Below are 72089 nucleotides of genomic sequence, written 5' to 3'. Positions count from 1 at the left end.
TAATTATGGTTATGCTCCTACAATCTTATATCATGTAATTCTCCGTGGAAAGTTCTTGATTAAATATTGTCCGTTTAAATTTTACTCATTTTTTTAAAAAGAAAAAAAATCTTTCCCATGAGAAAATTTTGAATTTCTACAGATGTGAAATAAATCCCAGACTCTTTGTAACAGTAAGCCTTTGTTTTATATTCCTCAAAAGTATCAGCACATTCTGGCACCTTTTAAAGTTAATGTTTAAAATGGTACTAAATTTTCTTTCCTTTGGATATTTTTTTCAGCCTGGATGTGGACAAACAGGTTTTATATCTTCTTTATCAGTACCTACATATCCTGATAGATTTGACCCTTCTGCCAAGTGTATTCCCTGGTGTAGAAAATTCTGTTTATTTGTACCATTACAATAGCCAGGAAATTAATGGAATTCAGATCTCCTATGTTCATCTTCTAAGCCTATAATACTAACTGTACCATACTCAATACAAAAAAGACAACCTATTTATCATCCTCTGAGATTTCTTTGTAGCAACCAAGTTTCCTATATTAATAAATACAGCAAAATTCATTTGTTTCATGCCAGTGCTTCCATAATACAATTGTTTTTTTGAGCACATAGTGCAGCTTGCACACTGACTGGGCCTTGTCTGTCTTCATTGTTATCCAGTGCTGAGCTCTATAGACAAACACGCTGTTTCCTCCAGGGACTGAAAGGACTAAGGACTGCTCTTTGATGAGCCAAAGTTTGCTGTTGAGTTACTTCTTTATATTCCATCTCTATTGTAGATGTACATGGTGAAGATTCAGTCTTAGCGCTGATTGTCCCTGGAGTCCTAGTGTAGGTCCAAGGGCCTGTTCAGGGAGCAGGTCACACTCATCAGGTCACTTACCAGTGGAGAAAAGCATGCACAGATTTATCCTGGAGCACCTGTCCTGTCCTGGGGTTTTCCTAAGCCAAATATACTGAAAGTCAATTCCAGCAAACAGGTAATAAAAGAGATGGAAAATGACTGGGAGATAGTGTTACACTCTCATGACTGTTTTTAATTTTGTGCAGACAAGGCCAACTTGTGAGTGCAGTCAGTGCTTCAAAACATGACTGAATATAAAGGTCTTGATATTCAGCACTCCTCCCTCTATCATGATAAGACAAAACAAGGGAATTTTGCACATCAAGGTCTTAGATTCAGAGAATGATTTTCATTCTTTGTCAGGAACTCCAGGTTTGAATCATCTGCTTGGAAAGCTCTCATGATAATTTTAGTGATGCTACTGAAGGTAAATCATTCATGAGGACTGTTAAACTGACCTTTCTTATTAAGAAGAGATATGCTGGGGAGTCCCCACTGATTGCTGAGTAGTGTTATTCTGCCTGAGAAAGTGAGTACATTTTGGACTGGCTAAAGTTTTTGGAAGGTTAGAATACTCACTCTCAAATTCAAAAAACTTCAGTAATTCAGGTGTCTATCATAGTATTCCAATTTGACAAAAATCATGCCTGGTCCATTATGGAAACAAAACCAATTTTTTTGAAAGGTGAAAAACTATTCATGATTAATATCCTACAAAATGAACACTTGAAAAGCTCTCATGACAAAAAGCAGCCTGCCCTTTTCTACCAGCTACTCCAGCAAGAGGTAAAGGCTATGTTTAATGATGTGGAAAGTAGTTCTTAGTATCTCAGCATCACTGCCTTGGCTGTCAAAATAACCATTCATTTCTGTGGCTTGAAATGGACTATATACAGCTTTTTATGAAAGTGCTCTGAAAGCCAAGAATTGTTGCCTTGTGAATTTATGGAATTCACGTGGTAGCTTCAAAGAATTATATGAATTTGAACTGCATGAAGCCCTAATGGGAATGAACATGATGATTCAGATAATTCCTGATGATGCTCTCCTATAGAAAATTGGCCATTGCATACATTCTTATACAACAGTTAGTTTATTCTTCAAGCATTAATCTGCAGCTGAGCAGTTCTTGCTTTAAGCACTGCTGTACTCTAGGGCTGACAATTTGGATGTGATTACAGTGTATGGGTCTTTAACACTATAATTGTCATATGGTACTTTATGCTCCTGCATGATATTGGCAGTGAATAGAGACAATGGATATCCCATGGAAACTGAGTAACCAACATGTGTTATGCTGCTCCCACCGAATTCAGTGGCAGTGTTTTCAATTATATCACTGTGAGCAGTATTGTGCCTGTCTGTGTGGGAATAAAAATGAGAGGCAAAGAATAAAAGATCTGCATGAATCACAGACAAATTAGCTTCTCAGTGTTTGATTTTAATAAAAGGTTGTTGGAAAAAGGGAAGAAAGGTAAGACTAGGGATGTAATTTAACTGTGGTTAAACTATTCTTATCAATATAACTTCATCACATGAACTTCCTTCTGTATAAAAACATTAAGGATTGTCCTGCCTGAGGTCTGCCTTCCTCTCCCTCTGGAGCATCTGGCTCATCAGCTGAGGGATTGTGGCCATTAGTGTCTAGCTTCATGAAAAGCTACCTGGTGCTTCTACTCTTCAAACTTTCCCCTCCTCAGATTTACAAATCCATGTACTCTCTCACACCGACAATTTCTTTTATTTTTTCATATTTTGGTTCCTATTCTTTTACTGCAGTGATCTGCTGTCTGCTTTTGGCATCTGCCTCCCAGGTGGGTGAACTGCTATTTTTAGTGTAGTACCTCTCAGGAATACAGAAGAGCTTATCTGTAGGATAGAACCATTTGTAAACCTATAGATTTCCATACTTATGATAAGCTGCTCTATATAATATGTGTCAAATTCTTATCTCATGCTAAATTAATGAAAACTGTAACCAAAAAGTTGATATCAAGTCAGTGTTAGCATTCAAGCCACACATATGTTTTTGCATCTTTATTTTCAGAATTCCTTAAAAGCAAAATGTCATGAAGGGAAGTTCAAAAGTCAGAGATGGCAGAAGTACAAGATGTGGGAACTCAGAACAGATGAGATTTTAAAGAAGAAAAGCTGCAATTCAAATGTGATTCTAATTCATCAAAATGGAAATTGCAACTCAAAAAGAATAGGCCAAAAGATCAGAAATTAATGGAGTTTGCTTTCTTACATTCCTGACTGTTGAGGTCTAGAAATTAGAAATTTCTAGACCTTTTGGATATGAAGCAAAAACCAAGAATTTAATCTAATTTAATTAACTTTGAAGTGTTGATAAGGTACTGTAGACTCAAGAACTTTCTAAATATGAAATATGGGATAATATTTTTAAAAGACAATGTAATATGTGTAATTATTTTCTTTTATTTCATAATAGATTCCTAAATTTTATTATAAGTTTTATATAGTCTACTTAATAATTCAAAGATATTACCATTAAACTGGAAAAAGAGAGAAAAAAGAAGCGGAGAAAATGGAATGATTTATTTTATCTGAACTGTGTGAAACTTCCATTTTAAAATATTAATTATAATAAAAATGTGATGTTAGAGATTTCTTGTGCTTATTAAAAATACAGATTAAGTCAACTTTAGTAAATTCACTGTGTTTAACATCATTTATGCAACACTGTGTTATATTAAAACCAGTTATGTTTCTTTATGAAATTAAATTAAAAGAAACATAAATCAAAACCACAAAGGTGCATGCTCCTGTTGAAACCAGTCATGCACAGACAAAGAATTTTCCTGCAGACTTCTTTGTGGAGGATTTTGCCTTATTTTAGTAGTGTCTATTATTGCAGTTATGTAATTTAACTCTGGGATGAAATTATTTCTCATGTTTTTTTCTGAATTCTCTGGAATAGCCTTTTCTGTTGAAGACAAGTAGAAATGCCATCAAAGGTGTGTTTGCAATAGTAGAAGTAAAATGGGAGTTTGGAGCTGGGTGAAAGCAGTGAACAAAGAGCTGTGTAAGTCCTGTAGGTGATGCTGTGAGGGAGAGAATAATGCAAAATGAAACACAAGAGGGGCAGACAGCTGCTAACAGGGACAATGGATGAAAAAACAGGAGTGTGAGGGCTGGGGCCTCAGCCATGGGTGTCAGAGGAGCTGGTGAGTGATTCTCAGCAAAACTCATCTGAAAACACTCACTTGTCCTGGAAGGCATCCATGGAGCTGGGGACATTGTACTGCTTGAAGGCGTGACTACCAAGGGAGAGGAATTTTTTTAGATAACTTCCTTCTGCATTGTGTTTCCTACTCCAGGTGATAGGAATGGACAGCATGGACAGATCCAGGATGAGAAGATGGATTGTGTTTGTTGGGCTTCTGGCAGAGGAAGAAAGAGGTGAGAAGACACATGCAGCCAAAGTCTCAGCAAGAGGACAGCAAGAGGACCTGTAGCACTTGGAGTACAAGTCTGTCATGGTCTGCCTTCTGCCACAGAAGGCTCATGAGTCCATGGAGAGGGGGATGTGCCCATGGCCACCCACCTATGAAGGAAATCACTGTATGTGCCACCCATGGCCTGAGATGCAAGTAGAGGACAGCTCTGATGGGTTCATCACACCTGCCCCACAAGTCTCCTCTCCTCCTCAGATGACAAGATGTCCCATCTCTTGGTGACTGGAAAAAGGTAAGGGTGAGAAAATGGAGGGACTGAGGGCAGACATGAACAGATGATTATGGAGCTCAGTTTTGGGATGGTTGGGTTCTAAGTGAGACTGTCAAATTGAGGGATATGCAGGGACAGTGGACTGAGGAGAAGCTCTGGAGAACAGGGGCTGGATGGGCAGGGACTGCCCTAAGGCTGAGCACCCAGGACAGGAGGAAGCACAGGAGGCTCCTACAGCAGCAAACAAGGTGGCTGGGCTACTGTGTGCACCAGTGGGAGAGAGAAAGCAAATGCACTCTTTATCAAGATGAAAGAAGAGATGAGGTCATTAGGAAGACAAGGCTGCCAAAGCTATCAAAAAATGTAGGATAGAGAGAAACAGAAACTCAGGATGGGTCTAGTGGGGATCTTTCAAGTTTCACGACTTTCATCCTGACCAAGGGTTGTGACTGAGCAGGACTTGGCTGATCTTTGTTGTGAGGGAAAATCAAGTGAGCTCAGTAGTGTAACCCAAACAGTCAGATAAGCTTTGAGCTCTTACAGATGGGTTGCCTTTGTTCCAATGTTTTGCCTGAACATGAAACACAATCAAAATTCAAATTAAGCAGAGTCCCAAAAGCCTGCAAGGCTAATCCCAGGCTTTCACAATGTCCAGAGCAAATTCTCCCCAGACAATTCACAATACCTCTCTGATTTAGTGACAAGACATGTTCAGCAGGATTCCCTCTGCTCCAAAATTAAATCCAAACAGTGAAAAGATCATTCTTCCATCCCCTGCAAGGATCAGAGAATTGGCTGATGTCAAAATCCCTTTGAGGCAGGAGCTGGATGCAGCTAGACTGTGGACAGAGGAAGGGAAATTGCAGTGATACAGCATGTTCATTAGCTTGTGAAGGAAAATGTAAGCCATGTTCTGAAACACTGTGGTAAAGTCCCAGTATTCTCCATATCAGGGTTACAAATTTTCAGACCTACTCATGATTCACTGTTGTAGCACTGCCAGATAGATGCTTCTAGAAAGAGGCTGCATCTGCATCTATTCTCTCTCCTATTAATACATCTAGCAGCCACCACATGCTTCCTGCATCAACTTTTCCTCTTTCTTTATTATACTGAGAACATAAAATAGTACAGAGCATACTCTGTCACTGACAAGTGCTTTTCAGCCTTTACTTGACAAAAGCTGACATTTATTTCCCACAAAAAACACTCCTGCATAATAACAAGCAGACCTGGAAACCGTGACATTTTGTTCTGATAATTAGTGGAACTGCAGTATTTTGGAAAGACAGACCTTGTAACATGATGTGCCTGGCACTTACTGCTTTGCACTGAGCTGGACCTTCCATGGGAATCAGTTTTAGGTGACACGTAAAGCTGGATGGAAACTGGGTGCCTCATTTTCTCTGTGGGAGCTGTCATACCCTCTAAAGGCCCAGTGAGCTTCTGGATGCAAGGAGAAGTTCCCAGTGCCTTTAGGCAGGACACTGAGGACTGTTGTTTTCAATTTAGTGTCTGACATAGGATTGTCATTTTGGAGTTGATATCCAAGTTGTGATAAATTCTACCTTAACTTTAACCATCTAAAAGTTAACTGTCTAGTCTAATGTTTCTTAAGACTCACTTTTACTAGGTCCAGCTCTTCATGCATGACACACACTGTGTAATGCAGTTTAACTGCTTGACTACAGCTCTGCTACCTCTAGATCTAAATTATTCTATGTTTCTCTGGCTGTTATTCCTCTGTGGTCAAGTCCTGCACAATCTGGAATAGAAATGCTCTGCAGGGACAGATCAAGCTAACATCAAAAAATCAAATGAAAAGTCTCACATACAAACCAGCTAGGAGTCTTGCAATGCTTTGTAAGGAATATATTGACAACCATTCTTGGCACCCTGGTTTTATCTGTGTGATAGCTGAAGGAGTATAGAAGCCTCGCTTCAGGCTCCAGATGATGAAAGATATTTCTGTTCACGTGGATTCATTTCATTGATTTAAAGCATTATTTTTTAATCTCTAAGTTAATGTTCAAACAATTCATCCTGCTCCCTTAATATCTAGAGTCTGAGAACAGCAATAATGAAAGTTTGATGGGGTCTTAATGAACCAAATTGACCAAGGTTGCCTCTTGATGAGACAGCTCTGCAATCCATTTTATCTTCAGTTTGTGGAAGCTTATTAACCTAACTCGAAGGCAGAGAAGATAGCTCCAAAATGAAAAGACAGACATGATTGTTCCCAGACGAGAAGAAAGAAAATTCAAAATATCTTCAGCCAAAATTTGGTGATATTCACAGTTAGGCTTTGATTCAGACCCACCTAGTTATTCCAGAAAGTCTTTGCTGGAATACTGATGAAGGTATTCCTTTGTAAAAAGCACAGTATTTTTCACTTAGTTCCTTAGCAATTGATTAGCATTGTAGAAACTGTATACATAGTAACAATTGTTTCACAGAAGGGTAATTTCTTTTATTGTGTATTACTTCCTTGAATCAAATGTTCCAGTTGTGTGGGCCACATCAGGCTAACAATACCTCCATTTTCTGAATGCAGGATTTTTTATTTACCATAATTGCCTTACAAGTAATTGATTTCTGCCAAGAACAGACGTCAGCTTCAGAAATTCTCCAGTTGTCGTCGGTAGCCATTTCCTCAAAGTAGTCATTAGCTTAGCAATAATAATGCTTAGCTCTTGGAAGAAAATGGAAATCTTTCTATGCATGTCAGTAAATTCATCAGACCCTTTTGTGAGTGATGAATAGTGTGGCTATTAAATCAACATTTTTGCATAATTTTGAAAATTTCACATGTCGACATAACAATTAGCACCTCCTCCTAAAAATTACTTTTGAGGAAATTACCTCAGCTCATTCAGTTGCATAAAAAGGAAAGAACATTTTGATGACTGGCAGAGTGTTTCTGTTTGGCACATAACGTGACGCCACACGCAAAGACAGTGATGGATTCCTTCACCTTCTGTCTGTTAGAGATCCCAGAGTCATTAAAAAGCTAACCTAATACACGTTTATTCTCTACTCCTATGCACAGCACACAGTAAACTTAAATGCTGAGTAAGTGGGAAGGGAAGGCGTTATTTTGGATCCACCTCAAGCAGTCTTCCATGACTGACACAAAGCCCTGTGATTAGCCTGAATAAGAAAAGGCACTAGCACTTTTGTCCTTATAAAACAAGTAACCACAGCTTTCTCCAGTGAGAAAATGCACTCAATTTTTGAATTTGAATATTTGCACGTCTTGCTTGATGGGTGTCTTTGCATAGAACTCTTTAACTGGCTTCCTCAGGATCTTGTGAGCCTGAGCAAAGCTGCCCAAGAGAGAGTTGCAGAAGTGCAAAGTGAAGCCTTGAGCTAAGTCCATCAAATCTAGCTCATCACTTGAAAGGATGTGTACAAAGAGAAGACAAACATTTTTGGGATAATAGGTTGCATTAGGTTTCTGCCATTACTCATTACCTTTTCTTTATTATGACAGACTGCTGTGGTGTCGTGTGTTCAGATTGCTCCTAAATAATGTTTGGTTCAAACATTTTTCTCCCCCCAGATGTGCATAAGAAGGAATTAAGCTATGAGACCTGGTAATGGCCTGGTAATTTAGGTTGGAGAAGTAGGAACTCTTATGAATGTAGGTGTAAAAATGATGCAGGACAAAATGTCAAGTCAGTTTGCTACTGTTTTGACTGGGGTTTAGAGACTTCAGTCTCCTCCTGATCGTCCATCTAGCTCTTACACAGGAGACACCTGCCAGTATGAGATTAACTGAGCACAAAAATCCTCATATACAAAGAGGTGACAAAATGAATTTCAGAAGCACAGAGGCAGTAAAGCAGCTATCTTCCCCTCTCTTTCTCTTCAGGAGTACTCCTAGGTATTTGCACAGCACCAACAAAGAAGACAAGGCAAAATCTGCAAGCAAAAGCATGCTGTTTTCCAATTATTGAAAATATTCATGTCTTTTCAATTTTTTTAGTACCATTAAGAATATGACAGCTGCATCCAGAAAGTCTCTTGCTAATTATTCGTATTTTTTGCTGTTCCAATTACATAAATTAAACGCATGACATAACAAAGTCACATATTTGGAAGGTCTTTCAAATTAAGTATTGTTAGCAATGGGATGTTGTTGATTATATTCCCACAGCTCAGCTAGGTCTAATTAGAGGGTTTTTCTATTATGAGTATTCAGTCATATGTCATTTGGTGAACCTCTGCTATATCTTGAATATTTCTCAACTTCCACTAGCTGAAGAGCTTCTGATTTTTCACTTATTATTTGTAAATTTCTATGAGATTGCAAATGACATTCAGTGGCAATTAGAAGAAGCTCATGGATCAAAAAATGATGACAAATGTAGACAAATTAGACATTATGTAGAGTTTTAAAAATAAAACCCACCAATATTAGTCTGGTCAATATTGTTTATAGAAAAAATACCTGCGTTCTACAAAAATCTCAATTTACAATAAGAGATGTTTTCCTGGGGAAAATGTGTTCTATATAAATAGACAAAATAATTGCATATAAAATACCCCACCAAACAGCATTTTCTATATGTGAGAATAATTCAAGAGCAAACAATTCTCACAGAAATCTAACAGCAGTGGTTCATTGTAATCAGCAAGTCAATCACTCAATTAGCATCACGGAGGCTGACAATTAGTCTTTTGTCTTTTTTGCATCTGGTGCTTTTAGCAAGATTCATTTAATCAAGAAGTTTATCTAAATACTAATTTATTTACTCTCTTGCTTTATTTTGCAACTTGCATTTATGGTCAAAAGATCCTAATTCTTTCATTTTTAAGGAACTCTAATTAAGACTATGATTTAAATAAGTACATGGATATATTAAAATTATACAGAAATAAAAATTTTATCTTTCTTTACACTTACTTTAAAGTAGGTGATATTACAAATATATCCCAGGATGTGATTTTTAATTTTTTTGACACAGAACTGAATAAATGCAGATTTGCAGGAACAAAACAAGGTAGATCTTGGTTAAGTACCACGTGTTGCTCTCCTTCTTTATTCTGGGAAATAGCATGACTATGGGTGACAGACTTAGGCTCATCCTCAATCCCAGTATTGTAAAATTTTATTTTCATTTTAATCAATGTCAAAAGAACAATCCTTTAACATAAAGGGGTTTCTTCTCTTTTGCTTATATACACATATATACATATATATGTATGTATATATATTAATATTTATCTTTCCTCCCTTCTCCTTGAAAAATGATGATCACTTTGAAAATTAGCTGTCCACATTAGATTAATCAAAATACCTTTGAATTTTTCATGGTTTTATCTAATTATATTCAATTAAACATGATTTTTAAATGCAGTATCAAAAGCATTGAACAAAATGCTTTGACTCTAATTTTTTGCTGTGGATTAAGAGAACTCAAATTTTGATGTTTGTTGTATTGTACCAAGCAAACAGTGTTTGTCCAGTGCATTTTGCCTGTTCATAATCTGCAACACTTTTAAAAACAGCTAATTCTCACATCTGTTATTCTTCTAGAAGGGCTCCCTCAGTGTCACATGGCAACACCTCTTCAGTAAGGCTATAAAAACATTTTCTGCACTTGGTCAAATTGCTTACAGCAGATGTCCAACAATGGCTGTAACCTGGGCCTCTCAAAATGTAACTTTTGTGTTTATATTGATCTTCACACAAATAACTACCTTTCATGATCAAAAGTGTTTGTGGTTTCCTTTGTAAGAAAGCAGTTTATGCAATTCAAGAAGCTCAAGTAAAAATAAGCTTCTTTTAAAGGAAACATTTTTTTGTAGACCACAAAAGAAATAGAAATTGAAAGTCAATCTTCTTTTTTTCTGTGAAATATCCTTGATGACTCTTTTGCTAGCAACTGGAATTATGGACTGAGATAGGAAATTTAAAAAGTGGAAGGAAATAGTTTCTGAATAAGTCATGTGTCTCCAAATCCTACTGTTTCTCTGGCAGAAATAGCTTTTCCAGACACACCCCATCCTTCTTCTGTTGTGTGATTCTTACGCATATTGGACAGGATAGGTGATATTTTGTCAGGAGATAAGACTCATTTGAAAAAAGAAATTAAAATAGAAAACAAAGAGGTCTGAAAACAAGTCTTGTTACTTGACATTTTCCCACCCTATCACCTAATAGAATTCCCAGTGAGATGCTGTGCTGGTTTCAGACAGTAGGGTTTCAATTACCACGGCAAGAGCTTGGGGCCAGTCCTGCAGCTGGGGTCTGTAGGACTGCACCTAAAAATCTGCTTTAGTAAAATACCAGCAAGGAGGAAGTGCTGTGGGCAGTGCTCCTGGCATGGTTTTGGTATAGACATGGGGACATATATTGTCCCAGGACAGCATCAGATGGAGGTGGCAATGGCAGCCTGCCAGTAGCCAGGCTGCTGGGGAGGAAGCGAATTGAGCAGTCACATTCCAGCATCATTTGGCTGCAGAGCAAACAACAGTTTGCTGCAGGCTATACGGTAGCAACAAAACCATAACTTCCCCCCTGGTATACACCTGGAGTTTCAAAGTGATAGGCTCTGCCCAGCTCCCATTCAAGCTTCTGAATCCTACTCAATATAAATGGACATTTCTTATCCTTCACCATCACTCAAACACAGCAAAGTGAATCTTGTTTTATTTTCACTTCAAGAGGTATACAGTTCTCAAAGGACAGAACAAAACCCATAAAAGGAAAAAACAGACAAACAAACAACAACAGCAAAAACAACAAAAATACCACCAGCACCACAAGAAAAGCCACAACACCCCCCCCTCAAAAAAACCCAACTCCCCCCCAAAAAAACCCAAACAAACAAATGAACAAGAACCCCAAACTAAACAAAACCAAAAACCAACCCCCTTTAGAAATGGTGTACTTGATTTCCCCCCCCAGCCATGAAGAAAAGTAGATGGAAAGTACATTTCCTTCCCTTTCAGTGCTAGAAGTCCCTGTTGGGAGTTATAACAACAGAAGTATTATTGTGAAACCAAATCATATAGCAACTGCTATTTTTAAGGGTCCAGAAGACAGAGCCTCCTTTCTTAAAAATATAAAAAAGGGAAAAGAATATTTGTTTTTGTACTGACTAGCAGCTGTCAGCTTAAGGGTAACTTCTCATTACTAGCTAATGTGACTTACTCTTTCAAAAAAATAGTGTAGCCATCTAATTTTTGGGTCTGTGAAGTCTGCATTTGGTATTTCATGCCAGTAATTTCTCAGACATAATTTTTTATGGCAAAGAGGAAATACCTTATGTATCTTGTGGCTATGGAAATATGTGCTACTTCTTAGTCATGTTTAGACTAGACACATATCCCACGTTAAAAATTTGATTCTGACAACATTGGCATAAACAAATGTGAGAAATGAATTCTGGGTGATTTAAGGAGATTTTTTCAGGATTATTCCCTTAAGAAGCTAATATGTCTTGCATGAGACAGAAGAGGGTGTATGAAATGACTCATTTTCAGAGTTTGAAGGTTTAAAAATAAAATTACCTGGGTATCCACAGGCTTCATGAATAAAGACAAATACCTTGTAAAGTAGGAAAGTTTCAGAAGAGTGACTCCATTGCTTTAAAGAGTTCAGCGAACTGCACTGAACTGACTTCACAATAAATAGAGTTTGTAAATTGCAAATTGCAACCTGACAAATGCACTTACAGATGGTAGAGGAAGATTTAAATACTACCTAATGAAATAATGTCTATGTTACAGTGTCTTATATTGTATGAAAGCAATAGCCCAACATTTATAATTTTTTAGGTAATGACAGCTTATTAGGGGAAAAGCTGGCATTCTCTTTATCTTCACTTGCTCCAACAGTTTTAAACAAGAAGCGTGTTTAATACTGAGACAAAGCAGCTAAAATAAATCACAGGAGATGAGCATATCTTTGGCTGCATAGGACTGGGATTTTGAATGAGCCTATCTTGCATATCTGAAACACATTGTGGGAGTACAAGAATTAATAACCACAATTTTAGACAAAGAATCTTCCATTAGATCAATCCCTCTATTATGTAATGGCTCTTGATTGCTTTTTTCAGTAGTTTAAGTCATGATACACCAGAGTAAATTCAGTCCAACCTGTGTGCTGATTTAACTCGCTATAAGAGCTAACAGAAGTTGCACTGGAGTGTGATGGAGGGTTTCCTCCCCCTCTGCTGCCACCAGGTCTACCATGGTGCCAGGCATTTCCTACCAGATGGGAAAAAACTCAGGATCTCACTGCTATTTTTCTTCTTTTTCCCTTCACTTGCTGTGTGGGTGGTGATTTGCATGTACTCAAGCAGGTTAAAATGATGTGTCTGTGTACTGTGCCTGGCCCCTCTGGTGGCCATGCCGCCTCTATGGCAGCAAGTGAGCCACGTGTGTCAGCCCACACAGCCAAAGCAGAGCTTCTCATGGGCTGTGTGAACATGCCATTCCATAGGCTGAGGAGCTTCAGGACCTGCTCTGCATATGATGAGATGCTTCTGATAAAAGATAACTTCCTCTAATAGCTCCTGGACAGCTTGAAGCCCCCCAGCATTATCTGAAGTTCTTTAGAAAGAAGCTCTCCATCTTATTGATACAGGGATATCACAAATGTTGGTGATATTTGTTTAACAGTTTGTCAGGTCTGGTGATCTGACTGGAAGAAGTTTGGTAGCACATATAAGTTTTCTGGCTTCATTTCTCACATTTTACAAGACTGACATCCAAATATATTTTGTGTTGGCACAGCAATACATTACTTGAGAGCAAACCTGCTCCCACTGAGACCATTAAAAATTGTGAGTTGTGGGGAATAACTCACGAATGACATTTACTCCTTCAATAGTATGCTAAAGAAGTTGCAATATGAGGACTGAAAATAAGTTTCAAAAAGTCAAAGAAATGGCTATGGAGTTGCTTAGGGTTTTTTGGTCAATGTGGTAGATTCTCCATCTAGAAAAAATACTGATCTCACAGATAGTTTAAGGAAAAAAGATTTCAGTTTTAATATTTCAGAATATTTCAGCATAATATTTCAGAATCATTTCTGTAAGGCTCCCCTCACAATTTATTTTTGCAAGAATTTTGACATTAAAATAATATACAGAGAAGGTGTCTCTGATATGTTTTGTGAGCTGTTTATTTTACTCTGTTATGTGAAAATTGCTCATGAAGTGATCTGATAGCATCACATATAACAGAAATGCAAAAACACTTCAAATGGGTAAATTATGTGTTGATGAAGGGTAAGAGGTAAAATCAGATCTGGTGATAAATATGAGCCTACTCTCTTGTTTTGTTCTCTGGTTTATTTTTATATCATTTTATCTGTGTCTGTTCTTCCAAATTATGTTACTTTAATTAAGCAGAACTGTTCTGTCAGAAAGCAGAGGGTTCTTAGCCTGTCTCAAAGTCCTCAGACCCAAAATAATTGAGGATATAATGAGGATAGCAGAATGCTCTTCTAAAAATACTCTTATGAATGACTTTTCTTTAGCGAGATTTTTCAATAATTACTGTATTACAGCACTAAGCATATGGAGATGTCTTAGTGAGAAATTTGCTCTTGTGAAGAAGAGTTGAACAAATATACTCAGTTTAACGTCTGGTCAGGGGGTAATGAATCATCTGACTGGAGAAAAGCTCCAGCCAGGGTGGGAAGTATGCAAAGATGACCTTATCTTTTTTTTTTTTTTTTTTTTAAACTCAGTTTTTCTGAAGTGAGAGGAGTCCCACATCATATGAAATCTCTAGACTATTCCCTGCTTCCTCTGAGGAAATTCAGTTTCCATACCTCATCTGATCACTGAACTATGAGCCACCCTGACAAACAGGGCAGAGAAGGAGGTTCCTCATCTCTTAACTGCATCTCATTTCAGAGTAATTGAAGTTTATTAAATGGAAGGAGATAAAAGTTAGACAACAAGTAGGATATTGACCTGGAAATTATGAGAAATTATTTTCAATCCCTACCTACCAGGCCAGAGGAAAGATTCTAGCTTCTTCTCTACACTCTACCCACAGAAGGTGTGCTTGTCTTTGTCTTTGACATGCCAGTGGAAAAACTGCTGTAGGCATCCAAGTCTGAATGAGGCTCATGGTGAGGAAACTAAACCTTCAAATGGGAGGAGAAGGAGTGAGGACAGAAAAGTTTTTTGGTCTTTTCTGTGGTTCCTGAGGGTCCCTACCAACCCTTTGCAAGGCACTGAACAACAAACCCCAACTGGAAAAAACTAGTTTTTCTGATGCTATAGCAGAGAAACCCAGTAAAGTACTGCTTTTTTCTGGGTTGACTCATGACATGTTGTTTAATTGAAACAAAATGTGTGCGTCTTTCCAGTACTATTTTTCAAAAAGAGAGACTGAAAACAAAACTTTTTGTTATACTACTCTGCTTTTTCTTTATGGATAGGCAGAGTTAGGGTTACTAGACCCGTGCCTGCAGTGTGTCATTTTTGTGCCCCACTTAGTTTCCAAAAGATTAAGGAGACTGCCAAGGAGGAACACAGCTATGTAAACACAACTTTGCCTTTTGCAATGCCCCCAAGAAAGATACAGAAAGGAGCCAAACAAGTTAAGGGTGATAATGGACTGCTTGTAACAGCTTACACTTCCACTTGCCAAGAGCACTCCAAACTGAGCTCTTGCCTGAGCATAGCTGCTGCTATGGACCATCTCCTGAACCCCGGAGCAGCTGTTCAGAAACACCCCAGCCAGCCCCAGCCCAGCTCAACACATCCTCATCCTCATCCACATCCACATCCACATCCTCATCCACATCCACATCCTCATCCACATCCTCATCCACATCCACATCCTCATCCACATCCACATCCTCATCCTCATCCACATCCACATCCTCATCCACATCCTCATCCACATGCACATCCTCATCCACATCCTCATCCTCATCCACATCCACATCCTCATCCACATCCACATCCACATCCACATCCACATCCTCATCCTCATCCACATCCACATCCTCATCCACATCCACATCCACATCCACATCCATATCCTCATCCACATCCACATCCTCATCCACATCCACATCCTCATCCACATCCACATCCACATCCACATCCTCATCCACATCCACATCCACATCCTCATCCACATCCACATCCACACCCACACCCACACCCACACCAGTGTGGCACTGTGGAGTCAGATAGATTTGAGTCAGAAGACTGTGCCCATGCCAGCTGGCTGTTCTTGCCAGTGAGGATGATGGTCTGGGATGCAGAGCCAGTGTTACACATTTTTGGGGTTTCCCTGGTCTCTGCTAACGCCCGGTCTGCTGTCCTGCCCTACAGCTTGGTGTGGGCAAGGTCACCAAGAGGGGGTGCTGGGAGCTAACCCCCCCTGAAGAGACACAGTGATGGCTCTTAGTGTGGAGACAAGCTCAACACAATTTAGATTAAAGGCATACTGTCCCATGATATATGTCAGCTGTGCATGTTGTGAACTAAGAGAGGTGTTTAAAAGATAGGTCTCACACTTGTCCTGAGGCTTTTAAGATTGAATGCAATCAAATATGCTTTAAACTTTATACCTTACTTAATTTCTCATCTTATATTCTCATACAATAAACTCAATTATCTCAATGGTCTTTTTCAACCTAAATAATTCTGCGATTCTATGCTCCCTGACAATTAAATCCATATGTTCAATATAAAAATATCGTGATGAAAAAAACATTGTTTGGAAACACTGTAGAATGCTGTGAAGTCCTCCAAACTTGCCACGATAGTTTAAAAATCTCCAATAAACACTTTGGGGAGATGAAAATAACAGGCACTTAAGAGTTCATGAACCTACCCATAATAAAAACCATTATCTGGAAGTTAAGCTATACTCCAGCAGGAGCTTAAGTACTGCTAGAACTTAGGAAGTCATTTTAGTAATGAACTGGAATTTAGAAATCACACCCAAAGAGTAGGCAGTTCTCCCTCTCCTGCCATCTCCAGATCACAGCCGGATGCTCTCATCTGCTCTGTCTGAATGTAATTATTGGTCTTGACACAGAGACAGATAAATCAAGTTTCCTGTATATGGGATGTCTCACGAGGTGATAGGAAAAATAAGAGCCGTTCTGAGGCACACAGCTGCAGCCTCAGTGGCTGAGATTTACTGGAATGAGGTGCAACCGTGGGAGGAAACTGAGAAGCAACTCCAGCCAGGTGTGATGATGGGCATGGTTATGTAATGGTGCACAACACAGAGATAGACACTCAAGCCTACAGTCAGACTTGCTGAGAGAAATTTGGCAGCTACCTCCAACTCCCTGGGTCAGATTGCTGTACTTACACAGCTTCAGGAGTCAAGGTAGCACTTTTGGAAAGTACTTATGTGCTGGTGACTGGCTTCTTTAAAAAGCTCTTAAAATTCCCCTTATCGTGCAAAAAAACCATAGTTTAATCTTGAATTTATATCGTTTATCACATGTAAACAGAGATTAGAAAAACAATTTATGTAGCAGTAAGTGAAAGTCCTCTGCTTCTTTTTCATACTCAGTTGAAGACTAAATTTCACCCACCATCCTATATACATTTTTAGATGTGTGACAAGTAATGGTGGGCAAGGGGAGAAAGAGGCTGGGTGTTTTTGCTACCAGTGCTGTTTAGAACCATTCTCCCCTCTTCACAATGGATAAACATGGAGCAGAGCATATATTTTAACTAGGAGGGATGTATTCTTGCCTCAATATATTTGTATGTGATTTTTTTGTTTTCAATGTGAACTGCAGTGTATGCCTAAGAGATTAATCAAAAAGATGAAGCAATTTTAGCATCCATTCAGGAAATTCTATATTGATTACATATTTTTATTTACATTACAAAAATAATTGTCTGAGACCTGACTTCAGGCAGTCAGAATTTCATATATTTGTTGGCAACAGTCTAATAAAAAGATCAAGATTGGTTCTTTTTTTTGCTGTTGCTCCACAACAGATTATTTCCTCAAGGCAGCACCTGGTTCATATACTTAATACTTTGTATTTTAATCAATATTTTTGTTTCACTTACATATGAAATCAAATATTTGAAGATTTGACTTATTCTTCTGTAAAATGACTGCTTCAGATGTCTCTATTAAAATATTAATGAAAATATAACATTTTCTTATAACTATGGCTTTTGTCTGCACTTTTGATTCTAATTAAAAACAATAAATCTGCTAGAAAAATCTTATTATATAAGTCTAGAATTGTCATAAATGGGAACATTTCATACCTCAATATTGTTTTCCAGAAATTCAGCTTTAAAATAGGAAATAAAATAGTTTTAAAAGACATCATCATAAATAATTCATGTTAGTCCTGTTCTTAAGAGTTCATTGATAGTAGTTTTGTATACTAAATCACCTATGGGTTTTATTTGAAACTTTTTCCATTAAGTTTGTCTGTCCAAGAGTCCAATGAATTGAGGCAAAGTGAAAAAGCCCAATACTCTCTCCACCATAGCCATACTCAGTGAGATTTTAGATAATATTTTGAACAAAACTTGAAGTAAACCATTCACTCTAAACAACTTCTCCGACAATATTTGAGAGGAAAGTTGCTCGGAGGGATGGTTGCTTCTCCTGCCACCTTGTTTTGTTGCTGCTATGTATTTATCAATCATCTCTGACTTTGGAGAGCTTTTCAAAGCCAGAGGGGTTGATGTGAAGCAATATTTTCCAGAAATTTGACACAGAATCATGCAATCATAGAATTATTATGGCTGGAAAAGAACCCCAAGACAAGTCCAGCCTTAGACAGAACACCACCACATAAGCTAAACCATAGCACTAAGTGCCACATCCAGTCATTTCTTGAATACCTCCAGGATGGTCATTTCACCACTTCTTTTCCAATGGGTGTCCTTTTCCAATGTTTAATCACCCTTTCAGTGAAAAAAAAAAAAAATGTTCTGATGAGTTCAAGTGAGTTATATCTACTTTTGAGGCACATCCCACTTTTGAGGCACATCCACTTATTGTGGCCTTACCATTCAGACTAAACCTCCTGAGTCTGGCTACAAGGAATTTTGCTTTCTCCACATAAGGAAGTCTGACTTCACGAGGAGAAATGGAAATTTCATCTTCCCTCCATTAATTTCCCCTCTTTCTTTTTGCCTTCAGTGCAGATCTCTTACTGTAGGTGAGTGTTGTAGTCTGATATAAAAGGTGATTGGCAACATAGATTTTTGCTATAATTTTTGAATGAAAGAGACTGTGATTCTCTGCTGTTGCTGTAAATGCAGGGAGGTCTAAGTACACTCATGGTAGTAAAGACATCTGCTCACTGTGCTATATTTGAGCTATATTGAGGCTCTCCCACACATTGAACATGGCTTTGATGATGAGGTGTTTTCTCTCTCTGATAGTTTATGTCTATGCATGGATTCCTACTGTGCCTATAAACACATTGGACAACCCATACTCTTTCTCTCCAGCATCTTTCAGTTTTTCATCAATCCTCTTTCTTCACTTTTTTCAGAGATAGATGGGAGAATCTACCCTGAGAATGTGGACTTCATGCTACAATGCAAATGGAGACCTCAGTGATTTCTGTAAGAAAATTATTTAAGAGGTTTTCCAGCAGAGGACCACCACACCTAGTAATTTGGGATTGACCATCCAGATTGGAGGTCTGCCTGGAACCTATTGCATGTTCCTTTTCCCCTGAATCTGGGTTTTATTTTCACATTAGGAAGGAGTGAGATGAGAGGGAAAGGTTGTGATGGACACTTAAGTCAAAAGGCCAATATGCACATCAAGACTGACGGCTACAAGTACAACTAATATTAAGGCAAGGGAATGTTCTGTGAATAACACCATGTTTTGTTTTCCTCAGTTTTAGCATGGGACTTTACACAAGATATGTGGCCCACCTGCTGGATATTGCTCCTGTAGCAATCAATGCAGTATTTATGCAGTTATAAACTAGTTATAAAACTTCTTCCAGTAGCTGAAGAGAGGCCAAGTTTTGTATGTTTGTATTCTACCATATTGTTCCATATTTTTCTCAAAGCAGACATTTATCCAGGACATTCAAAGCTGAATTTTCAAAATATCCTGCCCAGGATATTCTAGGGCACTGGCTTGTGCTGTAAGGATGAGAAAGGTATTTGAAGCAGAATTTTTCCCTCTGATGTTCATCCACTGTGATCTTAGGGAGTGTGTAGGGACACCAAGTTTTCTCTTGAGGTATGGTTAAACTAAAGGCTTAAGCCCTGTTGGTAGAGAAGATATACCCCAAACTGGTTTCAGTGTCTGCTAGGGGCTGTGCAGCTCTATCCTCTCTGGGTTTTGGTGGTCAGCATGTACCCGCTGTGAGGAACTTCAGCTGACTGTGAAGATTCAGCAGTGAAATTGATGTGCTAAAGACATTTTACCTGATAGGTTAGAAGTGATCTACTACAGTAATCTGGGTGCCAAATCCTCTCGTTGTTGTTTGAACCTCCAGAAAGCCTCTCTTCCCATCATTATTTTATGTGGAAAACCCATCAAGACTGAAAACTGTTTGTATTTCTTCTACTGCTGGGAATATACATATATTGTACCCTTCAAATCTCTAACATGCTGCTGGACTTGCTGGATGTAAATTGCAATCATTTCAATTATTAAACCACAGAATTATTAAATAACTTGAGATACTCCAGCAGGAATTTTAAGGCCTCAGGATAAAAAGCCCTCTTAAATAAGAATGTGAAATAGCAAGAGTTGTACTCATGAATGCAAGTTGTACAAGTCAAGAGTGTAGAACAGTTTGAAAAGGAAAATGCCAGACTTTATTTTTACCTTAATTTGCATTCAAAGTCTGGGCTTTTGGACAGCCTGTACTGTGCTCAGCCTGATTTATTGGTTTTATTGCTATTTTCATTATGCCAGTTTTTCTGCTCATGCTTTTTTCTTTTTTCTTTTTTCTTTTTTTTTAAGAGCATTTTTTATTTGAAATTTTAATTTATTCTATTTATATTTTTATCTATTTCTTGAAGAAGATTTAGAAAAAACTTATAAGCTACAAATGTAATTATGAGGCTGGCAGTCAGGTTGCTCTGACTGGACATTCCCCTCTGTAGGTTTATTTTCTGCATCAGGTTTAATGTTGGCTTTTCCAGCACAGCATAACAACCAAATAGAAAGTCACAGTGCACTTGGTGTGATTACACACACTTAATCTCATCTTCCTCTTTTAATTTCCCTTTGGTGGAAGCTTTTCTATAAAGCTATTCATTGCTTTGCTTTTCTTCCATTAATGTTCACACATAAAAGAGCATTATAAGAAAAAAAATCAGTGTTGCTCTAACCTTGTTTTCCTTTGTGTCATGAATAAGACTGTAGTGTGAAGTCCAAAGAAGCACCAAAGAACCATGAAATATTCATATTTGTCGTGTTTTCACATGGTGTCTTTAACTGAGGAAAAGTGATGTTACAGCCAGAAGGAAAATATGTGTGCTGCATATGCTATTGGAAACTCTCAGCTGGTGAGGGGAATGGGTGACACAGCTCTGTGCCTGAAAGCAGGGTTTTCATTCAATGTTTCACAAACTCATCTTTGCACAGGAAGAATTGCTACAATTTCAACAAGTTGTGGGGTGTAGAAAAGGTTGGACACTGGTCTGACTGCCAAAGAGAGGGTCCTGATCCTTTCTGTATCCCCCACCATCCCTTGCCTTCTGTTCTCACTGCTGCATGAGATGCTCTCCATACAGAAGAGCAAGCACAGCCTGAGAAATGCTGTTTATGGCTTCCTTCCAGGCTCTGTTCCATGGACAATGTGCAAGAAGAGCAGAAATTTAGGGAAGACATTTTTCAGCCCCATGCAGCTTCATTCTTGCAACTTTCTATCAGGCTTTGCCTATTTTACATAACATTCATTCTTGTGGCATGTCTGGTCTAAATGAAGTGCATAATAGCTGAAGCCACTTGAAGAGAACTCCTTCGTGCAATAGAACTGCATTTGCTTCATTTGCCTTGAATGAGAAGCAGGAACTTCTGCAAATCAAGTAGGGACTTCTGCAAATCAAATATCCATTTTTTTTTGTCTCTGCTACACAATGACTCACAACAACAATTGGTACTATAATCAAAGATTTTAATTTTTCCAAATGGAAGTCCATTTCTATTCTTTCTTTCCCATTCCTTTTATGTTAACACTGTAAGGAGTTCAGCGTGGGATCTTTCACTGAAAATGCATAAAACATAAGGAAATAGTGTGAATTAGATTATTTTTTCACAATGCTCTGTTTTGCACATTACATTGCAGAACATAAAAGCACTGAAGAGCTATTTTGTTTTTGTATCTGGCTACAAAAGAAGGGATGGAGATACAGATGCATCTAATTTTCTGTTATTGTAGAGGCATCAAATCAACCCATTTCTCCCATTTTGCCTTTTTCCAGAAAGGACTGATCCTTCCTCTCCATTTACAGTGATTTTCCTGTGAAGCTGCATGAACCTCCCGTGCACCTCCAATTACACTACCTCCACGTCTTCCTGCTGAGCTCGCTCTTCCCTGAAACATTTTCCCTTTACTCTGCCCTCAGACGTTTTTTTTTTTCTTAAATGTGGTGAATTTTTCGGGGAGTTTGGAGGGCCATGTCACAAGTCAGAGTAGGCACAGCCTCAGGAGGCCCCCAGGAAGGAAGCCCCTCTCCTCCTGGCACAGTGTCCCCTGTGTTTCTCCTAGCATGGTACTCACCCGTGGCTGCAATGTCTGAGCACCGCTGCCCTGGCTGCTTCCAGGCTTGATTTTAATTGCACAGCTCCAGAAACTCTCCAAAGGGCTTCTCAGTGGAGCTGCTCTCAACCTGACTGACACAAGGAGATGTGCTGCATTTGGCCCAGCTGGAAGTGGGGTTTTTTCCATGTCTTTTAAGGTGCTTTCACAAAGCTCATGGCTCGTTCATTAGAAAAGCATCATAGGCACAGTTAATTAGTACTTATGAATAAAAGAAAAGTAGGAAGGAAAATCAGACCAGTAAGAACAACAAAAAACAAAAAAACCAAAACAATGAAGGTCTATTGGAGCAAGGCACTCAAAAATTAATAAAAAAATATATTGATGTTGTAGATTTTACAGTGATTTTTCATTTCCAGTGGAACATAAAGCAAATACACATTGGCATGTGGTTCAGCTGAACTAGCACACACACATAACTGTGTGCATGTCTGTCTGTCTGTCAGACAGGTGCTTCTCTGGTGTCAAACAGCCAGGAAAGAAAGGAGTACTTAAATAAGGAGAACAGGGCAACTGTGCATGGCTGTCACAGATGCTATCAAGAAACTTATAAAACCCAGCTGAGGAAGGACCACTAGATTAATTTCACTTTGCTCCCTGTGGCTGCAACTCAGCTTGATGTTTTTGAACAACTGTATTATGAAACACTTAAAAGCATGAACTGTGCTGCAGAGAGGCTGACCTCTTGATGGTTAAATTCAGGCACCAAAAAATCTCCGTGGAAAAAAAAATAGTGTTTCACACAAACCATCCATGTTTGTGAGATAAATACATTCTAAGCATAGCTGCTAGAAGGTAAGAAATTTGGTGAAGCATGTAGTTAAAGATTATACCATCATATGAAAAATACACAAGTGTGTAGGGGGATAGAATATAAGTAAATAGAGATAGTATAGAAAGTAATCTAATCCTCTAAAGAGTTGCAGCTGGGTTAATTATTAAAGATTAGGAGCAGGCCTGACTTTAACAGGCCACAGCTATAGCCAATAAGAAGAGTGTTATAAAGGAGTGGATTGGTTGGTTGAGGGGGGGCTGGAGTCAGTTGGCTGCTGTGAGGACAAGGAAGAGGCGGTGCCCAGAGGAGATGCCTACAAGAAACATCAAGGAGGTATGAAACTCTAGCAATATGGAACCTTTGCAATATAATGACACTACAAATGGGCTGTATAAAGCTAAATATCACTTTGGGCATTACTGGCAATTTGAGCCTTTTGAGTGCTTGACTTTGCCATTCTACTTTTATTCTTTTAAGAAGAAGCATTGTTTCCATGACTGTGCTCAAATACGAGCAGTAGGCTCAGTATAGCTAATGCATTCTATTTATCCCTAAATCAACACACTTTACATTGAGAGAACAAATCAGTGACCAGAAGAAATCTGTATCAGCCAGTGTGGCATCTTAAGGATTCTGGGATAAATCAGGGAAGAAAAAACAAGGAGCTGTGGCAAACTTTGCTCTTTCTGTCAGAGCAGAAAGCTGTGGCTCTCTTCTCTCTGACTTTTTTATTGCCTTTGAATAGCACCACTGAGTCATTTCAGGGAAGAAAATCTTCCCTTGAGCCAACAGCTGGACACTCCTATCCTGTCTTTCTATCTGTTTATCCTGCATTCACACCCTCCCTACATGCCTAACCCTCTTGTACTGCTCTTTAATACCAACAGCCATGTCCCAAGACATGTTATCCCTGGGAAAAATAATTTCCAGTTTGTAACCTAGCTGTCTGGTATCAGTTTCCCTGATACTGGATTTTATGCAATTCTGTGGAGTTTCAAAATTTACTGTGACAATATGTCTTGCTGGTAGGCTGTTAAGTAAGAAGGGGACTCAAGATTCTCATTTTAAGCATTAGATAGAAGAGGCAAAAGGAGCTATGATCCTATATGACAAGTCAGATGATCCAAGACTGGGTGATAGGAAACAAACTCCAGGATGGGACTGAAATAATTGAAGAACCAAAGGTTTTCTTTGCTGCCAGAAATAATTCAGTGAAGATAAAGGCCTTGTGCTCCCTTTCCCTCATAGGGTTTCCTTTCTCCCAAGCTGTGTCAGATTCAGAGCTTGTCAAATAAATTAAACTAATCAAATGTAGTTCATAGCTTTCCCTTCACAAAATTCACTTCATAAATAGTCCACGGATTTTCTTGAGTCATTATGGTGTAATATTAGGAAGGAAAAAGGGTATTTAATATAAATTTCATCAAATACAATCTTCAACGAGTAGCCCTCTTAGCTGTAACGTGGGCCCAAAGTTGCTCTGTTTTTCCTTCTAATTCTCAGAGGCCAGAACCCTCCCCCACTGAGAAGTTCAGTGTGCTTCCCTTTGCCCTGAGTCTCCTGCAGACCCAGAACTGCCTTCCCCATCAGAAGAAAACATTTTTACCTTCTCCTGCCAGAGAGGAGAATTTCATCTCTACACTTGGGCAACAGTCACCTAATTATCTCTGGAAGCTTCAGATGTTCCACCTGAGCTGGTCAGAGCATGATGCTGATAACACCAGGGTCTTGGGCTCAATCCCTATATTGGCCATTTGCTTAAGAGCTGACTTCATGATCCTTCTGGGTCCCTTCCAACTCAGACTGTAATTCTATGATAAATTTCACAGGTGACAATCTGCTTCTAGTGCAGCAGTGATAGCACACAAATACAGCTATAGTAACCAAAAAAAAAAAAAAATCCAGGTCTTGAACTTACAGGACAAATGATTTCCAGGGAGGAACTTGCCTGAGACATGAGGCTGTGCACAAAAGTGGGATGGTTCTCAAAATGAGGCAATTCCCTAAAAATCACTGAATATATTGATGGGTAGTTTGGTCTCATCACTCATTTCTTTGCTCCATTTCCTTTCTTTTTCCAAGGACTGATTAGTCTAAGTGTGCCTATGGCCTGTAATAAAACTGTAAAACTGGACACAGCATTGCTCCCATAGGCTTCATAATGCAGCTGTTTTTTCCTGAGTTTTAGAGGCACATGGACATTTAATTGTCACATGTCTTTGGCAATGTCCCAACAGATGCTCATCAGTTTGGAAATATCTATCTTGTTAAGTTTTGAAATTTGTCAGTGTGCGTTACTGTTTGTGGGGGAATCTTGTACACAAGGATATTGAATACATTGAGGTGCCTGAAAATACTCTTTGGACTATTATTCTGATTTAATTCCACCCATTTAAAACATCCTCCTTGCTCTGACAAACACATAGTGTATTCAGTCAGTAGCTGGCAGTGACAAGAGAGCACAGGCAGGCTGAAGGATGGCAAATTGTCAGCACAGGGAATTAGCAGGGGAAAGTAATGAAGACCAGAATAAACTCTGTTTTATGCATTAGGCAACTGGGAATGATAAACATCCTTTATCATCCTTTTTAAGCCTGAGGTCTGAAGATGAAGAGCCATATATTGTAACCCCAGGTAGCTGAACAGGAACAAACAATCCCCATCATCAGCCTCTGAGCACAGCAGCTGATCCCCGTGATATTTTGCATTGGCATTATTGCAGTTGGAGGAAGGAGCCTTATGAAAAGAGCTCTGGCTGTGTGGTACTGTGGTTTCCTGTCTCTACCAGCACAAACCAGGTAGGAGTACAATCAAAGCCTGGCTGTGTTATATGCAGCATGAGGGCATTCTTATTGAGCCAAGTTTCTTTGCATCTGAAGCAGCAGAGCTGTCCTGATAAAGTCCAGTAATGGGAGCACTGACTGTAGGAATCTGTCCTCAGTACAGCTGGCTTCACATAAACCCAGTATGTGGAAGGCACAAGCACAAAAGGACAAAGACCAGGACAAAATGTAATTCTGAGAGCAAAGCTAGTGGAAGTTACTAAAAAAAGGGTTAGTGGAGTTTGTTCTCCTGTTCATAGCTTCTGCAAATCCTATGTTAAAAACATTCATCGATTTTTGGATTTTACTGAAGTAGAGAGAAATGTTGAGACTGAAATTCTAAAAGCTTGAAAAAATATGCTGATCTTGAGTCTTGTGAAAGGGAAGTTCACTTCTCCTTCAGCTGCCAGTCACTGAGTTCTTGGATTACATGTGGGACTCTGCATCTGTGTCCCAGATGATGTGATGTGTCAGATGATGGACCTGTCTCCATGAGAGCTCAGAGAGATACCCATCATCTTGCCCCTCTCAGCTCAGGGGGTGTCCTGTATAATGTTTTTGACCGATCTTTTGAAAAAAACCACACACACTTTCACTTATATATTGCATTTAGTATGATGTAACCTGTAATAGCCTGGCTAATTTTCACAGCCACTAGAATCCAATCACAAAAAGCAAAGAAATCTGAACATTAGGGACAGAATTGGACTCCACAAGCCTCACATGCTACATGGTGTTACACACAGCCTCCAGTGTACAGCAGTAGCTCATTACTTTTTATTTTAAACATCTGAACTTTGGGCTATTTTAGAAAGACTTAGCAGCTTTTTCACTTCCTAGTGAAGGCTCTGGAGTACATAATTTTTCTCAAGTCAGCAAGGTGTTTACTGATTCTTCCAAAAGTGATAGCAATTCCTTATAAACCACTCTCTGTTTCAACACTGTAGATCATTCTTTGGTAGAGAAGCCCAGATATGTGTCTGGGGACACTTCAAGAGTCTTTGATGGTGTTATGACACTTTATAAGACATGACAGCTGCCTCTCACATCAGTTTCTCATCAGTCTTTTCCTTTATCTGGCTCAAAATCCAGCTTGTTGCTGAACAGAAGTTGGTTTGTCCTGGTCACCATTCTCACCCTCTCAGTCTGTTGTAGGTCAGAGGTTTCCCCACCCCACACAAAACCCCCTCCTCCTACCCTTCAGTTGGGGGATGCAAAATTGGCCTCAGCTAAGCACCTTTGCAGCTGGCCAATTGTTTGAACCATTAACATTTCAGTCTCTCACAGGGGTTTCTGTGGATCTCCTCACTTAGACTGATCTGATGCTCAGCTCATTGTGGAAGACCTGTCTAAATAAGGGGCCACAAAACAGGACTTAAATAGTTTATACAGAGCATTAATCTATCTTATCAGGCATCAGGACAAGGAAGACTTTTGTATATTCCATTATTAGTTAATGTAACATTATTCATGTTTCATGGTACATTTCTTGCTTTAAATATGAGGTAGACTTACTTGGGACAAGGAACCAAGTCTATCTTTTATGCTGTCATCTCAAACTTCATTAATGCAACAACTGCCAGAAGAGAGACTGGAAGGTCTGAAGTTTGAAGAAAGCACTACTTTCTGCTATTATTAAGAAAGCAAGAGACTTTGAAGTATTCAACCACAAGTGAACTGAGCAATCACTTGAACAGAAAGCAAATGAAAAAAGAATAAAAAGGGTTTTATGCTGTATTTGCTTCAGTTCATAAAGTGAGACTTTAGAGTGGAATATTCTACAAAATGGAGCCTGAAAAAGTAAGGTTACTAGAAGGAGCCTTCAGAAACAAAGAGCTTTGAGCAGAAATATTTAAAAACTAGAAGGGGCCTTCTAATGACACTTTCAGAAGCTGAGTTGCTTCTAACTAATGACAGGAAAGGGAAGGCAGTGACAAATACAATGTTTTGAACAGAAAGGGCACAGTGAAAATGAAGACATTCAAGAGAGGGAATCAGCACATAGAGACAGATATAACAAGAAAGATCTGATACAAATGGTTTATGTGAAATGGTACAAAGAAAAAGTGACAGATGCATGAAACCCATAAACCTTTACTATTTCAATCAGTCTGAACTGCATGCTTAAGAGAAGACACAACAGTGAAAAATACACTTCCACCTTTTATCATAAAAGCTGTACCTTCCCTAAGCCTAACCTGCAAAGAAAATAAAGTCAGATCAATCACTAATGTAATTCCAGGTCATTTGACAGACTTGCATGAAGACTAGATTCCAGATTAGAATGCATTCCTTAGAGGTCAGGCTAGTTTCCTGCTCTCTCAAGGATAATCACCAGTTGTGACCGTGTTTCACAGGGGTTCTTGGATGAGGGAAGAGATGAGAATGTTGACTCCATGATCAGAAGGCTTGATTTATTATTTTATGATATATATGTATTACATTATAACTATACTAAAAAGGACAGGTTTTCTCAGATGCTAACTAGGCTAAGAATAGAAAAGAATGATAACAAAGGCTCGGACTCTGTCCGAGATAGCTCAGTCCTTGATTGGCCATTAATTATAAACATCCAAGATGGGCCAGTCACAGGTGGACCTGTTGCATTCCACAGCAGCAGATAACCATTGTTTACATTCTGTCTCTGAGGCCTCTTAGCTTCTCAGAAGGAAAAATCCTAAAGAAAGGATTTTTAGTGAAAAGATGTCTGCAACAACTAACAAAGGATTTTGCAGGGCAACAATGTCCTCTGAGTAACATAACCCTTAGAAATACACCTTAAGGAAGTCAAAAAAGCATCATGAAAAAATAACAAAGATAGAATGCAATTCAAAACACTAACTGCTCTCTAAGACGTGAGAAAGAGTGGCTTGATAGCTGCTCCAAAATAAAAGTTACAGGGTGAATCTTACCTGGGGAGAAGTAAGAGACAATAAATGTGCAGCCCTATGCTATTATTAAGGTCCCTTTTGCTATTCCTAGAAAAGTATCAATTTACTGAAAACAAACAAACAAAACCTAGTGGCAGAAGAGACTGGCACAGACTCCTTGCCTCACAGTTGCCCCTACATGGGACACAGGTGAGGGAGAGAAAAGAGGATGTATATTTAACACTCCACACTCTTGGATTCTAACACTGACCATAGAGCAATCCCAAGCTGCCTAGACACCATGGCACCTAAACACAACTTAAAAAACTTCATTTCCTTCATCTTCTCTCTACTCACTCTGCTGTAACATTGCTCATTAAGGTTTAATGGGAGAAAAATAAAAGGGCTGAAAAGGGTACACCAGAGTTGGCAGCTACGAAATAACATCAAGCTAACAAGCTCATATTATGGCAATGAAAGAAAGGATATCAAGTGTGAAAAGGGATCATCCTGAACAATAAAGGGCTCTTCAATGATCTCAAAAGTAATAGAAATGAGGACAGATTGTTTAATAACTATTAAGTAGCAGTAACAAGAAAACATAGATCTAGAAGAGTAAAACAAAATAAGCAGTAGTTGAGAGGAGTAAGAAGAGACTGCACTGTCAAGTGCATCAGCCCTAAAACAAAAAACCCCCCTGGAACAATGGAAATGTTAGTCATGGAAGATGGAAGAAAACAAGTGACAGCTGATGACACTGGTAATGAGCTGTTCAGTATCTGTTTCCATTTCAGGATTCCCTAGTGATGGCACCTACAAGCAATTGCATTCACTTCACTGACAAAGGAAGATCTCTGCCTAGTAAAGGAGAAGAACGAGCTAGAACCAAAGTTTTCTGAAACTGATGTTCACAGGTTCTCTGGACCCTGAAGAGTATTTATACTCTAAATATCAAAAACTGGTATGTTAACCTTATATTAAAGCTATTAAAATGACATATAAATTTATATAAATAAAATTATTTTAAAAGTAGCTTCAAAAGCAGCAGTAATTGTTGATGTGAGAATTGGCATACTGAAATGACTATTTTTAAATAAAATGAAAAGGAAGAAGAAAAGCAGCAAGAACTTCTTGAGCAGTGTCACAATCATTACTTTTCAATCCTAGAAAAAAACTCCTAAAAAATCTTTGGGAACAAGTACTCAAACTATATTAATTTATGCTCTCCACAGTAACTGACACAAGTATTGCCAAGTACAAGTTATATTAAAACCTTTTTTTTGAGAGCAGTGTAATGAAAAAGCAGTAAGTGTCTTTATCTTGATGTGTGATTGTCACCAGACATCCTTATAAGTAAGAAAAACACGGCTCAGATTAAACAATTACTCTATGAATGCAGAGCTACTCAGAGTTGCTAGAAAGCAAAAAAAGAAAATAAAGTCACAGTCTACCGTCAAAAGGGAAAGGTGTAAGGATGTTCTACAGAAGTAAGTCCTAGGAAAAGTTCCCTCAATATTCTAACAATTTGGGTTATAGAATTGAAAGACAATAGTTTGACTGTCTTGGAGATCTACCGGAGGACCATATCCACATTTAAAACTTATCTTGGTGAACTAAAAAGTTACCTAGAAAAACATAATTTAATACTGGTAAGTAAAAGAATCATTCAAAACTCAAGTCTGAATCCATGACTGCAGCAAACACGATCTCATATTTTTGACATGTTGAATGCTGTAACACAGCAAAGGGCTAGGAAGTAATTCACAGTTTAACTGCTTCACACTATTTATGTAACCTTTTTTTTCTCCAACACAACAGGGCTATAACCACTGCAGAGTGTGCTGGATTAAAAAAATAAAGAAAAAATCCACTTCTCTCCCCAGAAAGGATTTTTTACTTGCTTCAGATCTGTGAATCCTCTCCACGTTTTACCAAATCCTACCATTCAGAAACTTGTCAGTCTTTACCAATTTAAAAGGGAAAAACAGTGCCATCTCCTGGAGCAGGTGGAGCTGAGAGTTCCCTGCATACCTGCATTCTACTCTCCATCTTGCACTGTTTTCTATGCCCTGAAAAGTAACTTCAGGCGTTGCATTTAAAAATGAAAGCAAAAGTCTACAGTAGCATATCATCTGCAAGATTAATCTTGGCGGTCTAAGTTCAACAGCAACATATAATGAGGTCTACTCATCCATCTCACTAAGTTCTACATGACTGGAAAGCTTCATCAGCCCTCCTCAACATGCACAAATCCTGAACAGAAATCTGTAAAAGTAGCAGTTTGGACAAGACCCAACAACGATAGCTTATTTTTATTAAGAGCACAGCACAGTGGGGAAATAGGTGACTCTCAGCTTACAGTTTCAAATCCTTCTGCCATTATCTTGCTTTTACTTTTGAAGGTCCCTATTCTAATCAGCTGCTTTCAAAAACCAGCCTTTGAGAATGTACCAAATGATTTATTACTATAACATAGTCAAGCAAACACCTCTGCTCTACACTGAAGAACTTGCAACAGTGCATAGGAAGGTACACTGTATCTACAATATCAGGTAACTACTCCATCCCCTACCATTTACTAGTTACAGCAGTATCACCAATACCTTATCCAAAATGCTTTACAATAAGGGGAATAAATAGCCCGTTATCAGTAACTTGGGACACAGCCAGCAGTAACAATTCTTACTGTAGGGAGCCTGTAAGGAGTGCTATAAAGGCTCTTCCATTGCCCCAGTAGACTGCCTGCTCTACTGCTCAGGTCCACAGCTAATCTGAAGCTACCTTAGGGGTCCAGCACTAATGTCACTCCTGTCAAATGCTACCAGGCCTGAGCATGCAGCTCAGTTTGTTTGGTTTTTTTAAACTGGATTATATCTGAACTAGGACATAACATAGCTGCAATGTTTTAAAATTGTTTTTCTAATACTGACTGCATAGAAGACGACATTTACACCTTTTCCTACTAATGCATGTTGGGAGTTTGAAGTCTTTTTGAATGCTATAGCTATTTAATAATTTCTCTGAAAAATGCACAACTACCAAACCAAAACTTTCAGAAAAGCATCAGCACAGCACAAGGGCTGAATCAGGATGAAAGCAAATTGGCAGGATGGAAGAGGCAGCAGGTAAGCTTACACCGGCACTTGGATACTATAGTTAGAGTATACTTGACAAGTGCTGTTATTTCCTCCTGGTCATGTGAGCAGTACAAGTAATTTATCATGCCTCATGCTCAATCTTATCTAAGAATTTCAGTTAATTTCATGCTTTTGCCTTCTTCTACTGTTGAGGTATTTTGCTTAGCCTCCTGAATCATCTTAACGGGTTTACCTGCTCAGGAACAAGTGATCCACAAGGATTAAGTTTCACCAGACTGTTTTAAAAGTACTCTTGAAAGAAGACAGAAAGTGTTTTTCTTTAAACTTTTTGTTTAATTCTACAGTATTTGTCTTCCCTCTATTCTGCAATTAAAATTGTCCAAACAGTTGAGGTTCACAGGAATAGCTTCAGAGGTTCTTAGCTACCAATGCTAAAATTTCACTTTTAGATAAACTCAAGCAAAAAATCTGGAATTTTCTTGCCATCATACTTCAGATTCACTTTGCACAGTAGAAATTCTGATGTGATGGATCTTTACAGAAGAGTGATTTAGGCATCTTAATAAAAAAATCCTTAAAAATATATCTTCAATTCAACATTCAGTTTATTTTCTAAAATAAAAACCCCATGCATAATTCTAATATACAGCATTTGATAAACAAAGACATGTATATAAATATTTTTTTCCTTTTAATAAAGATCCCTGTCTACAGTCCAGATCCTGAATGGCAATCTGCCGAACTGTTTTTTAGGAAAACAGATTCCACTGAAGAAAATGTAGATCCATATTGTTTCAGGTACTGGAAAACAAGTGTACTTCAGAACTAAATAATGATCTCTTCAGGCACTTGCCATTTGGCTAACCCAAGCTTAAGAGTTTCATTATTTATAAAAAGCAACAAAATTGCAGTCTTTACAACCTTCTTAGCTAATTTCCACATGAAAAGGTGCAAATCTAGACATTTACATCAGCCATCTTGCTAAGAGAAAATGCCGTATTTCTTCTCCAATTCTTCAACAGAAGCATCTTTTAATCCGATGTGGTTCAAATGATTGAATAATACCTGTGTAACTGAAAAAGAAAATTCCAACATGAATTCTTATTTTTGTAATTCACATTCTTAAAGTCAGTTAGTCCAATTCTTTCCTTGGTGAGAGTAAGGGGCATATAGATTTTAGAGGTGAAATACCAAATAGGTTTTTGAACTACTGGAAGGATGAACGCAAGTAGCAAAGCAGAACTCTCACTTTGTTTCAATGCCTAGGAGCTGCCTAGCAACACTTCCTTAAACAAGTGTATAATCCAGGCAACAGAGAGCTTTTAGTTTCTTTACCAACTCGACACTATTCCACTACATGCAGAAGACAAACGTTAATGCCAATAGCAGATAAAGCTCAAGTCAGGAAAAGGCATGAATGCCATTCATAGAAAGCATTGCACTTCAGTTAAGTCAAGTTATTTTATTTTAAGGAGATTCACATTTCAGAATTTTTTAAGTATATGGTAATTAGTGAAACTCAGCTGTAGATAGTGAATTTAAATTTACATGGACCCAGAGAAATGTTTTTTTAAGTTTCACTATTACATAGTCTGTCTGGTGCACTAAATAAAGAAAAAGTTTGAGACAAAACCCACTTTTAGAAACCATGAATTCAAGCCAATGTCAACACAAATTGCAAACTAACATGACTGATGCCTCCAGAACAGGACAGACAACTAGGGTAAGTGCTTTAGAGATTCTGTTCTCATTCTTTTGCCAACAGAAAAGTCAGGATTGGCCAAGAAATAGTTGTAAATTGTGGAAACTGTATAATCTGGATACCTTGGATCTCAGATGTAGGATTTCATACAAATTCATAAATTTGTAGTATTACCAGCTACAAACTGACAAGATGGCAAAGCTTATTTTATCAGAATAAAATGCAGTGGTATTACTGATTAAAATAAGAGGATTTAGCTGTAGTTTTCCAGTCTAAACAATAAATAAAGAGTCAAAGGATTAAGAAAAATTACATGACATTCATATTAACTTCTAAAACAATAAAAAGCTAGACAACTAAAATGATTATTACATAGAATAAAAAAGAGTAACGCTAAGTTTTACATATTTTTGCCAGATTCTACAGTATCACAAAGACACTACCAGATTACTTACTTTTTTTTTCTGAACCTGACATAAACATTACTGCCATATCAAATCTTTTTAATTCAGAGAGCCTCTGGAGGATTTCAAGGATGAGTGATGGCTCCTCTTTCCTGAAGAAGATTATTAAAAATATAAAAATAACCACTGTTGATTAGAAATATTCAGTAGCTGCAAGCAATATTGAAGAATTCAGGAACGAGAAATTAAAGGACAAATAAAATTCCCCTTTCATATTCGCTATCTTTGTCTTTCATCTGTCCATTCACAAGGCAGAAAGTCAATATCCAGAAACCTTTATGTAGGTATTATTGTTCTACTGAGCAAGAGTGAAGAAATACAAAAACCTAGACTGATGCAAACTGGCTGCTGGTTATGTGCAGAATACCTACTACATGGTTTAAAGCTTACACCTGGCTATAACATCACTATTTTTATAAGTATCACGTAGTGTGAAAGGAAGCAGCACCTGTGGCCTTAGGAAGTTCATTGAAAAATCTGAGCAAATTACAGCTGCCTTAATTTTCATCCATACAGAAAATTCCTAGATTGTGTTCATTTTACATTTTTTTGGTCAACAGTAAACAGGCACTGCCTTTGTTACAAATACTAACAAATAGTATTTTTCTTTAATAATTTCACTTTTTTTTTGAGGGAGACAGGACTCTTACCTTACAGCAAACAATTTCAGCTTCCTAGCCCTTTTATGTTGTATCACCAAACACAGGACTGTACCTCTAAGACAGTATTTTTCACCCATTGGATGGATATTTTACTTTTTAAGGAAACCAAGGGAAAGGCAAACATTGATTTATGCTTGCTTATCTCCATAAGACAACACCGAAAACATCAAGTATGTGCTTCTCAGACAATGTAATTCAGAAAAGCAGTACAGTGCCTCTGACAGACAAAATGAACTTTAGGACTCAAATGGTAGCATGGATAGAAATTTCAAAAATAACTTGTCAGGTCCTGTCTTATCAGAACCTCAGTCTCCAATACACATTTGCTACAGGCAACTGTAAAATGCTAGTAGATAATTAAGTCTGAATGCATCACAGTAAGCGTGGCATAAAACCAAAACCCTCTGAATTTCTCAGCTTTAGAAAGTTAAAATAGAGGACAATGGGCAATTCTATGTGCTCTCAGAATACACACGCAATAATATGAACAAAAGTTATTTCATACAAATTAATGCAAGTTTCTGGTGCTCTTTAGCAAAGCACAATTCAACAACACTCAGTAAAAGTATTTTTTTCACTTCTTTTTTACCTGGTTTTTCATTATGAGTTTCACTTCTTAAGAAGCAACTACTAAGTAATTCCAATTATTTCATTATGTTCGTGTAATGCTGTGTGCTGGAAACAATTTTGTAAGCCCAAGGCTGGGCCTAGAGAGAAAATAAACTCCCAAACACAAAACAAGAAAATAACCTCTCTCCACCACAAAACCACCAAACCTTTCAAAACAGCACTAAGCAATGTAAAACAAAGGAGAAGTTAAACTTACTCAATATAGAAGTCATGTAGAATTTTCAGGATCTGGTAAAACAAGTCTGGATCTAAGGACTTCTGAAACAGCTTTGCATAAAGCGAGGGCTCTATTTGCTATAGAAAAGTTTTAAAAGTTAATTTTAGACAAAAAAATACAACTTTTCATGAGAATTACATGTGCATTTTTAGAAGGTCATGGACAATGCTGAAGTGCATGAAAGTAAAAAAATCAAATCACAGAATTTAACATGAAACAACTGTTTTTGCTTGTTTGCTTGGGTTTTTTTACTAATGGTAATTTCTAACTTAAAAAAATGTTAAGTGATTTTTTTTTTCAAAATATATGTGAGTAAAAGTACACATTAAGCAGACTGCTGTTTCAATCATTTCCTCATTTTAAATATGTTGCTATGTTTAATTACCCTAGAAGCACTCATTAGAAAATTATAATTTAATAGTTACTAATGTAAAGTCTTTAAAAAAGGGCCTATATTTGAAAAAAACGCAGAGACTGTACTTTAAGCAAATAAAAAGGCACAAAAGAAGCAAAACTCAAATGTGCATCAGATTGCTTATTGCTATGTAAACACAATTAAGTAAAGGGATTATTGTATACTTGAGGCACTCTAAACATATCTATCCCTTCCACCTAAGGGTACTGTTTCTTCAACTGCTGTTGAAGAAATTGTCCAAACACTGTTGATACTCTATGTTTCATACCTTCAGGTAAAAGTACATGTTTTCAGGGCAGTCTTTCAACTTTCTGAAGTCAGATTCAAGCTGGAAGGAATTTGCAGGAATAGGAGGAACTGGAGAAGCAGACATGAATGACCTTCTGATTTCTTTTTCTCTCTGTTGGCTTGCAGGAGCAGATGGATGCAATGTTGATGAAATTCTTTTCACATTTACAGGCAGCCTGCAAAGGTATTTTGAAACATATAATCAAATCAACTTTTAAGGAAATTCTACAGTGAGACCTAATAGGAGATCCTTCTATTCAATAAAAGCTAAAATACTGAAAATTTTTTAGAAAATATTGTGTTTTAGTTTAAGCAGATATCTTAAAATTCCTTTTCTAAAAAAAAAACACATCTGCAAATACTTAAATTTACTCAGCCTCTACTTTTTTTCTGGAAATAATTGCATTTTATAGAAGTTTCTCCCATATATACCTGCCAAAAACAAAAAAAAAAATCATATTTTCTGTAATTTCATAATGCAAAGCAGTAACAATGTCAAATGTATAAACTAGTTTCAACACTGATAGCAGCAGAACTATTTTTTCTCCTTTAATTTCTCATTTAAGTCCATTGATTTTTTAGAAATTAAGAAATGGCTAAGACTATACTTTTTTCTTCAACTCTTCACAGTAAATCCATCTAACTGAGCTAGAAAAGGTGTGTGGGGCCAGTGCTTCTCACAGAAGTTCTTTGACAAGGATTCTTTGTATCAACAGAATGAGGCAGTGCTGATGCAGTGGACAATGAATTCTAAGACTGAGCAAGGATAAAGCTTCTGTACTTCAGCCCAGTTTCAGTAAGACAGACTTCAGTTTGCCTAACTAACAGCGTGTCTTAGAAACTGAGCATATCTGAAGCTACCACCTGCCTCAGCAGAGGAAAGGGTGGTGACACTCATCTGCTCCCCTTCTCTCACATAACTGGGGTACAAAGAATGTTTGAACTCTGTTCAAAGTATCTTCTAGAAACAGCAGATAAAAGTTGTAAAAACAGCTAGGGAAGATGGAGTACCCAAGCGAGAAAGAGTACAGCATGCAGAAAAATATGAATGCCTTTATATTTGCAATGTAATTCTGAGTTTTCCATCTGACACTAAATGGACCATATTTGTCTGAACCACTGAGTGGTCAAAAAGGTAAATGTGCAAGAACTGCATATTTACTTCAACACTGCTTTTTCAATTCAGATTCTCCAAAATGCCTTCAATACCTCACCACATGTAGACATCTGGAAAGTAAGATTATATTTCAACTACATTTACCTTTCCAAAAGAGGATGAGAATTATTATACTTACTGTGATAGTGATGTATCACTGATTTCTTCTATTTTCAAGTGCTTTGCTTTTGGAATATCAACTGTAGTCAACAGATCATCCTGATCTAGAGCTTCTGTTGCTTCAACACTCACTGAATTCCTCCAGTTATTGACTAAAGTAGTGCTGGGCAAGTCACCATCTGATGTATCATCATCATCAACTTCCTCAATCTCTATTCTTCTCAGTGGCTTCTAAACAGAGCACAGAGCTCATGTCACGTGTGGACTCAATACAAGTGTTTAAACAGACTCCATACACAGCTGTGTGCAACTTAAAATAATTGTATGACAACCAGTTACCTCTGCAGTGGTGCACAGAGAAGACACTTTGCATAAAGGTAAATGGCAAAACCAGGAAACCATAAAAATCTACATGAAGCCTGATATAATAATTTTATTGCTTTACCCTCATAAACCAGTATATCCTTATGGATCTCCATATGCAGTCTGTTTTCCCAGTAATAATTAAAAATGTATATTGTTTCACACTAAGGTTGAATAGGCAAGATCTATCATATACTTTGTCCCAGTATGTGGGACAGCTTTGTGATTTAGCAAAACAAAAAAAATCCAACAACACAGGCCCACAACTTAAAAATTTTCATCTAATAAATATCTGTAACTCAACCCTGCTGACTGACCAAATTACATACATCCCAAGGTAATTCCACCATGTGCTGAAATGCTTCATGAACCCCATTATTTTTGACCATCACCTAGTACCACCATCACAAGTCTTAGAAAAAGAGCTCTCATCACTTCTTACTTTAGAACTACATTCCTGAACATGAACATAGTATGTATTGCTCTAGAAATACTGATGCAAATGCACATGCTTAAACACACTCAACAACTTAGACTTCTAGGAAATGGCAGTACTAAAAGCAGAGATGTTTCAGCTATACTTTTTCTACCTTAACAAAATAACAAGAGGAATACAACCAATCTACCATCTCCATTTTATTTAGCAGCTGAAGTGAACACTTAATAAATATAACTGCCTATAGCATTTCAGCTACTTCATTTAGGTTTAAAGAAATAATTTTTCTAGCTGTAGAGAGGACATAGTACTCCTCTCTCCCAAAGGATCAAAATAATCACACACTTTCTATTAAAACTATCCATCTGAATTACATTACTTATGAGGGTAAACAAAGGTTTTCAAATAGAATGTGTGCATACATGTACAAAGTACAAGCACTCTTTGTATTTACACAACTCATTGCTGAATGTATAAAGATTAAATGTACTAAAAGAGGAAGCCTAATACATAAAGAAACCTGGTATTACATTTTTTCATCTATAACTCATTCATCTGACTATAACCACTGATAAATCATAGTCTAAATACATTGCTTATTGAAAACCAATATCCAGCTGTCCTGCAGTTTACATGGATGAAAATGCACACTCAAAGCTCCTTGGAAAGCAGCCCTAGGTGACAGCAGCATATGGCACAAGGAGGCAACTTCTCTTAAAACCACTATGGCTGCTGTAAAAACTGTAAACAGCAGTAGAAATGAAGGACAGTTTACCCAGAGGTTCTCATCTTTCTCTCATTTACTCTCAACTGCAATGTCACCTATGGGCACAAGCCAGGGGTTTGGGGCTGCCTGCCTACTCCACATTATAAATGTATGCATACACCATGTTTGCTGAGGGTGGTACTGCAGGCTGAATGCTTACCTCACCACTGCTGTGAACATCAGCATTTCCATGTGTTTACATGTTCTTGAAAAATATCAAAAGAGCAAATTTATGTATTTTTGGCTTTCCACAAGCAAGGCTATCTATCAAGGGTTAGTCTACAATATAGAAAGCAGATTTTAACTCCAAACTCTACTTTTCCCACCATTATAGAAAGCAATAAATATAACAACTTACTGTTGATTTAATCTGTAATGGATTATCAATCATTTTCACTATATTTTTGATTTCTGTTTCTTTTATCAATACTGCAGGATATTCTTGGTGAGTCTGCTGCTCTTTCTCAGCTAATTCCTGAAAAAAATGCCAAGTTGTCCAAAAGATCAGGTGTTTCATGAGTAAATACAAGATATGTTGAAAAATAATGTAATAAAGAATAAAAATCTTATAGTACTATAGCCTTACAAAAAACTCCTTAACAAACAAAACCCCACTATACTGAAATAAGCATACATACATTTCTTATTTTCGTGAGTTCGTTTATTGCTTGTTTATTTCCAGGTTCCAGCTTCAGAACAGCTTCAAAATCTGAGTGAAAAACAACATAGAAACTGTAGATATTTCAAGTTACAATGTACACCTGGTAGATTTTTAACCTTCTATTTTCCTTTCATAGCTCCAAAAATAATTAAAGGCAGGTAAGTGACAGAACGGCCAGGGTTGGAAGGGACCAGCCACCAGTGGGTCACAGGGTCCAACCTCCCTGCTCAAGCAGGGCCATCCTGGAGTGCAATGCACAGGATGGCATTCAGACAGTTCTTGCGTATCTCCACTGAGGGAGACTCCACAACCTCTCTGGGCAATCTGCTCCAGTGCTTGATCATCTGCACAGTAAGAATTTTTTTCTCATATTCGAGTACAACTCCCCATGCATCAGTTTCTGCCTGTTGCCTCTTGTCCTATTGCTTGGAACCACTGAGCAGAGCCTGGCTCCATCCTTTTGACACCTTCCCTTCAGATAGACACTGGTGAGGTCATCCCTCAGTCATCTCTTCTCCAGACTGAACAGGCACAGCTCCCTCAGCCTTTCCTCATAAGAGAGATGCTCCCTTCCCCTGATCATCTTTGTCACCCTCTGTGGGACCCACTCCAGGAGCTCCATGTCTCTCTTGCACTGAGGAGCCCAGAACTGGGCACAGCACTCCAGATGTGCCTTAGCAGGGCTGAGTGGAGGGGCAGGATCACCTCCCTGGACCTGCTGGCAGTGCTCTTCCTAATGCAGCCCAGGATTCCATTGGCCCTCTGGCCACAAGGGCACTGCTGGCTCATGGGCAGCTTGGTGTCCACCAGGTCCTTCTCCCAGCAGGTCAGCCTCAGTCTGTGCTGGTGCAGGGGTTGTTCTTCCCCAGGTGCAGGACCCTACATTTGCCTTTTGGATTTCTGAAGGTACCTCTCTGCCCATCTCTCCAATCTCTCAAGGTCCTTCTGGAAGCCTCACAGCACCCTGGGGTATCAGATGCTCCTCCAAGCTTTGTATCATCACTTAACTTGCTGAGGAGGCATCTGCCCCTTCATCAAGTCACTGATGAACAAGTTAAACCACAACGGGCTCAGTACTGAACCCTGACAGACACCACTAGTGACAGGCCTCCAACTAGACCCTGTGTCACTGATTAAGACCCTCCAGGATCTGCTGTTCAGTCAGTTCTCCATCTACCTCACTGTCCCCTTACAAGTCATCCTAATGCCTATATAATTTCCTGTGGGATCTCAGCACATCGTTCCCGATGTCCAGAGATGCCAAGAGAACCCTTGGGGGTCTCGAAAACCCTGGAATGTTGCCAAGAGTGCTTGGTGGCTTGATTTTGATCCATCCACAGAAGTAACAAGAGTCTGAGGACAAGAGAATCACTTTAGAGTAAAAGGTGTAAAAGAGACACATTTAGAAGGTGAGATATAGACTTTAAGGTTTTTGGTACAGGGGGGTTATGGAGACAAGATGGAGAGATCGGGGCGTGTCTTGTCCTTCTTCTTTGCTTCTTCTTGTCCTCCATCTCCTGTGATGATGTTGGCACTTAGAGATTGGTTTCTGGTGAAGGTGCACTTGCCAACATGGGCGAAAAGCATTGGGAAATAAAGGTAAATATTGTATACGTAGGTTTTAGTATAAAAAGACATGACCGCCCCGTGGGTGGTCAGAGAGTGCCTGTGACTGCCTGCAGATCAGACCTCTGTTGGGCAGACAGAAAATTTTTGTAGATAAGAAATAATAAACAACCTGAAGACCGAAAGCTGAAGAGTCCAGACTCGTCCTTTGCATCGCGCCCACCAAAGAACCACCCTACCCGTGTCGGGGCAGAGACAGACAGCCGGACCCGACAATTTCCTACTTTTAAATGAACTTTCCAAACTATTTCTTACCACTTATCATAAACAGCAACAACTGTAATTTCACACAAAACTGTCTTCCCATTATGTGGGCACCAACACAAGAGTTTTTACACATATTCAGTGAAATTCAAGAGAAACCGCTTCATTCTTAACTTCTGCAATGACAATCTCAGTAAGTTAGAACAAAAAAAGAGCAGGATGTCCTTATACTGATCTCTTACCTACCACATTTAGGCTAACTCAAAATCATACCTTGAATAGCTTCCTTTAGCTTCCCAAGAGCAACTCTGGCAGCTCCTCTTCTGGCAAAAGCTTTAGAATAGGAAGCATCTAAGTGCAGAGCTTGTGTGCAGTCATCTTCTGCCTCTTTGTACCTCAGCAAAAGAGTAGCACAAAATTAATAATCAGTTTCAAGAGGCAGTTTCAATTGAGATGATGATAGAACAGCCCAAACCAATTAAAATATAAAGGTAGATCTTCATTACCTACATACATAAACATATCACTGAGCTAAAATGTGAATTAAAAAAAAACTTGCATAAAATATGGTTTCTTAGGACCTTGAAATTTAAGCTGTATCTTTTGGTATCTCAAAACAGAATGCTGACTCTTTTTAGCATTACAAAAATTCACATCCTCTGTAAAGATAAAAAACCACATTAAAGCTTATCAGAGCAGAGTCCATTTTAAAAATTCAACAACAGCCTTAAAATCCAAGTTAGTACCATGGCTTTGTACTTCTGAAAACCAGAAATACCATTACAAACAAAGAAAACATACCAGAGAGGAGAAGCAACTATGCATGAGAATAAATTTCATTTGGAATTCTGTGACTTGTCCTTAACTATTTCAGAATGAGAACTCAGAATATCCTTGCATTAATGTCATTTGCTTCATTTTAAGAATAAATTTCCTCATCCCATTTATATTGTTACATTAGATCATGATTCCACTATGTGCTTAATAAAATATTTTCATTCATCCCTCTTCTCCATGTTCAAACTATCATTAAATTTATGCAAATTAATTTTTATTTGCTGTTCTCATCAGCACTAGCAGTTTGTAAGAATACCAATGGGCTTTTGTTGCATTTTATGTTTGGTCCTCTTTGAAATGTAAAGACTCGTGATACGGGATTCATCACAGGGAAACCATTTTCTTGCTTGGTCATTCAATTAAGTATTGCTTCCTCTGAATCTCACAGAAGATTATTTGCATTCTGATGTCCTTTAAATTACAAGTGTTGTGTCAGAAATACTATCTATGCAACTCATCTTATCCTGATTTGAGATCAATCTACTGTCTCTAAACACACTCAGTCATGTCACATTAAAACAGATGACCAACACAGCCCTCTGCTCTTCATGCTACCAGCTTACATGTTTTAAATTACCACACCATCACAGAGTCAAACAAAGTTCACACCTAAAAACTGGCCATATGGAACTTACCTAATTTGCTGGAAAGCATGAATTTCCATACAGTTTCTGGATTATTTGGATAAAACTTAATTAAAAATAAACAAGCAACACATACATGCCTCTATCAGTGAAGTTAAAAAAAACAATTTTACATTTTAAAATGCAAAAATTTCCAGAAAAAGCTGTTATTCATTCCCTCTAAAGTCAGAAGTTATAATTCACTTATTTTTACAGAGCAATGTTTAGTAGTGGACTGGGTTTCATAGTCAAACAAAAAGCTTTGGACAGTTCCTTCCAGAAAGGTGAATATCTGGATTTTGCACACATAAAAGAATGAAAATTGAACTTCAGAAACCATTATTTCACACTGGTGCTATTTTATTCTCTCAGAACTTGCTTCCTACAAATTGCATTGAGATCACACATACAGATTTGTTCCCTCTCCTTTACTGCTTTAAACTTGATTTATTCTATACTGAATTCTAAAAAAAAATGAGGAGGAGTGACAATAACTCAACTTGAGTGAAAATCTGCTGGATCATTATTGCTCCTGATTTACAACAAACAATACAGCATGTGCAATTCCACTTACTTCTCAATCTTTAGGTAGGCCATGGCTCTGTTAGCTGGCAGTAGTGCATTGGTGCCATCTGCTGCGATACCGCGGGTGTAACATTCTATTGCAGCCTCATACTTTCCTTCTTTGAAATAACCGTTACCCTGGAATATTTAGGTCCGAACAAAAAAAACCAGCATTGTAAAAATTCAGTGCAATTAACTTTTTGTTATCCTTTTTTTTGCAGAGAGAGTGACAACATTATGAAGATGAATTGCAAAGAACACCCACATCAGGGCAGACAGTTACAGCGTATTTCTTCCTATCTAAGTTTTTGTGTTCTGCCTCCAAGATATCTTAATACTTTCTAATACTTCAAGGATAAAAAAAACTTTGCTACATGCATAGTTCGAATGCAGACTTGTAAGTCTACAACTTATTTAGCTTTATGCTTGATGTGCAGGATAACCTACCCTGTACCTCATGAATTTAAACACAAGCTGAACATTTACAATTCCCCTTTCAATATGATTTTATGACTTCACAAATTCATATTTATCCTGCTCCATAAAACTTATCCTTAAATATTACTTGGGTCCAAATGTTGTTGTTGTTTTCTAGTCAATGCTCCATACAAGAAAATTACATTCCTTTTTTGTTTGTTTCTGGGGAACTAACATTACCTTTTGCTTCTCAATACTGATTTGAAGCTGCACATCTCTGCTACTACTCTACTGACAAAAAACCAGAAAGGCCACAGTTCAGACTTGATCCATGTCACCAGGAACAAGCCCGCAGTGAGTCAGCTCTGCTGCCAATGAACTATTGCATTGGACTGAAATTTCTCTTCTGAGATCTAGTCAGACTCTTGTTCCTTAATGCATACCTTCATTCTTATCTGACTAATTACTTATCACCACCAGTATAGCAAACCTGAATAATGATAACAAGTTAGGAGTTACATAGCTAGGTAAGTGAGCAGAATTATGGTTTAGTTGGTAATGCTATTTATTTATTGAAAGAGTGGTGAGAGGGAGAAATCAATAAACCAACTGTGAGTCAAGACTATGCATCCAGAGATACATTTTTATTGTCATTGTTGCCTGCACCCCCAAAGTCCTTTTTATAACTACTATTCATCATGTAATCAGAGGTTTGAAAACAAGAAATAGTCCACAACTCCCCTTGGACAAGCAAGCATCAAGAAACTTATAATAATGGAGAAATGGAATCTTTGTAAAGTGCAGTTTAAGTTCTACTTGTCTTACTGTGTATTTGAAATTTTGCATATACAATCTGGGTTGTAAAAGCTACCTTTTATAAGTACTCCTCTAGACAAATCCAAACAGAGCTCACTGTCCCACTCACCTTCCTAGAGGCAAAATGGGAAACACTTGAAGCAACATCAAGGGCATTCCATATATGAAGTTCAAGGTGGTGCCAAGTTTAATTTATACCTTTGCATAACTAAAAGCAGCATAACTAACAGTACAACAGCACCCTTTTCTTTGCTAGGTTTCTCCTGTTCCACCAGAACCTGTGACCTACCAGATCTTTTTCTGCAATTGCCTTCTGCTTGAGCTGCTGGTCTTCAATGCGCTGCTTCTCTTCATCTGTTAATCCTGTTCTGACTGCATCTTCAAACTCTTTCTGTTCTGATTTTTCTTTCAATGACAGAGCCTGTAAAAACATAATTTTTCCCTTCAGTAAGTATTTTCCCACATAAACATTTTCAGAACATAAATTACAATAATTTCTAAACTTTTAGGATAAGAAAATCAGCAAAGCTTTTTAACAGAAGTGCCTGTGTTGTAAATTAAATACAAATTGAAGAGACAATTTAAAAACAATTTGTTTCTTGAAAATGTATTTCTTTGAGGGACTGCAAGTCAGAATAATGTTTTGTAAATTAGAAGTATGTAACTTATGAAGCACAGTGTGAAATGACTCATGGAACCTTTCTATACAGTCCAATTCACATATCATTTATTTCTTCAATTACTGGAGGCTTTGCACCTTCATTCTGAAAATAAACTTTTCAAGCACCGTCAAAAACACAGTTGAAGAGGTCTATGTAAATTCATACAGAAGTGACAGGTGAGCTAATAGTTCCAAAGGTCATAATAATTAACATTCTCCCTATCATGAAAAGAATCTAACTTGCACTACAAGTATTTTGTTCTGTTCTTAGAACAACTTTCTGGTTTGGTTGACCACAGCAATCAGTGGACTACAAGCAGGCTAGCAATGCAGTTTTATGGCCAAGAGAACACAGAAGTTCTCTCATGTGCTGTGCTTCCTTATACCAAAATACTAGGCATGACTGAAAAAAGCATTAACATAGGAGGTAGAAAATTGGAGAAAAAAAAAAAAACAACAAAAAAACAACCAACCCACCAAAACCCAACCAACAACAAAAAGTCCAAAAAGACACCAGATGGTGCACACATGCAGTCTTAGTCTGGGATCCAATATTACACTGATATTTGCATATGTGTGAGTTTCTCCAAAAGAAACGCCATTAAAGATTTTGACCTCAGTGAACTTCAGGTACCAGAAAATGCATCTTTATTGAGAATTTATTGAATCAGTTCTTGTTACAAAAATTGACACATATAATATGAACAGGGTGTACTAATTTATGTTAGTGTCTATTCATCTTTTTACCTGATCAATTTTCTTCAGTTCATTTTTTGCTTCAAAATTGTTTGCATCCAGCTCCAAAACTTTTTCATAATCTATCAGAAGACCAGAAAAATATGTTTCAGGTGGGAAGCACAGACCAGTAAGCAGAGCATTCTTTTGAGATAAATCTGTTTTGTAATTACCCAAGAAGTTTGAGATATTTCAAGTAATACATCATTCTAGAACAGTTAAAGCTGAATTATTCAAGAACTACTAACATCTACTGCTATAATTTGGACTTGCTACTTGAATTTTACCTTGCCAGAAGAATATGCAACATGATATTTCTTTGTTTCTAGGAAATGAAAATTAAATTCCTACACTAAAGAAACAGATCACACAAGTTGGTACGTATTTTAAGAAAAGAATTTTAAAAAAGACCCACCTTCTTTAGCACCTTGAAGATTTTTCAAAGCAAAGCGAGCGGCCCCTCTTCTCGCATAAGCCTTTACGTAATTTTTATCTAAAGCAAGTGCTAAATTGCAGTCAGATTCTGCAACAGAAAACCTATCAAAAAAATGAATGAGTAGTTTGGACACATCTAGGTTATAAACCCCAAAATTTCAGCAGTTCATCTTACTCTGAGCCTCACCAGGTTCTTGATAAGATGGGAATCTTACATGCTTCAGAAGGGGCACAAACCAAGTACTCACACGTTTCTTGATTCTGAATACATTAACAGCAGTAAAGAATCTCTACTGCCACAGGAAGAATAACCAACTCCCCTTTCTTCACCCAAAACAAATCAAAGCCTTAGAAACAGAGCTCACTGGATGTGAAAGGCAATTTAACTTTCTCTTCCTCTTTTTTCTTGAAGTCTTACACTGTTAACACAGAAGATGGTGAACTGCTAGTGCGCAAGCCAAGGAAAAATTGATGAGGGAGACTACCAGATTGCTTCTCCTGGTGATTCCTATTTTACTTTGAAACTGGAAGGCAGGTTGCAACAACACAGCATGATGCATAAATCAAGAATTAAAACTAGACCAAAAATCTGAAGGTAGCGTTTCAAGTACAAAAATAGCACAGATTTAACAATGCAAGTCTTACTTTTTCATTCTATAAAAAGCTGATGCTCTGTTTGTGGGCAATACTGGATTGTACGGATCAGAATGCATCCCTCTAGTATAGCATTTTATAGCTTCATCAAAGTTTCCTTGTTTAAAGTATTTATTACCCTGTGAATAGAAAAGAACAAGTTTTTCAGCATTTTTCAGAATTTTCAGCAAGTTACTGTATATTGGCAGCTACCATGCTAATTAAAAACCCTAAAAATACAAAGTATTCTTGAAATGCTTAAATATTTTTGTTCAACATTCCTCACAAAATACTGCTTTACTATGAAATATGCTAATATATTCTAAGCGCACCATATTAAATAATTTTCAAGATATATTCTCTAACAGAGGTCTATAAAATATTCATTTTCAGTATCTCTAGGTCATTTCCAGAAACGTGCAACAAGCATATACATAGCTACTTAAATTATCAAATAACGTTTTTTTAAGTTTTCAGTAACTAGGTTTGGCATCTTTGCTTTCCAAGTCAACATTTTCATTTCTGCCTCCTCTGGGACACAACTTTTACCTCACATGCACCTTCAAGGACCTCACTGCAGCCAAGACAATAATGGCCAAAGATACTAGATTTCTATAGTTTATAGATTACTATATATCTATAATTCTATAACCTTTTCCTTCTCTGCAAGAGCCTTTTCAGCATCTACATGAATTCCATCTTCTTCAGAGTCTGATTCTGGAGATACAGAATCATGAGTACTATCTTCTTTATCAAGTTCTTCAAGTATTTTATCCTGGAATCAGAAACAAAAAACCAAAATGTTGTCTTCATTATAATTTAACAGTGCAAAATAATACAAGTAAGATTTTATTAATGTGTCCTCCAATACTGACAGTTGTGCTTAGTCTTACATTCTACTATAATTATGACCTTTTAATAGGCTTATTGTTAAAACAGGTTTTTTTTTCCCCTTAAGCTAAAATTCAATCTGCTAGATGAAAGCACAGTCAATAAAAACCCAAGTATTTATGAAAATTCCAAATATTAAATTTGTAATCTTTTTGGGAGAAAGCTACTCTATGTTCATACAGTACCCAGCACAGTAAGATACTGACTAGTGGACTGATTCTCAGCACTGGAACAAAATCTTATTTAACACAGAATCAACTGGGGACAAGACTCTGGCAACAAAGCAAATCTTAAGACTTACCACATCAAGTTTTCCCCATGCTTCATAATCGTAAGACTTGATCTTGTTTTTCTTGTTTTCCTCAGAGGTTATCTTTGAAGGGACTTTATTTTTGCTTTTCTTCTTTTTCTTAAAAGCCTTGTTTCGAATTGGTGGCAAATTCTAAATAGAATTAAGTAACTTATTATAAAACAGATGTGTGGAAATCACTTGCACTGAAGAATCTACAACACCTGTACCTAGACAGAATATCTATCTAGTGGCTAGTTTTATTTTAGAAATCCATCTAGCAAGCTGTTCTCATGAGCTCTACAAAACCACTAAGAATTACAAGCATAAATCTTTAAACACTTAATAGTAAATATTACATGTATGATATAAAACCGAGTTTTAGAAGACAACTGTCTTCAGAGTATCACTAAAGAATCACTTCAATACACTAAATGTCAGCAGTAAATTACCAATACTGATGCTGCAAACAGAAATATTCTCATAGATCTACCCAGAACTGATAAAAAATTTACTGGCCTTATCACCTTCAGGTGCTACTGGCCCACAGCTCTGGTGGTGGTGCAGTTTACAGAGGAATCTGTAGTTTACTTCAGGTGAAGAACACATGGATTAGTTTATGCCTTCTATTCAGATATTTTAAGTAAAAAAATGTAATTTTTGCTAATGCAAAACATTATTATTATAAACACCGTATGAATAGCTGAGTTGACACTGGTCTTGTGTTTTCTTACCTCTTCTGGGACCCCACTCTGTTTCCTGAGTTCAGAATCCACTTCTTTAATATCTTTTTCCCAGCTCTCCAATTCTCTCATAAAATCCTGCAGCTCTTCAGCATTTTGCTTCACTTGCATCTGCAGCTCTATCGCTTTACTTGGTGCACTCATCATAACCTGCCAAAATTCAAGGAAAAAAGCCTTCTTAAAAAGAAGTTGGAAGTATGTAGTGAAGGAAGCTAGCTACTTAAAAATTAACAAGTCTGACTTACATGCTAGTCAGACTTCCCAACAGCATAGTAGGAACATTAAACATTAAGAGACTAATGAGAAAACACAGTTGAAATGTCTTTGAAAAAATGAAAAGAAGCCATATTATTCAGATAAAACAAACTATATTATAACAAACAGCAATTCACGTTTTCCTAACTAAATATAAGGTAAAGCACCCAACAAGTCAATGGTAATCCTGAAACTGCAAGCAAGTCCCTACAACACTGTTTAATAATTATTAACACTTGATTGTTTTCAGAGATTTTGTTGTCTCAATTTTGTTGTCTTAAGTGAAAGAAGTTTTATTATCACAAAAATATCAAGTCACAATTAACAAGTAACCTTAAAAATTTTGGTTACAATTCAGAAAAAAAAGAAACCCCACACATGTACAGTTCGTAGCACAAAAATCAGAAAGGATGAGGCAAACATGCTTTGAAAACAGTCATGATTAAGTAACTCATAATAAGCTAAATACAAAATTAGACAAAGAGTTATGAATGGTTGCTAACTATAACCTCTTGATGGCAAGCTTCAGGATCTGTTAAAGCCTCATGGAAATATAAATAAGCTATTTGTAGAGATACTACACATAAAACTTTTAAGGAAGAACAAGATCTACGCTATTTAATATGCTTTATTTAACGTTATTTTTCACACCTGTGCAATAACCTAGTAGCACAACAATATAAAAATTTATGAGCCAAAAAAGCTAACGATTTCTGTGGTACAACGTGCCATCCATAATTATAGACAAGGGTCTCAAAGAGATGGAAAAACCACTGCACGATTACTAGTGAACTAATGCTACCAAAGCAGCAATGTTTTCACATGCTTAGGAATAAGCAGCTGAGTAGATGCCCTGCTGCAGCAGTTTCTTTCTCCCTAGCTCAGGCACAGGTGGTGACATAATTATCCTGAACAATGTATTAGGTCTATTTGAAACATAACAGAAATAAACTTTCATTGAACCCAAAAATACATAGCTTTCATCACGTTTCCAGTCAAGCAGCTTACTATGTTTTTATCCACCTTCAACTGTTGTCCCATGCCGAATTACCACTGTAATATTCAATCTGTTAATTTCGTGCAACTTGGGCAGGGACGCATCAAATATTCCATACAGCTTAGCATTTCCAGGCAGGCAGAACAAGATACTTAAAAATATGCAAAAAATACCTTGTAATCTATTGACCTTTTCTTTTTCCTATGTCTGACTAAAACAATATTCTCACGCAGGCGAAAACCTAACATGAAGTCTGGCTGTTTATTCTCTGCCACTCTAAAGCATCCGGCTAAAGTGTACGAAGTCAAATTGCTCCGTTACCAACTAGCCGCACACAACTTAGCGACGACTTTAACGCACGCACTGACAGCAGCCTCTGCGGCGCAGCCCTTAAACCTTCAGGGCACTTTTATTCCGACTCTCAACTGAGAGCTGAGCCCTCCCAACACCCGAAGGCTGCTGCTCCCAGCGACTCCCCTGGAGCGGCCGCACCACGCCGGCGGCCCGGCCGGCAGCACGGGCCGGCCCTGGAGCGGGTCCCGAGGCCGCGCCGCAGGAGGCCCCGAGGCAGAACAGCCCCTGCGAGCCCCAGCACCGCCTCTGCACCACCCGCAAGCTACAAGCCAGGCCTTGACTCCATCAGGGTGTGCTCCCCACGCCTCGCCTCGCCACCCCGCGCGGCCAAGCCGCCCGTGGACCACAGGGGTGGGGATGCGGCTGCGGGACGGCTCCGCCCGATCACCGCAAGCCGCGCTCGCCCCTTCCCGCCCTGGCCTCACCTGCGCCGCGCCGCGGCTCCTCCCGCGCTGCCCAGCCCGCTCCCAGGCTGCCGCGCGGCCCCCGCGCCAGGAGCCAACTGCGCCTGCGCGCGCGGCCCCCCACCCACGTGCCGGGAGCACGGCCGGCGATTGGCGCGGCTCCGGGCCCCGCGGCCCCCGGCAGGCGCGGGCCCGTACGGCCGGACATGGGGCACGGGGAGGCGGATTCGCCGCCGGCGGCAGAGAAGAAAGGGGCGGAGGAGGAGGAGGATGATTTCGGCTACCGGCTCTTCCCGGACCGGAATAAGAAGCCGCAGAGCTTCCTGGTCCGCAGCCTCTTCACCTTCCACAATAAGTGCCAGCTGATGCTGAGGCTCACCCTGGAAACGAGTAAGCGCTCCCCGTCCTCCCGCGGGCCTGGCCGCGGCGCAGGAGAGGTGCCAGGCGGAGGCCGGGGCGCCCGCGGCCGCCAGCGGCGGTGACCTTGTGCCGCGGGTCCCGCGGAGGGCCGTGCCCTCCTGCCGCAGCACCCCCGCGGCCGCCGGACTGGGCCCGAGCCGGTGGCGGGGTGCGGCTGCTGATTTAGGAACACGTTGATTTCGGTTAAGATAAAATACAATTTCGAAAGTGGCAGAGAGAGGCTTTTTTTCTTATAAGAAGGTTCTCCTGTACTTCTTTTTTTTTCCTGAGAAATTGAGATGATTTGTCAATATCTGTGCCCCTTGCACTGTTTGATGTGGACTGTGCGTGTTGACAGCAAACAACGATGGTCACTATAGGCCGCTCTGTTTATGTTTATTAGTAATAAAATATTGTGAGGAGTGACTTGATTCCTGAACAGCTTTTACTCTGTATTCTGGGCTACATCAGAAAGACCATGGCAATACATCAAGGGAGGTCATTCTCCCCCTCTGGTCTGCTCTCCTGTAGTACTCCACCTGTAGTACTGCAGCCAGGTCTGGTGCCCTTGGCATAAGAAGAAGATGGAACTGGTGGAGTGAGTCTAGAAAGGGCTGTCAAGTTGGTAAAGGGGCTGGAGCACCTCCCCTACAAAGACAGGCTGAGAAAGTTGGGGTTGTTCAGCCTGCAGAAGAGAAGGCTGCATGGAAACCTCAGAGCAACCTTCCACTGTCTGAAGGGGCATATGTGGAAGCCAGACAGAGACTCCTCATCAGGAATTGCAGTGATAGGATAAGGAATAAAGAGTTCAAACTGTAACAGGGCAAATTTAGGCTAGATACACAGAAGAAATTTTTTACTGTGAGGGTGGTGAGGCACTGGGACAGTTGCCCAGAGCAGCTGTGGTTGCACCATCTGGGCGTGTTCCAAGGCCCAGTTAGATGGGGCTCTGTGGAGCCTAGTCGAGCGGAACGTGTCCTTGCCCAAGGCAGGGGGATTGGAGCTTTTTTATCTCTAAGCTCCCTTCCAACTCAAACTGTTCTATGATTCTATATCACATAGTCTGATCTGTAACAGATGCCAGTTGCATTGCAATAGGATTAAATATTGCAAAGTATAAATTTGCGTGTATAGAGCTTTTCTTGATTTTTTTCCTTGACTGTCTATATTTTGTTTATAGATGATTTTCAAAACTTTTGTCTAGAGAAATTGATTGCAGCAATGTTTTTCTAGATCCATATGCTCGACTTCTTCTTGAGGCTCTGAAGCAATCTGGTTGGTATGTAAACTAATTTGTCTTGTTCTAGGTAGTAATGTCACTGTGATAAATAGTGAGTGAAGTTTTTAAGTTCTTTTCTGTGACTTTGTTTGTTTGGGCCTTTCAGCACTGTCTTCCATGACCGTCACTTTTCTTGTGAAAACTGTGATGGCTGTGTCGGTGGAGGTTTTGATGCTGCCACATCTCAGGTAGGTGCTGGACATAGTACTCTTTCAAAGGACTGCAATTTTTTAGTGTTTTGTGGCTAGGATTAAATCTACCCATACTGATACATGAGTTAATCATGAAAACAAGAGAAATGGAAGATGTTCCATGGCATTGGAACTAGTACACTTCAGCATGATAAGGCTGTTAATGTTGAAAAACATCAATCCAAGGACCCTAAATGCTGCTTGTGGTGTGTCTCTTAGAAGTAAGGGAGGTGTTGAAACTTAGTGAAAAGACTACCTATATCTCTTCTTCTGCAGATTGTTCTGTGTCAGAACAACATTCGCCGACAGTCCCATATGAACCGGGTGGTCACACATGAATTGATTCATGCATTTGATCACTGCCGTGCACATGTTGACTGGTTTAAAAATGTCAAACACTTAGCTTGTTCAGAGGTAAGTTAAAGTGCTTCTAATTTTATCATTTTATTAATAATTGCTGGTTATTAGGGCTGCTTTGTGTTACATGGTCTGTTTCACACAATTAATTTGTTTTAATCCTGTTAATACATTTTGTCCTTTCTGTCAGGTCAACCTAAATAGTTTTGTTCAGAAAACAAATACTTAGTTTTCACAAATATTAGTAAGTTAATGTCATACAAAGTAGAATGTGATCACTGTGAGTGTAAGAAGTGGTTATTGACAAATAAGAGAGTTGTTAGAAGTGAAAACATATTCACATGGTAATCAAATGCTTATAGAATTCTTTTTATCCCATGCAAGTCATGATATGTTAGGTGATTATCACAGTAACCTTGGTTTTGTTTAGGTTTTTTTGATTAACAACAAACTTGTCTTTTCCTGTAACATTCATTTTTTGAGTAATTGTGGTCTTGCTGCTAGTACACTGTAGTTATGAATCCATCACCTTTGCATGAGGTTCTGAGTAAGCTGGTCTAGTGGAAGGTGTCCCTGCTCATGGCAGGGAGAAAAGAACTTGATGATCTTTAAGTCCCCTTACAACCCAAACCATTCTATGATTCTGTGGTTTCAGAGGACATTTGAGTATTAAGGGCCTTAACACTTGACACTTCAGGAGGTGAAATTAAATGGAGCACAGGCTGGGAGGGATTCCTCTTGTGTATGTGACACAGGTGTTGTGTTTATGAATCTGCATGCTTTTATTTGATTTCTGGTGTAACCCGTATCATTTTGTCACAGAAAAGTTTTTCACACGCTCAGCTTCACTCTTTCATTTCTGATTCTTCTATCTCCTTCTCTGCCATGTGGCACAGGGAGCCAGGGAATGTGAGCTGTGGTCAGTTCATAGCCCTTTGTCTCTGCTGCTCCTTCGTCCTTGCACTCTTTCCCTAGTCCAGCTTGAGGCCCTTCCCACAAAATACAGCCCTTCATGAGCTGCTTCAACATTAGTCTTTCCCTTGGGCTGCTGTTCTTCAAGACCTGCTCCACCCCGAGTTCTTTCCACAGCTTACAGTCTTCCAAGAATGGACTGCTCCATCATTGGTCCCCCAAGGCCCACAGTTCCTGACAGAAAATGTACTCCTGCATGGGCTCTCTGTGGGCTGCTGCTTTTTTCAGGGCATGTTTGTCTCTCGTGTCATGATGTCTTCCTTGGACTGCAGTGTGGATATCTGCTCCACTGTGTTCCTTCATGGACTGAAGGGAGACAACCTCTGTCTCCATGGTCCTCTCTGATGCCTGCAGCACCTCCTCCCCATCCCTCCTCAGTGTCTGTGTGGCTGTTTCCCTCACATTTTCATCACTCCTCTGTGTCATGGCTGACCTGCAGGTTTTTTAATCCTTTCTTGAATGCGTTGTCACGGAGATACAACCAGCACCAGTAATGGTGGGTCTGTTTTAAAATCAGTTAAAACAGGCACTGTCTGACATAGGCTCAACCACTTCTACAGTCTCACAGAAGCTGCCCTGGGAGGCCCCTCACTGCCAACATTTTGCCCTGTAAACTCAATACAATAATTTTTAGTTGTTAACTGTCATATACCTTATTTTGTCAAATATTTTATATATATATATAATATACTTTATTAACTGTCACATACTAATTATTCAAGATTGTGCCTGTTCTTGCTCTTGTCAGGATTATTTGTTCATTTCAGGTCTTTTGATTACTTAATTTTATGGCATTTACTTTTTTTGTTGACAGCTTTTTAATTCTTACTTTTTCATATTTTCCATGCATTTATTTTCACTCTGGTACTTAATTATAGGAAATCAAGATTTATTTACATTTCCTAACAGACTGTGTAGGGTATAAAATATTTAGCAGACAAAAGAAATTCTAGTGTAGAGGACAAGACAGTTAAGCTAAAGCATACATGCTCATTTAAGTGTAGGTTTTTGCAAAACAGATGAGTTACAGCTCTTCTGGTATTGCATCTGTAGTCTTTGGAAGGTATCTGCCTTTCTTCCTGACTGCTGTAACAGATTCTGATATAGACTGGGGAGAATAATATTACTTCCCATGTTCTTCTAGCAGTTCATCTATATACATACATATAATCTCTACTGCTCATTTATTTATATTTTAGGGATGTGTGGGAGGTAGTTCCTGGAGAAACCTGAAGGTTGTTGTAGTTCACTGAGGCTGAGATGGATGTAAAGGGTATGGTAGTAACAGGTGCTTAAGAAGTTAAAGTGGCCTCGGGAATATCCCCTACCAACAGCCATCAGAAGTGTAGAAGAAAAATGTTTGTTACAATTTCTTGGACTTTGTATTTTCATGTGTTTCTCTGATCTTGTGATTTTTTATTTTTCTCAATAGATTCGAGCTGCTAATCTCAGTGGAGACTGTACTTTGATGAATGAAATAGCCAGGTTTAAATTTGGATTGAAAGGGCACCATCAGGTAAAAACTGCGGCTATTAAAATCTAATAATTTGTTATGTTACCTATTTGGTTTTAGCCTTCTGAGCTTTCATAGCTAAAAACTTTAGAAAGAGAAATAGATGCCATAGAGTTGCTGTTTCCTCCTAAATAATACTTAATGGTCGATGTTAGGTTTTTTTTCCCACTTTGTTATTTTTATTGGAGTGAAATCCCTGAACATTTAGTCAGCTTTTAAAGCATTACCACTGACAATGGATGGCTAATAAACCAAACAAAAAGCAGGGCTTGCATGAAATGTAGTGGAAATACTTTATCCACTTTAAGTGGTTGACACTCTTAAAAAGTTATTGAAAACTGAAGGAAGCAAAATGAGAAGATTTCTAAATAATCATGTGCATTAAGTCTTGTGGGAATTATTTTTGTGAATAGTAATGAAGTCTACAGATAGAGACCCAAGTAGTTGCTCATTTTAGAGTGGCAGTTAGGTTGTAGATAATGTTTGCATATTTTTTGGTCTTTTGGCAAACAAACTGTAAGAAAAAGTTACCATGAAGAGAAGTATCAAAATGAAGGCCAGTAGAGAAGTCATTCCATTGTTATACAGCATTTCAGTTTGTAAAGAACCTAACTGGTATTTGTGTCTGTTTCTTTCTGACTTTTTTTTGTGTCCAGGTCAAGCTTTAAAACACTTAATACCTACAAAAAATGCCAAATTGTATTTTAATGCCCGTTCTAAAGAATGTCTTTTAATTATTTCATGGTTTAAATGTCTTTTAATTATTTCATGGTTTATGTGTACATGGCAAACTAAAGCACATAGTTTACACAGGATGGAACTAAAATGTACTTTAGTGCTTACTACAGGCACTGTTTGACTCTTCTTTCATACAAAATTGTTGCCTATATAATAGGAGTTAATACTTGACAAAATCTGGAAAAAGGTTACACTAATAATGACAGATTTTTTTTTTTTTCACTTTAGACTTGTGTACGAGACAGAGCAATTCGTTCCATTCTGGCTGTTAGAAAAGTTAGCAAAGAAACAGCAGAAAAAGCTGTGGATGAAGTTTTTGATGCCTGCTTCAATGATCTGGAACCTTTTGGAAGAATCCCACATAGCAAGGCAGATGCAAAACGTGCTTACAGAGACTTTCAGAACAGAGATCGCTATACTGCTAATTTGTAAGGGTGGGTGAGAAATTACATGAATGCCTGATTGTTCAATAACATCTGGAGTTACAGTCTATGCCCACAGTGCACGTGGAAAGGGCAAATCTATCAAGCATATTAATTAATTTTTTAGACATTTTTTGTGAGCCATCTTCCATGGAAGTAAATGGGGTAAATGAACAAGACTAAAAATGGTGCTTGCTCACCTGTTATTCCAGAAAGATAATTTAGTATGCCAAATGACTCGTCAAATACAATGCAATGTGCTTTTTTCACTCTGACTGACTGGGACTTGGTTTCTGAAATTTTGTTGCCATTGAATAAATCTTTCCATTAAATCTTCATGTTTTCCCTGTCTTCGATACACAGTAATGAACTTGATAATCTTCATCACTTTATTTTAAAAGATGGGCACCTGAACTACAGCTCTGTGCTCTAGATTAATAACTATGGGTAAACCCAAAATTTAGTAACTGCCACATTTGCTTTTGAGCACCTCCTGAAATTCTTGGGTGATTATCATTTCCAGTGGTGGGAAAGCTTTTGTGACTTGAGTCCTTTATGCCCTGAACATGCTGCTCATGTCCTCATTGTCTTTGATATTGGAGGACCAGGTATGATGATCAGAGTTGCCTTCTCCTGGTCTGTGTTCCAAAATGTTTTGTGACAAGAGGACTGTCAATATATGAAGCTTTTTCAGGAAATACATAATTTGACTGTAGTGAGGCAGCAGACTCTGGTGAGACTTGAGCTGCAGTGAGGCACTGAACTGCTCAGGAGGGGAAATGTCAGCACAAGCACCAATTTCAAGAGCCTGACATGCTGCAGCTGAAAGGAGGAGGTAATCCCAAGTACCTCCAGAATTTGGCAGCCTTTGACAGGGCCCTTATTTGACTGTAGACTTGGGCTCCTGCAATCCACCTATTTATTTCACATGCCTACAATGTTTTGGATCTGACCATCATTCTGTAGTTTCCTCCTGGGAAGTATTCAGTCATGTGATAAATCTCCAGCCCACTGGTCCTGCTTCTAAGGTGTCACTGAGGAACAAGGTGCCTGAAGATGATAACAGTGTGTTGCCTTTTCCTGATCAGTGTCATCACTTTGAGAAGATTAAAACCTAAGCACAGTCCTCACAAAGGACAAAGCAGAGCATACACAAAGTGCCTGAGAGAGTTGATCAAGCCTGAATTGCCTGAGTTCTGTTTGTGTTGGACTATGTATGGTTTGCATTTATTTCCAGGTGTAGCATAATTCATACCTACAGGAACCATTACTTCTGGGGCTAAGCATTGATGTGGATCCCTCAGAAAGTCATCCCCATTGTACTGGAGGAAGTTAGGTCTTGACTAAGATTCTCCAAACCTGTGCTTTCAGTAGTTTTACAGAATTTCAAATGGAGATGTCATAATCTTATTTTTCTGGGGTAATTAATCAGTGACTGACATAATCTCATGGCTGAATATCTGAACAGAAAAAAATGGGTATAATAACCTAGATACCTATGGAGAAAATTACACATTGAATTCTAGGCTTCCCATTATCCATGCAGTCTCTATAGACCTGGAGTTTCCAAAATCCTCTGAGGATCAGAGATGCTTTGAAATCATCATAATAGTATGTATTAATATTCCCTTAACCTTTACTGTTTTTCAAGTCACTGTTTTAGTCAGTCTGATGTATGATGCTGGGTTTTTTATACCAAAGTTCTGCTTTAATGATTGTGTGTGTGTTTGCATTTATATTGTATTTTGACCAATACATACTTTGATTATATACATTTGTCTTCTGTCTGGGATAAGCTTTATGAAGTCTACTTAAAATTAAAAATATCGCAATAAAAAATAGAGAATGCAAGTATACAAGCTGCTTTTCTTTTTTCTTCAACATTTTTGGTAGGTGAACATCAAACATTTAATTATGAAAATCTTGCAAAGAAAGTATTCAAACATATCTTGCTAGTAAAGAGGACATTGAGCTGTAGAAAGACACAATTCTTAACATATAGTATGTTTCATAGTATATCACTGTGAAACAGTTGGAGACCATGTTGGGCACTGTAATCACAAAATGTTTGATTTTGTGCAATTCTTGGAGAAGTAAAGAGGGGACTCAGCAGAACTGCTACCTTGGACTTCCAGAGGGCAGCCTTCATCCTGTGTAGGAGGTTGGTTGGCAGGGTACCTTGGGAGGCAGTCCTGAAGGGCAAAGGAGTCCAAGAAGGCTGGACAATCTTCAAGAAGGAAATTGTCAAGGGGCTGGAGCAGGCCAGACTGACTGAACAGAGAGCTTTGGCTGGAACTCAGGGAAAACAGGGGAGTTAGAAGAAAGGCCAGGCCTCTCAGGAGGACTGCAAGGATGTCATGAGGTTTTGCAGTGAGCAAATTAGAAGGGCCAAAGCCCAGCTAGAACTTAATCTGGCTGTTGCATAAAATAAAAGTGTTTCAATCAGTACCTTTGTGACAAAGGGAGGGCTAAGGAGACTCTTGATGCTTTATTGGATGGGAGGGGAAACACAGTAACAATGAGGAAAAGGTTGAGGTACTCAATGCCTTTTTTGCCTCACTCTTTAGTAGTAAGACCAGTTGCTTTCTGAGACCCCAGCCCCCTGATGTGGGGGACAGGGGCAGGGAGCAGAATGAATCCAAGGGGAAACATTCAGTGACCTGCTACACCACTTAGACAGACACAAGTCCCTGAGACTGCATGGAATCCAACCATGGGTACTGAGGGAGCAGGCAGAAGTGCTCACTGAACTATCTTCCATCATTTATCAGCAGTCATGGCCTAATGGGAAGGCCACAGTTGACTGGAAGTTAGCAAATGTGATGCCCAGTTACAAGAAGGGTCAAAAGGATCCAGGGAGCTGGAGGCCTGTAGGACTTGCCTTTGAGGTGGGGAAGGTCATGGAGCAGATCATCTTGAGTGCCATGATGTGGCACATACAGGACAACCAGGGGTCAGGCCCAGCCAGCATGGTTTATGAAAGGAAGGTCCCTCTTAACCAACCCGATCTCCTTCTGTGACAAGGTGACCTAGTGGATGCAGTCTACCTGGTCTTTGGTAAAGCCTTTGACACTGTCTCGCCACATTCTCCTGGAGAAACTGGCTGCCCTTGCCTTGGATAGGTGCACTGTTCACCTGTGTGGCTGGACCCAGAGAGTTGTGTGAACGGTGCTACACCCAGTTGGCTGTGGGTCATTCGTGATGTTCCCCAAGGTTCAGAATTGGGGCCAGTCCTGTGTAATATCTTTTTTGATGATCTGGATGAGGGGATCAAGTGCACCCTCAGCAAGTTTGCAGATGACACCTGGGTGGCAGTGTTGATTTACTGGAGGGTAGAAAGGCTCTGCAGAGGGATCTGGTCAGGCTGGATTGATGGGTCAAGGTCAATGGTATAAGGTTCATCAAGGCGAAGAGCCAGGTCCTGCTGGTGGGTCACAACAACCCTGTGCAGCACTACAGGCTGGGGGGAGAGTGTCTGGAAAGGTGCACCTGGGGGTGTTGGTTGATAGTTGTCTGAACATGAGCCAGTGTGTGCCCAGGTGGCCAAGAAGGTCAATGGCATCCTGGTGTGGATCAGAAATAGTGAGGCCAGCAGGACCAGGGCAATGATCATCCCCTTATACTCAGCACTGGTGAGGCCACACCTTGAATCCTGTGCTCAGTTTCAAGCCCCTCACTTAAAGTGCTGGAGCATGATCAGAAAAGGGAAATAGGGCTGATGAAGCATCTAGAGCACAAGTCATATAAAACGCAGTTGAAGAAATTTGGCTTCTTTATAATGAAGAAAAGGGGGTCTGGGGGAAACTTTATCTCTCTGTATGACTACTGCAGATTGTAGCCAGGTGGGGCTTGGTCTCTTTTCCCAAACAAGTGACAGAACAAAAGGAAACAACCTCAAGGTGTACCCGGAGAGGTTTGGATTGGATATTAGGAGATACTTCTTCATGGAAATGGTTGTCAAGCATTGGAACAGGCTCTCCAGGGCAATGGTTGAGTCACCATCCCTGAAAGTATTTAGACAACACGTTTAGTGGTGGACTTGGTATTGTGACTGTAACAGTCAGACTCAATGATCTTTCCAAGCCAAATGATTCTTTGATTCTCTGTAATAATTTCTATGAAATAAAATTGCATATCCAGAAAAAAGTCAGTTTAAGCAACGGATACTTTTCAGTTATACTAAGTCAAATTACAATGGCAGAATATATGCACAGCAAGTCACCAGAAAGCAGTCAGGACAGTCTAATGGGCTTCTTCTCATTCCCTGAGAAAAGGAGGGACAATAATTACATGGAACTTTGCACACACTGTTTATCAATTTGAGCAATCATTTCATTACTTCAGATTCAATTTTAACCTGCATCCTTTTTTCTCATCGAAACAGAGGTTAAAAAAACCAAGTAAAAACTCTGTGCAAATATGAAAAATTTGTGAATTGAATAAGCAGCAGAGGGAGCTGAAGGACTGTGGAACACCATGCTGCTGTGGAAAATCAGCTGCAGACTATACACAGCTGTTCTTCAGTGAGCAGTTCGCTCTTGGTTAAAATTTCTGTTTTAATCAAACTTGCATAACTTTAATATTAAAAGAGGTTCAAAATTAAACCATATTTCAATTCCTTTTTTTTTTTTTTTCTGTTTCTGAAGAATATTTGCTTCCATTAGAAGAAAACTTCAAAACATGTATGGAAATACTTTTGCCATCTGTGCTGTTTTGGAGTGCGATTTTGTTCACAGGAACACTTAGATAAATGCTGGGATGCGTGTGGCAGACCAAAATGTTAAAGCTGTAAAGACCCATCATTGGTAATCACAATTATGAAATTACATTAGCTTAATCTCTCATTCCTCATGCCTGAATTTTCAGAATATTATAATTTTTTTCTCTTAAATCTGAAAGATTTTCAAGTTTTGACCAAAAGAAAAGGACATCATTGTCCAGATAGTAAAGATACATAATTTTACACAGAAGAGCAGTTTAATAAAGAGCCTTCAGTTATTTTATTTATGCTGGAGACAAAGTGCTAGCTGTGACATACATTGCTTAATAGCTGCTTGGCAGAATTCTTTTAAAGTTTGTAGCACCTAGCTCTCAGTTGCATGGATGTATGTCAGTTACCCCAGGAGCCTTCAGATATTGATTGTAGTTTTTTAAAACTGTTGTAGAGACTGTAGCAATTATAAGTGAAAACAACAAAAATCATCAGTAAACAAAAAAATCCAACTCTGAAATACAAGAAAAGTTCAGAAATTCTCAGGGCCTGGTCAGGGAGTCTTGCTGCTTGCTAGATTCGAAGAATTCAGCACCAAGAGGTTATTGTCCTATGGAAATCCACTCAAACTAACTAATAAATTTCATCCTTTAGCTTGCCTGTATGCCTGATTAAAAAGAAAACTAGAAAACAAAGATTTACTTGGTTTTTCTTGGTTGGTTGGTTGGTTAGTTTGGGTGGGGTTTTTTGTTTGTTTGATTTTGGTTTTTTGTGAGTTTTTTTGGTTTATTTTTTTTGAGGGGTTTTGGATATTGTTGTTATAATTGTAGCTCTTTAATGGGTCATGAGAAAATAATTCAGAACTTAGGGGACAAACCATTACTTTCACTTTTCTCAAGAAAAAGATGAAAGGAGGAAAAAGGAGAAGATGAAAGCAGGGAAAAGGAGAAGAAGGGCACACACAAAGCACTCTGTGCTGCTGAGTAAGGAACCAATAATGAAGAGACACCTTGGTTTGAGCCTCCATTCTCAGCAAAAAGTTCTAAAGTGCTTGCTGGTTCTACACCCATGCTCTCCACTGACGGAGGTCTGCTGGGGAAAGGGCTGGGAGCGAGGCAGGCTGTGCAGCAGCTGGTCAGCATGCTGGCTGCAGGGCCAACAGGAAGCCTCCAGTATCCAGGCACTCTGCTCAATCCCCCTCACTCCTTCCAAGAGCAAAGTGGAGCCCTTTGGGGCACCTTTCCCATTCCCAGAATGTTTCATGGTTGAATGATTTTCTTTCATCTCCATTTTTTGTCCTGCTGTTTTCTCCTTGTTTGATGGAATTATTTCTCCATGAACACATTACACCTGTTCCTCTTTCCTACTCAAATTCTTCCTATGCATCGGTATCATGAAAGAGTGTTTAAAGATTGATTAAAGAATTGCCAGCAAAGGCATCAGTAAGAACAGGTTTAATATAAAAGTGGCAGCATGACAAAATTTGTTGGCAAGGTTTAATCTACTACTTACTAGATGGTTAAGGCACACTGAGGAAAAGCAACAAAAAAAATCCAGAGCAAATCAATCCAAACCCTAAGGGCCCAATAGCACTTAACAGCATTTAAATTTGATAGTACTTAAACTTAACAACATTTCACCTAATTTACTTCATAATTTAAACAATTTGGCAAAGAATTCATATAGCATTTACTATATCACAACAGTCAACAGTAATTTACTTACAGGCCTAACTTCCTTGCAAATCTAAAGTACTTAAGAATCAAGGAGAGCAGCATTTCTCCCACATTTGATATGCATGCTTGCATGCACACAGACATAAAGAGTACACAAAGTAACTATGAAAAATTACCCTTGAAGGTAGAGCAATACCCCCTTCAGATGCCTTTTTGTCCTGTCAATGGGTGAAGGGTTGAGCCTCGGGGAGTGGCGGTGTCACATCTATTGTCATTTGGCAGTCCTTTGAGTACAGCAAACCTGAGCTTTGCTGGCTCCAAGAGGTGCTCTGCTCAGAGGGAGATGCTGGTCAACCTCAGAGGGAGGTTGCCTGCTGTGACAGGACAGCTCAAAGGGGCTCATTTTAAACCACTGTTTATAGGGCCACAAGACAGTCAGCTTTAGTCATAGCAATGTTTCATCTTGGCCGCACTTCAGATCAGAAACTTTCTTTGAAAGAACGAGAACAAAAATATTGTTCCACTTGAGTTGTTATTCAGGCAAAAAAAGCTTCCAGTGTTGTTCAAAAATGAGGGGAGGAGGTCATTAGGCAGCAGAGGTTCCTGGGAACAGATGGTATTTCTGATAAACTCAACAGTTGCCCAGCCCAGGTGCTGTTGGTCAGGGCCGAGGCTTGGCAAGCATTTTTCAGAATATATTGAGGCCTGGAGATGGGGGGGTGCACTGCCACACTTTGCATGTGCAAGTAAAGGATGGCCTTACTTCTTTTCCTTTCATTACTAGTTACCTCTTCCTTCCCCCACTGTGCATCTCCAATGTACACAAGGGAGAGGATAAATGAAATTTTATTTAGGGAATGAATCTGCTGTTACATGTGTGAGAACAAGGGGTATTTCTTCCAAGTGTCCTCTTTTAATTTCTACCTCCTAATGCCACAGCGCTGGATTTTACTCTGATAGCTTTAATCTGGTCTGGTGGGAGCCAGCTGGGAGTTCCCAGGGAGTCTCCAGGATCAGACTGTGAGTGAGTAGTTGCATCCCCTTTCCCAGGTCCTGTTTTACAGAGCTTCCTTCTCACCTCCGGTCATATGCTCATGAATAAACCTGGATACCTGTAGGCATCTTGACTGTGTCTCTCCCACTCCTCCTGTGCCCCAGCTCCTCCTACTGTCCTTCTCTGCTCCTCAGCTGCCCTCACACTTCCTGCATCCATGCCAAACTGTTGTTGGTGCCAGCTGGTGTCTCACCACATTTTATTCTCTTGATTTGACACTTTACTGGAATGCACTTGGGAGACCATTGGGGAATATGTTTCTTTACCATTGGAACCATGGCAGGGGATAGGGATTACCTGTCAGACCTCATGCTGATACTGAATTGAATTTCTGTCAGGGCTGAATATTCATTCATGGGAACTGGAGCATTCCTTGGTATCACAGAATATATATTACCCTCAGGTTTCACGCCTTCTGCCTTAGACCTTCTGGTACGAGGAGTAGGAGACTAATTACCTATAGGACTGGGAATACAAGGAAAGAAGGTCACAGGTACATATTTCCATCTTGATGCATTTTCTGACTGCTGAGTAAAAGCAGACTTAAAAGGACAACTTTCCTGCTCTTTGGATTCCTCCAGTGTTGGAACTGAGGACATTTCTCTGACTGCCCTGGAGGACTCGAGACCCTGGCAGGGGCCTCAGAGACCTTGGCATGGGGTCAAAGACACCTGTGGCTTCGATTTTAACCCATGGAAACAATTACCAACTTTGTGCAAGGAGTTACAAGCCATAAGGGTTTGAATAGAATGATAGTGAATTTATCACAGGGTGAAAAAGTAGGATTTGGGGTTTTTAGAGTGGGGGTTCAACAGGCAAGATGGAGGAATCTGGGTATGTCCTGTCTTCTTCTTCTTCTTGTCCTCCATCTTCTGCTGTGATGGTGGCACTTCTGGATTGGTTTAGGGTAGAGACAGACTGTCTATCATAGGTGTTAGGTATTGGAAAGTTATTGTAAATAAAGTACATGTACTTTTTGTATAAAAAGATAACACCGCCCAAGGGCGGTCAGTGTACCTCAACTTGACCTGCTGGACAGACCTCTGCAGGTCTGAAAAAGATTGTATTAGATATGAGAAAATAAACAACCTTGAAAACCAGAACTGAGGAATCTCGACTTCTTCTTTGGTTGTGGGGCTGGGAAAAAAGACTTTAATACCTCAGGAGCCATTTCAGCAACAACAAACCCTAGTCTCCAGTGGGGTGAATTTTTCTCCAGCCACTAACTGAAGTGGACTGGATATATGCCAACTTTTTCTGGTTCCTACATATTTCTACTTACTCCATGAAAACAAAAGATACCAAGGGTGTCCCCTTCCTTCTCTTTACAATACCCATACTCTGACATAATATTCCCCGAGAGGTGGCAAATCTAGGTTCAAAACTTTAAGACTTCTGCTCAGAAATAAAGAGATGCTCTGTGTTTCACACATGGGCTCAGGAAGCCTTCCTGATTTCAGTCAATGAACCTAAGTCTTTGATGCAGTTGGGCTTTTAGAAATCTTACTGTTCACAGGCCTTTTCAAATGCCTATCTCATAGAAAATGCACTTTTCTGAAGATATTTTCTAGAAATCTGCTAACCCCATTCAGTGAAGGCTGAGCATGTAACTTCTACACTGCATATATCACCAAGAAGTAAGGCATCTACTGTATGTGCAGTGCTACAGTCTTAACATGGAGGAAAAAAAGTAAATTTTAGCACTTCCTTTAACATTTCTTTTAGATTTCATCTTAGAAATTATTATGTTTAGGAAGTATTAGTATTAGTTTAGTTACTTTTTGTTTTGGCACATTGGCCTTTGTAGACCTTTTTTGAGACACAGAACTGTCACCATTCATGACGTGGTTAATGTAAGCAATCTAACTCTAATCCAAATGCTGAGATAAAAGGCAACAGATCTGGTCCCAGAGGTTGGGTGTCTGAGAGTAGATGATCCCATGTTGTCTCAGGGTGACTGAAGAACCATGGATGAACTTTAGGAAAACACTAGGGTAATAGATTTTCCTATTCAAAATCACCCTTCTCTGTGATGACCCTCTTTCTTGCTTCTTCAAGACTCTTGGACATAGTCCTTATCTCCTGAGAGTCTCATCAAACTGCTTTCCACTCTCTCCATTCCCTTCTGCAGCAGTGGCTGTGGCAGCTATCCATCTTCAGGTATATTTGCTTCTGCCTGAGAAATTCTTAAAGTAGTGCTTAGAATAAACCTCCCTCTTGTGCAATCTTTGTTGCATCACTGGAGATGTCTGTGGAAACCAGCATTTCTATAGATATTTTAACAGCTGTTTAGAAGTCTTTTAGAGCTCTAGGTTTTGTCTAAATTTCTTATGATATGTTTTAAGTGGGGGTTTTGGTGCTATTTTCCTCTGTTTGTTTGTTCTGGTTTTGGTTTTGTAGGGTTTTGTTTGTTTGTTTTCATTTGGTTTGATTTTTTTTTTTTAAACAGAACCCTTGTCCTCTTCAGCTGTAACCTTATAAAGAAAACTGTAAAGGAATGGGTTACAGAAGGGATTAAATTACTTATTTCTGGCTTTGTAAACTGTGCCAGTGAAAAAACCCAAACCTTTTCACTGCCTCTATTTCTCTTCTTCAGGAATCCTATTTTCAAGATGTGCATGTCAGACTCTCAGGGACACAGATTCTTTTATGCAGCTCTGGAAGTTCTAATCAGTAAAGCACTTAAGAACTTACTTACATTTAATCCTGTCATTTTTACAGGCTTACTATTTGTTGCCTTGTGAACTGCAGTACTCAGCACCTTGGAGAACAGTACTCTGAGTGCATCAAGTGCACTTGAACTTGCTCAGTGAGCTATTGCATGTATGGTCCTCTCAAAACACAAAAGGAAGGTCATTAAATCGATGTGACACACTTCCTAAGTAGTATGTTAACTTCAGTGGTGTCTTTGCATTTCCATTTAAAGTGTTATTGTTGGCCTGCTGAGACTCTTCCTGCTTTATAGCAGCCATATCTTGTACTAAAGTGAACTTTACAGTGTACTGTTAAAAACCTTTCACAACAGAGGCTTCTGGTATTTAATGGTGAATGGCAAGATTCATGTTTGTAGTTAGTCAAGTTTTGAAGCATTTGTGCATTCTTTGGCACGAAAACTCCTCTACAAATGTAAGATGATTATGACTGTGAATTGTCTCCTTGGAGAGCAAAAAACACAGCTAGTCTAAAAAATTCTAGCCACATCCTATTAAGGCCCTAGGTTTTGTTCATTCAAGTCACAAATTTCTCAACAGAAGTGGAAATAATAGGATACTGATGGCAAATTGGTTTTTTCCACATCATGACTATAAATAAGTTACCTAAGCCAACTTTTCTAATCCAAATTCTGTATAAAAGTTTGCACCTAAGTTCAATATAAGAATGATGCAGAGTGACTATTGTTCCTTATAACTGTTCTTTGATTAATACTTAAATCCCATAATTTATAATGACAAATATTTCACACAGATTCAGAGCTACAAAGAAGGCAGATATGTAACTTTAAATTGTAAAACCTACATCAAGGGCAGAAGGGAGATCACTGGTAGGGCAAGAGCCATGCTTATAGTAAGGCAATGTATTTACAGAAATGCTTTTGTCTTCTAACCAAAGTTTTGCTTCTGGTATATTCATACTCCTCATTGTATCCTCCTTTCTTGTTTTCTTTCTCCCCATAAATTTAATATTTACAATGCTGTATTTGGGAAGGTAGAATTTTATGAAGCAAGAGAGAGTTTAGATGAGGCAGTTAGGTGAGCTACTTAGAGAACTGAAGCAATGAAAGGTGCTTTAGGTGACTAGACACATTGCATCCCAGAAGCCAAACTTCATTTGCACAAACCATTTATTGAAGAATTTCAAACAGAAAACTCTGCTTACCAAAGTATATATTTTATCACTTGTGACTATAGAACACTTAGGTGCAAGTATTTGTGGTGTGCTGTAATCTCTGGTCTTGCAAGGAAATACTCAGAATGACACCCTGCTTACTGCCATAGACCAAGGACAGGGTGGGACTTCAAGAGGTACTCACCAATTTGTTGTCAATGTTGTCCTTTCCCTGTAATTTCACATTCCTTCCATAAAGGGAAGAATGGGCCACGGAGATTTGATTCTTCACCTGAATATTTTCCTATTTTTAACTGTTTTTTGAGATTGAGGTAAATAGGTTAGCCGGGGATTTGGCCTACAATATGATAAAGTATGTGTAGCTACTGCTACACAGAATTCCCTCCTGAAAAGCACATTACAGATTTGTTGTCATGTAGTAGAGTTTATAACAAACACATAAACATTGCCTGGAAATCTGTTTTCCTTCTTGTTAAGACAATGGCATGCTTGAATAATTTTTCCTTTTACTTTACTGATCCTGCATCTGAATGGTTAAAAACTCACAGCTTTTAAATTTCTCCCAACATCTACACATTAATAAGATCAAAGCAATAGCATGATAAAAAACAAATTGAGAACCAAAAGAACTTCATGTACTAATGAAAAATATACCTTATGTTTGTCTATTTTCTAAAATTAAAATTATACATCAGTGATATGTCTAATTGAATGTCACAATATTAGTAATTGTGCTGTCTATGAAAGAAATTTGTTCCAAAGTCAAAGTGTCACCTTGCTGTCAAATAATCCCATAGATTACCATAAACAGAGCGAGCGAAATTGTCTTGTGACTGAAAAGATATGTGATGTGAATCCCAGTCATTACCAAAGACATGACTTCCATTGTAATTATCTGCCTACCACAACAGCTTCCTTCTGCCAGCTCCTGCTTACCTGCTGCCACACAAACTCATTAACATTTCCGTTGATGCAATACCATTTGTACAGTTAACCTTTGTGCAAAGTGGGGGCATTTCTTCATTATGATGGATTCTGTAATATCACAACAACTTGCATTGAGGATTATATTTTTCTTTTCTTCATTTATGGTTAAATTAGAAATTAGTCTAACACCTGGGTTCCATTACACTGAGCTGCCTTGTCATCTGTGGAAAATGCAATTTGGTTTACAGGTAGCTTCAGTGTTCTCCATCTAAGAAGGGATTACTGCTGTTGCTCAAAGTGACTTTTGAAGGCAGATAAATTCTTGCATGTTTCAACTGGTTTTTGATGGAAAATAAAAAAGTCTTTTTCAAAGTAAATTAAATAGTTGTTGTTTCATTTTTAGATATCAAACTTCAGAAACTTGTAACTTTTTCCTATATCTAGACTTTTAACAAAAATGTTACAATCACTTTTCTAGATGATTTTAGATTAAAGATTGGCTTTATTTCAAGATTTCAAATTCATAGTAACAATCTTAAGTTTTGGGCTTTTTTTGGATGGTCTTGCAAGCATAGCCTCTTTTTTTGCATTTTTTGGACCATTGCAAGCCATAAATGTTTTTTGCAACAACTATAGAACACTTTCCATAAGTAATTACTTGATCTGTGTAAATTTAGATTAGAATTTTAATTGGCCAACTGTTTTAAGATTGAAAGTAAATATATTTTTACAATTAACCAGTGCTGAGAAATATAGAGAGTGGTTTAGTGCTAGACAGAAGAAATTTATCATATTTCAGGTGTTGGCTGGATCTGTAGAACTTTTTGCATTTAGTTTAGGTGACATATCTTAAATTTCATCTAGCAATTTAATAAAGATTATTACTCATCTGGTATTTGAATTGTCTCTATACTTCTCACAGTGATGCAGTTTGTGAAGCTGAAGGTGAACATGCTGCAACTTTTACATTTGTGAGTTCTCTGCCTCACATGGAATAGACACTGAGCTTTCTTGCTGATCATGTCTCTTTCTCTCCTGAGAGCTTAGACTCTTTGACTCGTGTTCTTCCCACTATCCCATTCCTAAAACCTGCTTAATTCCATTTTCTGTCCCATTTCTGCCTCACATCAGTTTCTTTTTAAATTCTTTCCCAAGGTTGCCTGGATTACGTGTCTTCCCTTTACTGTGCAAATTTCCAGTCCCAGCTGATGCAGCGGCAGGGAGGCAGGTCTCTCACAGGCCCATACCAGAGACAGGAGAGGACTCCAGGCAGCAGCTGGGTGTGTTAGGTCAGGATGTGTTCTGCACACTGATCAGAGGAGCTCTGTAAAAATCCGGACTGTCAAAATTTGCCAGACAAAAATTCAGTAGGGGAATTTGATACAATGCAGAGTGCTCAGAAGCAACCACCACCTCACAAAATGAAAATAAGTTCTGGGGGGTTCTCATGAGATATGGTGTAGTTACAAAACATACTCTTTGTGACTTTGTAAACCTGCAATACAATATTGGCATTGTTTGTATCTGGCTACAGACTTTGAAATGAGTTTGCAAGGCCCAGAACAGAGGTGCATCAGGCTTGCCCTCTCTGAACTTTGTCGTTTTACTTGGGTTGGCTTTAACACTTTTGAATTTTCTATTGACTAGATGGTTGCCACTAATTCATTCTACTTTCCTTTAACCTTGTAAAGCATTAAATCATAGATTTATTAAGATAGCAATAAGAAGCAGTTGTTCCACGTAGAATGATACATTTATGTCTACCATGAATATGTAGTACACAGAAATACCAGCCGGGTAAAATAGAAAAGACATCAAGAATTGGAAACGCAGAATGCAGAGCAGAGGAGGGCAGATGTGATTATAAATGGGCACAGGCTGACACTGGGGCTGCTTATGACACAGGGCTGTAAACACCTTACCAGTGGTCAAGTAAAGGAAGCTAAACTTGGAACTGCTTTTAAGTATATCACCATTTTTAGGGATTACGAAGAGAACAGATAAAACAGTACATTATACAAGTAAAAGGCGCTGTATATAGTTAATTTGGTTGTAATGTGGAGCTTCAGATCATTGGAGAAAAAAGAAAGGGTAAAAGCATGTTAGCAAACATACAAAAATGTTCTCAATGATGTACATCACTTATTGAGAAAGAAGGTACCACCAATATGAACATCATATTCCTACTGGTGAAATTCTCCAGATACTGACACTAATCATATAACCTATCACTGCTGCCAGGCCAAAGCCACCGACCGCAGGATCTGCACAAGTGAGGAGAGGGCATGTGTAACACTAGGAAAAGGGGTAGAAACCAAGCATCTGACAAGATTACTATTCTTTATTTTCCTTGTTATTATTATTAGAACAGAGACTTTTCCCCATATTGAAAAAAAATAATAATTAGATCTAAACTGGAAAATTTTTCTTGGATTACACTGTAGCAGTTTTGAGCAAATTCATGACTTTCATACAAGATGTATTTTCCCTTTGCTTGGTGACAAAATCTGGAACATAGCAAGAGTAATCACTGGAAATGGAAAAAGACCACAGGCAGAATCCAAGGTAGTAAAGAGGTTTTGTCTCCTTATTTGTTTAGCCTGCTACACTGTCAGAAGCCAGCCCACAGACCAGCTTCAAGTGGAAGGACAGGGTTTTTTTCTGTGGGCTGGTCCCTGGAACAGATTGCCTGAAGATGTCATGTCCCATCCCTGGAAGTGCTGAATGACAGGTTGGATAGCACTTTGAGCAACCTGGTCTAATGCAAGGTGTCCTTGCTTATGCCATAGGGCTGGAACTAGGT

At 38.8% G+C, this 72089-nt stretch overlaps 2 protein-coding genes across 2 annotated transcripts; one reads left to right on the top strand and one right to left on the bottom strand.

Moving 5' to 3' along the window:
• Nucleotides 1-32424: 32424 nt before the first annotated feature.
• On the bottom strand, nt 32425-51357 carry RPAP3 (RNA polymerase II associated protein 3). The gene is made up of 17 exons (XM_071423540.1): nt 51223-51357; nt 49183-49341; nt 48461-48601; nt 47921-48043; nt 47281-47408; nt 46616-46737; nt 46213-46283; nt 45094-45225; nt 43582-43709; nt 41821-41942; nt 39695-39765; nt 39415-39531; nt 37511-37722; nt 36196-36391; nt 35492-35589; nt 33995-34095; nt 32425-32910 (listed from the first exon to the last, which is right to left on the bottom strand). The coding sequence occupies exons 2-17, from the start codon at nt 49336-49338 to the stop codon at nt 32819-32821; spliced, it is 2010 nt and encodes a 669-aa protein (XP_071279641.1). The 5' UTR covers nt 49339-49341; nt 51223-51357; the 3' UTR covers nt 32425-32818.
• Nucleotides 51358-51407: 50 nt separating this feature from the next.
• On the top strand, nt 51408-57408 carry ATP23 (ATP23 metallopeptidase and ATP synthase assembly factor homolog). Its single transcript, XM_071423541.1, has 6 exons — nt 51408-51591; nt 52834-52879; nt 52986-53067; nt 53347-53484; nt 55832-55915; nt 56879-57408. The coding sequence occupies exons 1-6, from the start codon at nt 51408-51410 to the stop codon at nt 57080-57082; spliced, it is 738 nt and encodes a 245-aa protein (XP_071279642.1). The 3' UTR covers nt 57083-57408.
• Nucleotides 57409-72089: the final 14681 nt, after the last annotated feature.

Source organism: Agelaius tricolor, unplaced genomic scaffold, assembly GCF_023055355.1.
Source record: "Agelaius tricolor isolate 1412-34295 unplaced genomic scaffold, bAgeTri1.0.p SCAF_3, whole genome shotgun sequence".
Classification (NCBI taxonomy): domain Eukaryota; kingdom Metazoa; phylum Chordata; class Aves; order Passeriformes; family Icteridae; genus Agelaius; species Agelaius tricolor.
This window is presented reverse-complemented; position numbering and strand designations above follow the sequence as displayed.

Excerpts from the sequence above, each read along its gene's own strand:
- RPAP3 (XM_071423540.1), bottom strand. The coding sequence starts at position 49,338 with ATGATGAGTGCACCAAGTAAAGCGATAGAGCTGCAGATGCAAGTGAAG. Across the intron at positions 36,392-37,510 it reads AGTGATACATCACTATCACA|GCTGCCTGTAAATGTGAAAA; the intron begins GTAAGTATAATA and ends ATACCTTTGCAG. Across the intron at positions 32,911-33,994 it reads GTCAGGTTCAGAAAAAAAAA|TTACACAGGTATTATTCAAT; the intron begins GTAAGTAATCTG and ends TTTCTTTTTCAG.
- ATP23 (XM_071423541.1), top strand. The coding sequence starts at position 51,408 with ATGGGGCACGGGGAGGCGGATTCGCCGCCGGCGGCAGAGAAGAAAGGG. Across the intron at positions 51,592-52,833 it reads GAGGCTCACCCTGGAAACGA|ATCCATATGCTCGACTTCTT; the intron begins GTAAGCGCTCCC and ends ATGTTTTTCTAG. Across the intron at positions 53,068-53,346 it reads TTGATGCTGCCACATCTCAG|ATTGTTCTGTGTCAGAACAA; the intron begins GTAGGTGCTGGA and ends CTTCTTCTGCAG.